Below are 70,551 nucleotides of genomic sequence, written 5' to 3'. Positions count from 1 at the left end.
GTCCCTGCTCTCAGTTCTTTTGAGTATATATGTAGAGGTGGAATTGCAGGATAAAGCAATTCTGTTTTTTCATTTTTTGAGGAATCAGTTAAAATTTCTTAAGCTTTGTTTTGGGAGGATGCAGATGTGCTTTACACTGAACTATATCCCTAGTCCTTTTAAAAAATTCTTTTCTATTTTGAGACAGGGTCTCACTAAATTGCTGAAGTCTTGCCAAGTTGCTGAGGCTGGCCTCGAATTTATGATCCTCCTGCCTCAGTTTCTCTAGTCACTGGGATTATGGGTATGCACCACCACACCTGGCTAAGTTTTTTTTAAACAACAAAAAAATAAGAATTAAAACAGCTGCCAGGCACAATGGTACCTGCCTGTAATCCCAGTGACTTAGAGGCTGACACAAGAGGATCACAAGTTCAAGTCCAGCCTCAGCAACTTAGTAAGACTCTGTCTCAAAATGAAAAATAAAACGGGCTGGAGATGTAGCTCAGTGGTAAAGCACCTCTGGGTTCAATCCCTAAATAACAAGGGGGAAAAAAAATCAAAACAATCAGTTTGATAGTAACAGAAAAATCCTGTTGTGTCTAATCATCCTGATTTTTAAAGTTTACTTGTCTAAAGACTTGTCCTTTTTTTTTCCCTGTACTGGGGATCAAATCTAGGAACTCATGCATGCTAAGCATTCTACCACTGAGCTATACCCTTAGCCCTTGTCTTTTTTTATTGTTGTTGTTAGAAAGATTAATTAAAAGAGAACACATTTAATTTTCATGTTTTATTTATTAGCTTATTTAGATTTAAAAAATAAAACATTTTGCTTGTAGTAAAATGTAAACATAAAATTTAACCAGCTTAATTATTTCAAGTGTACAGTTCAGTGGTATTAAGTTCAGGTTTTATTTTAAGGTTGCTAATCTCATCAAGGTCTAATCCCATCAGGGTTCTGCTGATGTCTTAAGGCTCAGAGTCCTGGGATTCTCCAGTTGCCCCACCCCCCCACGCAGCACCCTCTTCTCTGGCCCCTTCCTCAAAGTCACCAACAGAACTATCTTGAATCAGGCTTCCCTTACCACCATCTTTGTAAGACACTAACATGTCAACTTATTTTTGTAACCTTTCACATTAAATGGTTGTTACTTTGCAAAATAAAATACGGGTGCCCCATGAGTCGTGTTGTGTGCAAGGAGCCTGTCAGACCAGGTAATTTATAACTATGCTCCCCCTCCATCTCACCACCCCTACCACCTCCACAAAAGCATGTGGCTTGCGTGACTTTGGATATGTCACCTCCCTTTTTTTAGGCCTTTTGTCATCTGTTGATGAGTGAGTCAGAAATCTCTGGAAGATTCCTGGACTCCAGACTCCCATTATACTCCATCACACTGTGCTCCAGTCTCCTCTGACCATTAGCTCCAGGAGAAAGGAGTAGAGATGGCAGAAGGTTGAGGCCTGGATACAGGCCTAAGCCTGTTTTTATACTCTCAATCTTTAGAGGCCTGACATTATTACTACTCAAGCTGCACCTCACAGATATTTTCCAACCAAAATTGAGGTTAAATGATCTGAAGACAAGGAGATTTGTGTTAATTAGAAGTGGGAAGGCTGATGGGTCAGCAGGCATGACAGTTTTGTAGAACAGTGCGCAGGACAGGGCAGGACAGGGCAGGACAGGGATGGGGCAGCCTCCCACGGGCCAACAGAGGATATACCATGGTGTTCTGGGAGTAGATTGGCCAGAGTTTCCGCATCCTCTTTCCTGGCCTGTGGATGAATGTTCTGGGGCCTGAGGTCTGGTTCTGAGATGAGACTGAGTTCAACAAAGCCACTGCCCATTCCGGCCCCACCTTACCAGGAAACGCCTCCTTGCCACAGTGACCACATCCCCCCAGGTTGCCTTGGAAACACTCCACCAGGGCTGGAGGAGTTGGGGCACAGTTGCCCAGCAACAGGTGGTGGCCTCCCTTCCGCTCTCATGTGAAGCCAGCCCTCTCTGTGTCTTCAGGCCTTTCAGACAATCTCAGCACCAACTAGAGACATGCGAAGGGAAGAGCGGCTCTAAAGAGAGGAAGAGGAGCCAGGGCTGACCCAAGGTGAGGTGAGGGGTGCAGGAGGCCCCCACAGGTGGAGGACCAGGGGTCGAGAGAGAAGCAGGCAGAGACAAAAGGGACATAGAAACAGACTGGAGGCAGCACAGCTGGAGAGGCTGGGACAGGTGCAGAGGTGGCACCTGAAACCTGGCACAGGAGCAAATACGGTGGAGCCCCAAGACAAGACCACCACCAAGGAGGGCAGTGAGGCGGCAAGGGAGCAGTGAGGTGGCAGTAGAGGCAGCCACAGAGGGGGTGCCTTTGCAGGGGAGGGGGCCGGGAGGGAGGTTCTCTCATTTCCTCTGCTGCTACTTCCTCTCTAGGCCAGAGGACCCAAGGGGGCCTAGACTGGAGGAAAGAAGCCCTGGTGGCCCCAAGGCTTTTGTCTGGGGCTCCCTAGTTACTGGGAGGAAAATGGGGTTTCCAGAAGGGACTGGAGGGCCCACAGGAGGAGGGTCGCCTGTCCTCTGGCCCCACCTGGCTTGCTCTTGTCCTCTCTGGGTCCCCTTTGTTCCTCTGTCTCACAAGCTGGATCCCCAGTCCCCTTCACCCTCTCTCGTGGTTTCTTGCACACTGTGCCTCTCTCCCCACCTCAGCTGTGCCAACACTGCCTTACTTGCTCCCTCTTCTCCCCTCTGGGTCTCCCAGATGCCTTCAACTCACGAACAGCCATTCGGGCACATGGAGGCGCCCCCCACGTCTGAGACAGCCTTGTGGCCCCCGCTGCCGTGTGGCCCCTGCATCCCCATCATGCTGGCCCTGGCCTCCCTCGCCGCCTTCTTCATCCTGACTACAGCTGTGTTGGCCGAATGTTTGTTCCGCCGCTCTCTCCGCCCAGACCCTGGGAACCATCGCGCACCCACCCTGGTCTGGCGCCCTGGAGGGGAGCTATGGATTGAGCCCACAGGCACTGCCCGAGAGCGCTCTGAGGACTGGTATGGCTCAGCAGTCCCCCTGCTGATGGGCAGGGCCCCAGACCCTCCCAGCCCTGGGGGCACTTTGGAGGCCCGAGCAAGCGCCCCACTTGCCCCTTTATCCCCACACTCTGCTCCCAGCTCCTTGGTTCTCCAGACCCCACCTGAGGCCCCAGCCCAAAGCACCTTCTGGGGACCCCAGTCCCAGGAGGAGAGGTCCCATGCCGCAGGCCTGGTGGGTTGGGCCGAGCCTGAGAGGAGGTCAGAGGTCAGCATGCAGTTTGGGAGCCCTCAGGCCTGGAGGAAGCGGCCAGGGAGCCCTGAGCCTGACTGGGGACTCCAGCCTCGGGTCACCCTGGAGCAGATTTCAGCGTTCTGGAGGCGGGAAGGTCGGACCAGTGTGGGGTTCTGAATCCCCAGAGCCTGTGGGACTGGCCTCCCAGAGACCCCTGCAGAAGGCCCCACATCCAAGGGACCATAAGACCCCAAGCTTCAGCTTTCAGGCTGGTCCTGAGGCTGCCCCCGGGAAGACATTCCTCTCAGGCCTTTTATGCCTGCATTTCAATTCTCCTGTGCTGGAGAGTGGGCAGACTGAGTGTGGACAGAGTGTGTGCTACAGGGAACCCCAGCAGTGCCTCTGCTTAATTCTCTGAGCTGTGGCTCAGAAAACCGGAAGTGTGACTGACTTGGCAGAAAGCTCCAAGACTGTATTCCAGAATTAAGAACTGAAGGTAACAGACAGGAAATAGCGTTAACCCAGCCACTTCCACCTTCCAAGAGTGTTTGCCTAAGATGCCCTATGAAAGCAAAGAGTCCCATGGATACTGACAAGTGGCCTGGATGTGGGATGTCAAGTATCTGTTGTGTTGGCAGGACATGACAGGAATCCAGCCTCCCAAAGCCACAAATCTCATTCCTCCCCATCTACTCTGTCCCCGATTACTGTGAGGTCCTCAGGAAAACGCAGAAGACAGGATCAAGCAAAGGAGCCTTTTATAACATATGAACTATGACTTTGATTTTCAAATGGCAACAAGGAACTTACTGAGCCAAGCTGGAGGGCCCTGCTCTTGCTTGGAGTTGGGACTTAAAGTCAAAGAACAGGTTCCTCTGTCCATCTGCTTATGGCTGATGCCTCAGCCCTCTGATCTTACCACTCCAGGGTGAGGAAATCCTGGGCAAAGAAGAACCCAATTTGGTCCAACTTGGAAAGGAGCCTTTCCAAAATGCAACCTCTGGTCATCTTTCCTCTTAGCTTTCTGGATAGTCCAGACAGACAGATTTGCCTCAAGACAGGCTTACCCTACTAACTGATCTCCCCTTTAGGAGAGAGCTACTGGTGGTGAATTTGTATTCCCTGGTTTTTTAATCTCTCAAATTTCTGTCAGGATTATTGGGATTTTTGCTATATTGCATTGTCATACACTTTACATTTTTCTTTAAACTATTTACTTAATAAATTTACTTTTAAAGGAATCCTTTTATTTGTATCACTTCTATAAATGTATCACTTGCCATAAATAGAAGTTAAAACATGAAACTAAATACAATGTAAATGAAGTTGTCAAGTTTTAAGTAGACTTTGTTTCCTGCTGGAGACATTGACCCCAATGTCTTTGCCCAATTTCTTTGCTAAAAGAAAAACGTATTAATGCATCACCAGGCCAGAAAAGTGTCAGATACTAGCACCAAACTGAGACCTTCTCCTGGAAGTGCTGAGGTGGATGGAGTTGACAGTGATCCTATGTTGTTATTTTTTATTTATTTGTGGTGGTATTGGGAATGTGGTGGGTACTGAGCTACATCGTTGTCCCTTTTATTTTTAATTTTGAGACAAAATCTTGCTAAGTAGCTGAAGCGGGCCTGAAACTTGTGATCCTCCTGTCTCAGCCTCCCAAGTAACAGATTACAGGCTGGCACTGCCATGCAGGGATACCTGTATTATGGCTGGGAGCCTCCCAAGTGCACCTGCGCCCAGGGAATTGCTCTGACTTCCTGCTCAGGCTGCTAAGGAGCGCTTGGAGCCTCCCCTCTAGTCCCTTGCATGCTCTCAGTTGAAGGAGCAATCATGCAACAAGAAGTGCCCTGGCAGAGGGACCAAGAACCCAACGCAGCCTCTCCCTCCAGGTATCCTCCTCTGCCTGCATCTTGAGCACCTTCTTCTGAGCCAGGTGAGCTCAGGAGCTCATACAGAGTCTCTCTAGTATCAGGTTGGGGGACACAGGTAGGGGTGAGATGGCACACAGACTCAAAATTGATACAAGGTAGAAATCAGATCAAAACAGACACAAAGGGCAGGCATGGTGGTACACACCTAAAATCCCAGCGACCCCAGAGGCTGAGGAAGGAAGATTACAAGTTCAAAGCCAGCCTTGGCAACTTAGTAAGACTGTAAGTCACATAGTGAGACCCTGTCTCATATTTTTAAAAATAAAATAAAAAGGGTTAGGGATGTAGCTCAACGGTTAAGTGTCCCTGGGTTAAATCCCCAATATCAAAAATAAAAATAAGAAAAAGAAGGAAAGAAAGAGAGAAAAGAAAAAAACTGATACAAGATAGAAATTTCTGTCACTTATGAGATGGATAACTGTATTACTTGTCATAGTCATCATCAGCTGACAAGATGTTTTGTGGGGACCCTGCCCATGAGGAGTGAACAGTCCTCTGGACAGGAAACCAGGGGTAAGGTGTCTGGCTTTAGTCTGGCTTTATTACTCATCACTTTAGACACCAGAAAAGTGATTTTTTTGTATTGTAGGACCTCATATTCTTTTTCTCTACAACAAGAGACAGGCAATTTAACAAGATGCTCTATTGCAAATTTTCTAGTTATGGCTATAAAATGAAAAATGGGTGGATGGAGGGAATATGGATAGCTGGGTGAGTGGATGTGTGAATGGTGTGTAGATAAAAGCATGGGCACAAACACGTGTGTGTGTGACCTTCCTGAGGCGGAGTCCCACTTGCTATCCCCAGAATCATCTTGCCATTCCCAGATGGGAATGGGGCTCCAAAACATAATAGAAACCTCACTTGAAGGGGAAATGAATGAATAAGTGGATGGATTAATAGATGCATTCATTTTGCCTTTTCTCCTTTCTCTTTCTTTTAAACCTCTCTCATCTTTACCATTATCTTTCTCATGTCAATTCCTTCTTTTACACCTTTAGGCATTTAAATCATACTTACTGTACAGTCCTTTACCCAATAACTCTAATCTCTAGGGCTCTAGGGTGAAGTGAACCCCATTGGATGTTGTGTCTGCCTAGTCTCATTCACTGAAGATTTTTTTCTTACATTTTGTAACTCGGGGCTGTGATCTCAGCTTCATCAGAGTTTTATCAGTAGTAATTGACATGACCAGGTTTGAGGGTGCTATAGTTTGGATCTTAGATGTCTCCCAAAGTCCCATGTATTAATGGCTTGGTCCTCAATGGTACTATTGGAAGGTGAAGCCTTTAAAAGGTAGGGCCTTGTCTATGGCCATACCACCCTGAATGTGCCCACTTTCATCCAAAAGGTAGGGTCTAGGGTGAGGCCATTGGGGCCGTGCCCCTGAGAGAGATTTTGGGACCCTGGCCCATCAAGTCTCTCTGTGTTCCCTGGTTTTTGTTCCACCGTGTACTTCTATCATGAGGTGCTGCCTCACCACAGGTCCAAAGCAAAGGACTGGACCTTCCCAAACTGTGACCAGGTATGGTGGCTTATGCTTGAAGTCCCAGCTACTTGGGAGGATGAGGTGGGAGACCAGCTTTGGCAACCCATAGTGAGACCCCATCTAAAAAAATAAAATAAAATAAAATTATAAGCCAAAATAAAGCTCTTCTCTTTATAGGTTGTCTCAGTCATTTTGTTATATTAACGGAAAGTTGACTAACACAGAGGATTTTTCTTTCTAGAGAAGTTTTGTTTTTGCTTTAACCTCAGATGATTCAGGGATATTACCAACCCTGGACCACAATATTTATTTATTTATTTATTTATTTAATTTCATTTTATTTGTTTGTTTGTTTGTTTGTTTGTTTTGTGGTGCTGGGGATTGAACCCAGGGCCTTGTGCTTGAAAGGCAAGCACTCTACCAACTGAGCTATCACCCCAGCCCCACAATATTTATTAAATTTATATGGGTTTCCCAGACCCTGCAGATGGTATAAATTTGAACCTCAAATTTAAGTGAGTGCAAGTCTTTGGTTATAAAATCTCGGGAGACTTTTTATTGTCATCAAATCTCAAGGTCAGACAGACAAGGTCCTTTTGTGCTCCCTGGGCTGGGAGTCAGATGATGTCACCCTTTAAAGGTCTGAACTTTCCAATAGGATCTCAGTTTTTAATTCCCCAGGTAAGCTGGAGGCTGAGGCAGAAGGATCAAAATTTGAGGCCAGCCTTGGCAACTTAGTGAGATCCTGTCTTGAAATAAATAAAAAAGGACTGAGGATGTGGCTCAGAAGTAGACTGCTGTTGGATTCCATCCCCAGTACTGATTCTGAAAAAAAAAATTCCCAAGCCTCTTCTTTGCCAAGAACTTCAACCACACAGCACCTTCCACAGCTATGGTTTTCTCTTTCCTCTTCATGCTCCTTCTGGGGAGGTCCCTGATTTTCTTGTGGCTTGGCTGTGCTTTTTATCCCCCCCTGTAATGGGGATTGAACCCAGGGGTACACTACTACTTAGCTACACCCCCTTTTTATTTTTGAGACAGGGTCTCCCTAAGTTGCTCAGACTGGGCTTAACCTTGTGATTCTCCAGCCTCAGTCTCCCAAGAAGTTCAGGTTAAAGGCATGAACAACACACCTAGCCTGTCTATTCATCTTAAAGGATGTTTACTTAATTTTATAAAGTGCTTTTGGATACTTCATGGTGGAAACATGCTTGGCAGTTTATTTACAATAACACACACACACACACACACACATTCTCTCTCTCTCTCTCTCTCTCTCTCTCTCTCTCTCTCTCTCTCTCTCTCTCTCACGCAAATCCAGACTATTTCCTCATACAAATGAGTTTCAGATCTCTTTCACCATGTACTGGGCATGGTGGTGCATGCCCATAGTCCCAGCTACTCAGGAGGCTGAAGAAGGAGGATCACTTGAGCCTGGGAGTTAGAGGCCAGCTTGAACAACAGAGTAAGTCCCCTGTCTCAAAAAACAAGCTAACAGACATCTCCTCCACCTTAAAACACAACCAGCCATGAGTCGGGTACAGTGACTCAGAAGGCTGAGGCAGGAGGATCGCAAGTTCAAAGTCAGTCTCAGTAACTTAGCAAGGCCCTGTCTCAAAATTAAAAAGGAAAAAAAGGGGGGGAGGGGCTGGGGATGTGACTCAGTGGTTAAGCACTGGGTTCAATCCCTGGTACTTAAAACACACACACAACCAATCAACAATGAATTGTCTTTCACATATAGCATAACTTCTCACCTCCTTCATAGCCAGTTCTGGAAAGAGTTATCTATCTTAACAGTCTACATTTTCTTGCCTGCTTCTGCAACCAGCTGCAGGTTTCTGTACATTTCCAGAACTCTACAGAAACTGCTTTTGCAAAATCATGTCTACATATTTTAATCAAAGGACTTGTAAGCCTCCCGCAGGCAGCATTAAACATTGTGGTTCGCTCTTTGAAACTTTCTCTTCCTTCAGCTCCTGTGACTCCACACAAGCCTGACATCCTTGTCTCTCTCACTGGCCACACTCCCTGGCTCTGCTCACTGGCCATTTTCTTGGAGGTCAGTCCTGGATGATATTTACTCTCCCTCCGAAACCCTCCCTGGCAGTCTCACCCATGACTTCAGTTGCTGTCTCAGACCTTGAGGATCTCCAAGGAGATCCTCCAGCTAAACCAAAGATGATAAAGGAACACAGTATGACTTGTAACTGGGCTGTGGCCACCCAGATGAAAGGCTACATTTCCAGACTCTCTAGCAGCTAAGGTGCTATGTAACTGGTTCTGACCTGTATTCTCCTCCTTCCTTCCTCACATCATGGATAAGGGATGGCTGAGCAGTTAGATCAAAGGAACCCGAGTCTCTGTGGAGCCACCACACCAGCTCTGAACTACCTATCTCAGTATTAACATTTTATTTTGATAAGTCACTCTGTATATTTGTAACATGAAACCAAACCTGTATCTATTTTTGTTTTGTTTTGTTTTGTTTTTGGTACTGGGGATTGAACTTGGGGGCACTTGACCACTGAGCCACATCTCTAGCCCTTTTTATTTTTTACTTTTAGACAGGGTCTTGTTAAGCTACTTAAGGCCTCACTAAGTTGTTGAGGCTGGTCTTGAACTTGCAATCCTCCTGCCTCAGGCTGCTGAGTCACTGGAATTTTAGGCATGCACCACTGTGTCCAGCAAAACCTATATCTTAATTAAAATGCCACCTCAGGTCTCTCTCCTAAACTTAAACCTTCTGACAGCCACCTAGATATGCCTTGTCCACCCAGCATCTAAAAAATTATCTTAGGGTGCAGGATCACTCCCTGTCAATCCTGATCCTCTCTCTCCTTCATCTTTGGCACTTTCCCTCCCACGGTCCCAGCCATCCCAAATGGCCCTGGGTTTTGCCCCTGATCTCAACACCAACTTCCTGGATTCTGGCTCTACTTCATTGGTTGCTTCTGAATTGCTTCTTAGTATTCTTCCTATTTCCATTTTCCATATTGTACCTAGACTGAGCCTGCTTTTTTTTTTTTTTTTTTTTTTTTGTGGTGCTGGGGATCGAACCCAGGGACTTGTGCTTGCAACGCAAGCACTCTACTGACTGAACTATCTCCCCAGCTCCACAAAGTACTTTACTTTATTAATAACAAATAGCATTTTTTTTTCAGTAAAACCAATCATTTGCTTATAAATCAACCTTGGAATGGAAAAAATCTAATAAATATTGGAGATATAATAAACAATAACAGTATTCCATCAATAAAAACAAATGTATACTGGGCATGGTGGTGCCTGCCAGAAAATTGGGAGGCAGGAGGATTGCAAATTCAAGGCCAGCCTCAGCAACTTAGTGAGACCCTAAGCAACTTAGTGATACTCTATTTCAAAATCAATAATACAAAGGGCTGGGGTTGTGGCTCAGTAGTTAAGTGCCCTGGATTCAATCCCCAGAACCAAAACAATACACAACAAAAAAATGTGAAGCTGGGTGTAGTGGTACACACCTATAATCCATGCACTTGGGAGGCTGAGGTAGAAGGATCCCTTGAGCTCAGAAGGTTTGAACCAGGCTTAGAAACATAATTAGACCCCCATCTAAAAATAAACAAATAAATAAATAAGATAAAAAACAATGTGGACATTTGAAGCAAAGTAAAAATACTTCTTAAAAATTCGATGTTAGCCAAATCATTTAGGAGTAACTTCCTTTTCTTTCTCCTCCAGTTATTGGATTTCTCTGGAAACAATGTTAATACTTTGTAGCAGACTGTTTCTTACAAAGTTTCTAATTAGTTTTAATTTGGAAAAAGAACATTCTGTGGTAGACAGTGATATAAAATTCAAAAGCAAAACAGTAAGACATCCTTTATGGGAGAACTTACATTCTTATTGTAGAGTTTTATATTCACTCTAGCAGGACTCAGAAGACCAAATCTCAAGCAAAGATTAAGAAAGTATTGGGCTGGGGAGATGGCTCAGTCGGTAGAGTGCTTGCCTTGCAAGCACAAGGCCCTGGGTTCGATCCCCACCAACCGCTCCCCCCCCAAAAAAAAGTCTTAAAATAACTGGGTGTGGACATATACCTATAATCCTAGTGGCTCAGGAGACTGAGACAGAAGGATTTCGAGTTCAAAATCAGCTTCAGAAACTTAGCAAAATATTGTGTCAAAATAAAATAAAAAGGACTGGGGATGTAGCTCAATGGTAAAGAACCCCCAGGTTCAATCCTCAGTTCTGCAAAGAAACATAAACAAAACAAATGTATTAATATAAATTTAAAACAGTGCTGAGAGTGGAGTGGGACATCAGCAGATCACACATTAACTTGCATTTCCAGAAGACAGAAAATAAATGAGATTCTATTGACAGAGAAACCAGAGCTGGAGAACCCTTGCCTAGGACCCAACCAGGAGGGGCTGAGGATGGAGCTCAATGCTAATAGAGCACTTGTCTAGCATGGGTGAGGCCCTGGGTTCATCCTGGCATTGCCAAAAAATGAGACAAAACAAAACCTACCCAGGAGAAGCCTGGGGGAGGTGAGGGAGTCCAATAGAAGGCACTGGACCTGAAGAGAGGAGTGGGAAGTGGGAGAGAAAATGAGATAACTAATTAAAGGATGATCTCGCACGCCATGGCCATCCCTGTATTTCTTCCCTGGATGAAAAAAGCAAGGATCACAAATACAGTGCATAAAGTGGCCAAGCAGATGGCACAGGTGAGGGAAGTGGATGAGGGCTTGGAGGTAAGTAGAGACCACCTGCCTGATTGCCGGGGCGGCTGCACCCAGCCCAACCATAGCCCATCTGCCTGAATCACCTGAGTTTCCAGGAAAAGCTAGAAACCTAAATTTTTAGGTGAAAGTGACCAAACTGTTGATAATTTCTTGAATATACATGTAAATCTCTGCCCTTAAAAGCCACATGGTGCCATGGACCACCAGTTGGTGGTGTTTTTTAAACAAAATTGAATAAGTTGCCCTGGAAGTTTCCAGGAGAGGGAGAGAGAGAGAGAGAGAGAGAGAGAGAGAGAGAGAGAGGAGAGAGAGAGAGAGAGAGAGAGAGAGAGAGAGAGAGAGAGAGAGAGAGAGAAAGAGAGAGAGAGAGAGAATAGAATCCCCTCTTGAACTCTGGTAGTTAGAGATGGGGCAGGCAGCTCTCAGATGGCTTTATGTCAGCGTTTTCCCCACCCCCACACCGTTGACATGTTAGGACAGATGATTCTTTCTTATGGGAGGCCTTCTTGTGCATGGTAGGATATTTAGCAACATCCTACTACGTGCTAGAAGCATTCCCCTACTTGTGACAATCGAAAATGTCTCCAGAAGTTGCCAAATGTCCCCTGGGTTAGGTCGGGGAATAAGAACCATTGATCTGAATGAAGCATTTTAACCAATTAACACACCTGCCCACACAGCTGTGCCACCTGTTCCAGGATAGGCTGCTGGGAACCAGACTCACTCAGCTGCCAAGGAGAACTGTGTGGGCCTCCTTTTAAATTTAAATTCAGTGGCACCATAAACAATTAAGATGAATAAACAGAACAACCAGCCCTGGAAGAAACAGATACTTAAGATAACACACCTGGGAGACAAGAAGAGCCTCTAGGAAGACATTGCAATTGGAGAACAAGAAAAATGTCCAGAAATTAAAATTCCACACACACACTGGGATATGAACCCAGGAGGAATTTTTTTTATTAAAATATTTTTTTATTTTTACAGACACATTTTCATTCATTGTGCACAAATAGGGTACAACTTTTCATTTCTATAGTTGTACACAATGTATATTCATGCCATTCAGATAATCATACATATATATATAGGATAATACTGTCTGTTTCATTCTGTTTTTCCATTCTCACCCCCTCCCACCCCTTTTTCCTCTACACCATCCAAAGTTCCTTCATTCTTTTCTTACCCCTGCCATTCCCATTGTTATATATTGTCATGCACTTATCAGAGAAAACATTCAGCCTTGAGTTTTTTGGGCTTGACCTATTTCACGAAGCATATTTTCCAACTTCATCCATTTACCAGGAAATGCCATAATTTTATTATTCTCTGTGGCTGAGTAATATTCCATTGTGTATATATACCACAGTTTCTTTATCCATTTGTCAATTGAAGGGCTCTAGGTTGGTTCCACAATTTAGCTATTGTGAATTGCGCTGCTATGAACATTGATGTGACTGCATCATTGTAGTATGCTGATTTTAAGTCCTATGGTCATAAACCAAGGAGTGGGATAGCTGGGTCAAATGGTAGGTCCAAGCTTTCTGAGGAATCTCCATACTGCTTTCCAGAGTGGCTGCACCAATTTGCAACTCCACCAGCAATGTATGAGGGTGCCTTTTCCCCCAATCCACACCAACCAACACTTATTATTGCTTGTGTTCTTCACAATAGCCATTCTAATTGAAGTTGGATGAAATCTTAGGGTGGTTTTAATTTGCATTTCTCTAATTACTAGGGATGATGAGCACTTTTTCATATATTTGTTGATCACCCGTACATCTTCTTCTCTGTGAAGTGTCTGTCCATTTCCTTAGTCCATTTATTGATTGGGTTCTTTGTATTTGGGGTGTAAAGTTTTTTAAGTTCTTTATATACTTTGGAGATGAGTGCTCTGTCTGAAGTGTGTGTGGAAAACATCTTTCCCACTCTGTAGGCTCTCTTTTCACATTATTGATTCTTTCCTGTGCTGAAAAAAAAACTTTTTAGTGTGAATCTATCCCATTTATTGATTTTTGCTTTTATTTCTTGCGCTATGGGGGTCTTGTTAAGGAAGTCTAGTCCTAAGCCAACGTGATGGAGATTTAGGCCTACTTTTTCTTCTATTTGGTGAAGGGTCTCAGGTCTAATTCCTAGATCCTTGATCCATTTTGAGTTGAGTTTTGTACAGGGTGAGAGATAGGGGTTTAATTTCATTTTACTGCATATGGATTTCCAGTTTTCCCAGTACCATTTTTTGAAGAGGCTATCTTTTCTCCACCGTAAGTTTTTGGCACCTTTGTCTAGTATGAGATTACTGTACTTATGTGGGTATGTCTCTGTGTCTTCTATCCTGTACCATTGGTCTTCCTGTCTATTTTGGTGCCAGTACCATGCTGTTTTTGTTACTATTGCCCTATAGTAGAGTTTAAGGTCTGGTATAGTGATACCTCCTCATCACTGTTTCTGCCCAGGATTGCTTTGGCTATCCTGGGTTTTTTGTTCTTCCAGATGAATTTCATGATTGCTTTTTCTGTTTCTATGAGAAATGTCATAGGAATTTTAATTGGAATTGCATTAAATCTGTACAGCGCCTTTGGAAGTATGACCATTTTGATAATATTAATTCTGCCTATCCAAGAACATGGGAGATCTTTCCATCTTCTAAGTTCTTCCTCAATTTCTTTCTTCAATGTTCTGTAGTTTTCATTGTAGAGCTCTTTCACCTCTTTGGTTAGATTGATTCCCAAGTATTTTTTTTTTTTAAGCAATTGCTAACAGAGTTGTTTCCCTCACTTCCCTATCAGATGTCTCATCTCTTATGTATAAAAACGCTTTAGATTTATGCATGTTGATTTTCTATCCTGTTATTTTGCTGAATTCATTGATGAGGTCTAGAAGTTTTCTGGAGGAGTTTTTTGGATCCTCTAAATAGAGAATCATGTCATCAGCAAATAGTGACAGCTTAAGTTGTTCCTCTTTTCCTATTCATATCCCTTTAATTTCTTTAGTCTGTCTAATTGCTTTGGCTAGTATTTCCAGGATGATGTTGTATAGAAGTGGTGAAAGAGGGCATCCCTGTCTTGTTCCAGTTTTTAAAGGGAATGCTTTCAGTTTTTCTCCATTAAGAATGATGTTGGCCGTGGGCTTAGCATAAATAGCCTTTACAATGTTGAGGTGTGTTCCTACTATTCCTATTTCTTCTAGTGTTTTGTGCATGTAGGGGTGTTGTATTTTGTCGAACACTTTTTCTGCATCAGTTTAAATAACCATATGATGCTTATCCTTAAGTCTATTGACATGATGGATTACGTTTATTGATTTACGAATGTTAAACCAACCTTGCATTCCTGGGATGAACCCCACTTGATCGTGGTGCACTGTCTTCTTAATATGTTTTTGGATATGGTTTGCCAGTATTTTGTTAATTTTTTGCATCTATATTCATCAAAATTTTCTGTCCTTGATGAGTCTTTGCCTGGTTTGCGTATGAGGTTGATATTAGCTTCATAGAATGAGTTTGGTAGGGTTCTCTCCTTTTCTATTTCCTGAAATACTTTGAGAAGTATTGGAATAAGTTCTTCTTTGAAGATCTTGTAGAACTTGGCTGAGAATTCATCTGGTCCTGGGCTTTTCTTGGATGGTAGTCTTTTGATGGCTTCTTCTATTTCATTGCTTGATATTGATCTGTTTAAATTGTGTATGTCCTCCTGGTTCAGTTTGGGAGGATCATATGTCTCTAGAAATTTGTCGACGTCTTTGGTATTTTCTATTTTGTTGGAATACAGATTTTCAAAGTAGTTTCTCATTATGTTATGTATTTCAGTGGTGTCTGTCATGATTTTCTGTTTTCATCATGAATTTTAATAATTTGAGTTTTCTCTCTCTTTTTTGTTAGTGTGGCTAAGGGTTTGTCTATTTTGTTTCCTTTTTCAAAGAACCAACTTTTTGTTTTGTCAATTTTTTTGAATTGTTTCTTTTGCTTCAATTTCATTGATTTCAGCTCTGATTTTAATTATTTCCTGTCTTCTAGTACTTTTGGTGTTGTTCTGTTCTTCTTTTTCTAGCACTTTGAGCTGTAATGTTAGGTCATTTAGTAGTTGACTTTTTATTCTTTTTTTTTTTTTTTTTTTTTGCGGTACTGGGGATTGAACCCAGGGCCTTGTGCTTGCGAGGCAAACACTCTACCAACTGAGCTATATCCCCAGCCCACTTATTCTTTTCTTGAATGTGCTCCATGTGATGAATTTTCCTCTTTGTACTGCTTTCATAGTGTCCCAGAGATTTTGATATGTTGTATCATTGTTCTAATTTACCTCTAAGAATTTTTTTTTTATCTCCTCCCTGATGTTTTCTGTTATCTATGCTTCATTCAATAGCATATTATTTAGTCTCCAGGTGTTGGAGTAATTTCTTCTTTTTATTTTGTCATTGATTTCTAATTTCATTTCATTATGATCTGATAGAACAGAAGGCAGTATCTATTTTTTTGCATTTACTAAGGGCTGCTTTGTGGCATAACATATGCTCTATTTTCAAGAAGTTTCCATGTGCTGCTGAGAAGAAAGTGTATTCACTTGCTGATGGATGGAATATTCTATATATGTCTGTTAAGTCTAGGTTATTGATTGTGTTATTGTTTCTATGGTTTCTTTGTTTAGTTTTTGTTTGGAAGATCTATCCAGTGGTGACAGCAGTATGTTAAAGTCACCCAGAATTATTGTGTTGTGGTCTATTTGATTCCTGAAATTGAGAAGGATTTGTTTGATGTAGATGGATGACCATTGTTTGGGACATAAATATTTATGATCGTTATGTCTTCCTGATTTATGGTTCCCTTAAGCAGTATGAAATGTCCTTCTTTATTCCTTCTGACTAACTTTGGCTTGAAATCCACTTTATCTGAAATAAGGATGGAAACCCCCGCTTTTTTAATAAGTCCATGTGCATGATAGGTTTTTTCCCATTCTTTCACCTTTAGTCTGTGGATGTCCTTATCTATGAGATGAGTCTCTTGAAGGTATCATATTGTTGGGTCTTTCTTTTTAATCCATTCTGCTAGTCTATGTCTTTTGATTGATGAATTTAGGCCATTAACGTTCAGGGTTATTTTTGAGATATGATTTGTATTCCCAGTCATTTGGGCCTATTTTTGGTTTTTAACTTGGCTTGGTTTCTCCTTTGAATGGATTTTTCTCTAAGGTAGTTCCTCCCTTTGCTGACCTACATTGTTGTTTTTCATTTCCTCCTCATGGAATATTCTATTGAGAATATACTGTAGCACAGGTTTTCTATTTGTAAATTCTTTTAACTTTCATTTATCATGGAAGGATTTTATTTCATCTTCAAATCTGAAGGTTAGTTTTGCTGGGTATAGGATTCTTGGTTGGCAACCATGTTCTTTCAGAGCTTGAAATTTGTTGTTCCAGGCCCCTCTAGCTTTTAGAGTCTGGGCTGAGAAATCTGCTGATATCCATATTGGTTTCCCCCTATGTGTAATCTGATGCTTTTCTCTCGTGGCCTTCAAAATCCTATTTTTATTTTGTATGTTAGGCATTTTCATTATACTGTGCCTTGGTGTGGATCTGTTGTGCTTTTTGTACAATTGGTGTTCTGTAAGCCTCTTGTATTTGATTTTCCATTTCATTTTTCAGGCTTGGGAAATTTTCTAATATTGTTTCATTGAATAGGTTGTTCATTCCTTTGGTTTATATTCCTTTGGTTTGTATCTCTGTGCCTTCCTCAATCCCAATAATTCTTAAATTTGGTCTTTTCATGATGTCCCATAGTTGTTGGAGATTCTGTTCATGATTTCTTACCAAATTCTCTATTTGGGCAACTTTATTTTTATGATTAAATGTTTTGTCTTCATTGTCTGAGGTTGGGTTGTCTTCCAAGTGGTCTAGTCTTTGGTGATGCTTTCCATTGAGTTTTTATTTGGCTTATTTATTTATTTTTTTTTAGAATCTCTATCTCTTTGTTGAAATGATCTTTTGGTTCCTGCATTTGCTCTTTCAACTGCTTATTGGTGTGATCATTCATTGCCTGCATTTGCTTTCTTAACTCATCCTTTGTTTCATGAATCATCTTAATAATGTATAATCTGCAGTCCTTTTCTAACATTTCTTCTACCATACTGTCACTGGATTCTATTAATATAGAATCTATGTTTGTTTGAATTATTTTCTTTCCTTGTTTTTTCATGTTGTTCATGTATCTTCCCCTCTTGTAGTGCAGATCTGGGGTATTACATTTTCCCCTCCCATAGGCTTATGGTGACCCTATAGGTTTCCAAAACTTTTTCTTTAAGGGGTAGATCAATATTAGCAGTGCCCAGTTCAGACAGTATGCAACAGACGAAATAGCCCCTATTAGGACATTAACAATATTATTATAATAAACAGAATGAGTTCAATTATTATCTTCAGTATAACAAACAGATTTGCAATAAGGTCTTCAGTTTCTAAAGAAGGACAAAGACGATGCAGAGGGGTGTAGGATGTAGCTGTTAATGGGATAAGAAAAAAATATATAGATAATAGAAAGAGAGTGTAATCAAAAGAACTTGGTTATTAGCATTTGAAAAGGGAGAAAGAGACTCTGAGGGAACAGGTAAACAAAAGGAAAAGAGAGCAAGAAAAGTAAAGAAATAAAAACAAAATTTTTCGACTGGGTGCTCGTCGGCTGGGCCTGTCCGGCTCTGGTGGGTCTCCACGGCACTCGGTGGCCGCGCGGGCTGGGCCGTGTTCAGGAGGGGTCGAACACCGATATTTTTAAAAAGTACGCTGTGTGGTTCCCGAGCATGCCAGGACTGAGAGGGTCTGAGGCTCTCGACTCTGGGGCATGGGGTCCGAGGGGCGGCGACGCGGCCTCCTGACAGCCGGTGTCTAGGGACCCGGCCGGCCGGGGCCTCCGGAGTCGGGGCAGCCTCCGGGGCGTCCACATCTCCGCCTGCGGGCCGGGAGGGGCTGCCCCCAGCGCCGGGCCTGGGCAGCGGAGCACCCGAGACAGGAGACAGGGTGGGAGGCTTTCCTGTGCCGCAGCTGCTGGGAAGCGCCGCGCTCCGCTGAAAGCTGCCTGGACCTGGCGCGTGAGCCTGTGGCTGGCTTGTCTGGTTTTACCTCTGGTCCCGGTGCTGTGTGTGGTTTTCTAGCCAGTCTGTTTGCTAAGAGCCGGGTTCTGCTTGGACAAGTCAGTAAGCCTAAGTAATTTTGTTTCCTGTTTCTTCAGTTTGTGTTGTTTATTAAAATCTTCCTTTTGCACACACACACACACACACACACAAAAAAAAAAAAAAAAAAAAAAAAAAAATTTTTCAATAAGGAGAAAAAAAGAAAAGCTACAATATAACAGTCATATAATATTTAGATCTCTCAGTCTTCAGTAGCCTGATGTATGAGAGGTACCCGACAATGAGCTTCCAGTGTCCAGCAGGCGTCACAGGATGGGATTTGCCCCACCTAAAGATGAGAGAGATATGGCTTCCAGGATAATCCAAGATGGCTGCTCTGGCTTCCAAATGTGTTGGCAAATGAGGAGCTGCAGCTCAGGGGTGTGGGCATGGTCGGCTGGAGGTGCTGGAGGCGGGGTGCAGTTGGTTGGGCAGGGGTCCTGGAGGTGGGGTGTAGTCGGTCTGATTGCGGGATCCTAGAGGCGGGGTGCAATCAGTCAGTCTGGGGGTCCTGGTGGCGGGAAGCAATCAGTGGATGTCAGGGCCCCGGAGGCAGGGAGTGATCGGTTGGGCTGAGGGATTCTGGAGACAGGGCTCAATCAGTCCCACCAAGAGTCCTACAGGGCCTGGCTGTTGTCTCAAAATGGCAGCAGCCACAAGTAACCAAACCTGCAGGTACTGTGACAGTGAACTTCCAGGCATCAGCAGGCAGCTGGTGCTCCACTGGCTTTCTGTGGTCAGTTTGCTGACAGCTGTTGGATGATCGGGAGGTGAACCTCGGGTTGTGGGTGATGGATAGGTGAAAGGCAGACCACGGACAGGCAAGAGGCAGGTAAATGGCGGATGATAGGTGCCTGACAGTGAGCAAGCTGCACTCGAAAAGGTATCCATATGCTGGCAGACTGCAGGTGATCACAGCAGACAAATGGGGTAAACAGCAGGGGATCGATAAGCAGCAAAAACTGCCTCACCAAGAAACAGATATCCTCTGCTTGATACCTGAGTTATGGAGCGACAGGAACGCAGCCTCCTTCTAATCCACCATCTTGGATCCACCAGGAGGAAATATTTTTAGACACCTCTCAGGATGGAGCGCAAAAGGATAAAGAAATGGAAAAAAAAAAATGTAAGAAATGGAAGATCAATTCATTCAAATTACATCTAACAGAATTTCCAGAAAGAGAAAATAGAGGAAATGGAGTGAAGGAAATAATCAAAGATTCTATCTGATGGAGGAAAACATGGCTCTCACCTTGGCTGCACATTGGAATCACCTGAGGAACTTTTTAACCACTGCTGGAGAACTCCCAATACTGGCAAGATGGAGGAACAGGGCCCAGTCTGGAAACAACCATCATCACCATAACATAGACATAACAAAGACAAAATAAACAGGAAGACAACAGTGTTCAAAACTGTACATCAGACAATGACAAACAGTAATGAAAGCAATGAAATCCCAGAGAGAAAGAAAACGTACAAGGTTTGTCCTTCTAGGATTGACCATCGTACTCTCTCAAAAGAATTCCCAATGGCTGAGCCAGGAGGGAAAAGTGAGGAGGTCCCCAGAGGACTTTCTGAGTTGAAGAAATGGAGGTGAGGGTCCAAGGAGACCACAGCAGCTGGAATTGGAGATGAATACTAGGGAAAAGAGAGCTGCAGAGAGAGAGCCCCAGAGACCTTCAGAGGGTTCCCTCAAGTGCTTGGCAGAGAATTAATCTGCACGTGTGTGAGGAAACTACTCAAGGCCAGGGAAAGAACCATCTGAAAGGATTAGAGGGAACAGTGCCCAGGACTCACACAAGGCCAGGACCAGGGCATTTTCCCACCAGTCAGGCTGAGAACAATCAAAATTCACACAGCACTGGGGAGGGAATAATTAACCCCAGACTGATCTCTGGGCCTACCTAACAAGTCCTAAAGTTTATGCCAATATCTGTGCTCAACAAAGTAAAATTTACAATATTTGGAAATCAATCAAAGGTTACTAGAAACAAACAGTGCAGAGACAACATACAGCTTGGGAGAAAATACTTATAAACAATACATGTGATAAGGGATTAATATCCAAAATAAATAAGGAACTCAAAAAACTCGAAAACCAAAAACAAAAACAAATATCCTGATTTTAAAATGAGTAAAAGACCCAAACAGATATTTGTAAAAGAGAACATACAAGTGGCCATCAGATAATACCAGGCATTAGTGGTGTGCACCTGTAATCCCAGCAACTCAGGAGGCTGAGGCAGGAGGATTGCAGGTTTGAGACCAGGCTGGGCAATTTAGCAAGACCCTGTTTCAAAATAAAACATAAAAATGACTGGGGATGCAGCTCAATGGTAGAGCACCCCTGGGTTGTTTAGGAAGTAGCTAGAAATGAGCAGTGAAATGCATGGCAAGGTCACAAGTGTTCTTTAAATTGCTTTAGGGTCTTCTTTAAACATTTTCAAGGTGGATGAGAAAGTAAAGAGTGTTATAGTGAGATCACAATAAATCACCGAGTGGATCTTAAGGCAGGAGACGGAACCATCTTTATTTACCAGCTGGCGGGACAGAGAGGCAAGTCTGCACCTTCCAACCCCCTCCAGGGTTAGAGTACAGCTTTTATACCATAAGTAAAGCAAGTCAGTGCATTACTTATCAGTGGCTGTTGCCATGACAATCAGAGGCTGGTTACTAACATTTAAACAAATGTTAGGGTACACTACCTGAGGAAAATGGAACCCAGAGGGAGAACAATCTTACATTGTATAAGAATTGCCATTTTGTGTTGCCAAACATGCTATGCTAAGCAACTGTCAATGGGTACAGAGGCCAGGTATTCCCACAGGAGTAGCATTTCCTACATGACATGGAGTCTCAGGGTAAAATGGAGACTGGTCATTGCCCATATAGCCTGACCCATAACAAGAGTGGTAGCTAATTTGTAGAAAATAAATAAAAGCAAAGGAACTACTTGGAAAATATGACAAGAGAAAAGGATTAATGTGACTAATTCTTGGCAGGGTCCATTGAGGTTGGTGTAGAGCTAGGGATTGTGGCTATAGTGTCTTCATTTGTCTGGGAAGGAAGAGTCCTTTAGCAGTGTAGGTGCTCTAAGGTAACTCTGGCCAGCTACTGGCCCCAATGTCCACATTAACAGGACTGACTTGTAGATAAAGCCCCCTAAATAGGATGGCCACCATGACAGTTCGAGAGAGGACCAACTAAGGTCAAAAACTCTACCACCTGATAGGTGAAGGTTGCTGAAGGAGGACCCCAATTCTCCTGGTAAACATCAAACAGTAATAAATTTGGAGACAGCATTGTCTCCTTTGTTGTTCTCTGCTCAGAGACAGCTAACTCACTCTCTTGAGAGCGCTCTGTGCTTGAGCCTCACTCTTCTTTTACTTTACTTTCACCTCACTTTCACTTATAATAAAGTTCTCTTGCATGGCTTTGGTGTCTGACTTTAAATTTTCTTTTGTCAGAACACAAGAACCAAAGTCAGCTCCCTGCTTTTGTGGGACAGGTTCAATACTAGTACCCCCACCCTTGAAAGAAAAGAGAGAGAGAGAGAGAGAGAGAAAGAGAGAGAGAGAATGAATCAGAAGAAGAAAGAGGAGGAGGAGGAGGACAGGAAGGAAGAAAAGGAGGGAGGGGGAGGAAGGGGGAAGGGAAGAAGAAAGAGAAAGAAAGAAAGGAAAGAAGGAAGGAAGGAATGAACAAAGGAAGAAAGAAAGAAAGAGAGAGAGAAACACAAATAATAGGTGATTTCAAAAGAAGACAGAAAAAAAGCCAGTGTGGTGGTGCACATCTATAATCCCAGCTACTTGGGAGGCTGAGGCAGGAGGATCGCAAGTTTGAGACCAACCTTAGTGAGGCCCTGTCTCAAAAAAATAAAAAGAACTAGGGCTCAGATTGTGGCTCAGTGATAGAGCACTTGCCTAGCATGTGTGAGGCACTGGGTTTGATTCTTAGCACCATATATAAATATATAAATAAAATAAAGGTCTATCAACATCTAAAAATAATTAAATAAATAAAAATAGAAAGAACTGGGGATGTAGCTCAGTGATAAGAGCATCCCTAGGTTCAATCCCCAAATCCACAGTAAAAAAAAAAAAAAAAAAAAAAAAAAAAAGGAAACAAAGAACAGATGGGACATATGAGAAACTTTAGTACTGGCTCTTAAGCCAGAGACCCCTCCAGCTGGTGCGTTAGTGCACACACGTGTGCATGTCTATGTGCCCTCTGGGCACCTGTGATGGGCCCAGTCAGGCATGTGTGTATGTGTGTGTAGATGGAAACCGATGGGCCAGAAAAAGAAATAAAAGGCATCCAAATTGGAATGCTATTTTTTTTAAACACAGTACTGAGGATTGAACCCAGGTCCTTGCATGTGTTGGGTAAGCACTTTGCTACCGAGCTACAGCCCCAACCAAGGCATCCAAATTGAAAAGGAGGAAATAAAGTTGTGTTTGCTGCCAGGTGTGGTGATGCACAACTGTAATCCCAGCAACTCTGGAGGCCTAGGCAGGAGAATTGTGAGTTCCAGTCCAGCCTGGGAAATTTAATGAGACCCTGTATCAAAATAAAAAATAAGATGGGTTGGGGATATAACTCAGTGGTAGAGCACCCCCAGTTCTCAATCCCTAGTACCCAAAACAAAGAAACAAACAAACAAAAAACAGTGTTGGCAAGGCCGTGGAGAACCTAGGACTCTCAAAGTGTTGGTGAGAATAGAAAATGGCATAGCATTTTGGGAAAACAATTTTGACAGTTTCTCAGAAAGTCGAACTTAAATTTTAAATTCTATTCCTAGTGTCTGCCCAAGAGAAGTTGAAGACAGACACCCAGACAAAAAGCTGGGCGTGGTGGTGCACGCCTGTAATCCCAGCAACTACGGAGGCTGAGGCAGGAGGATCAAGAGTTCGAAGCCCAGCCTCGGCAAAAGCGAGGCGCTAAGCAACTCAGTGAGACCCTGTCTCTAAATAAAATACAAAATAGGGCTGGGGATGTGGCTCAGTGGTCAAGGGCCCCTGAGTTCAATCCCCAGTACAAAAAAAAAAAAAAAAGTACATAAATTTTCATAGCAGCATGTAGAAACAATATACATACCTACCACTGATAAGCAGATAAATAAAATGAGGTATATCCAGCCAATGAAAGATTCTGCCATTAAAAGGAATATACTGACACATGATGCAACATGGATGACCCCGGAAACCAGTGGAAGAAGTCAGACACCAAGGCCACATGTTGTACTATCTGTTCAGATGAGATATCCAGCATAAGCCAATCTGTAGGGACAGGACTTAGAGTAACAGTTGCAAGTGGCCCAGGCGAAGTCGGACATGAGCAATGACTGTTAATGGATATGGAATTTCCATGGGGTGGGGAGTGTTAAAATGTCTTGAAATTTTATAGTGGTGATGGTTTGCACAATGCTGGGACAACATTAAAAACACCAAATTAAACACTTTAAAGGGGTGAATTTTATGTATGTAAATCATACCTTAAAGTATCAAGATGAGGGAATTAGACTAAAGTTATAGCAATAGCAGTAGACTACGAACAAAAACATAAGTAGTGCTCATTTTTTAAACTTTATTTTATTTATTTTTTATGTGGTTCTGAGGATTGAACCTAGTGCCTCACACATGCTTGGCAAGCGCTAGACCACTGAGTCTCAACCCCAGCCCAGCAGCGCCCCTTTCTGCTTCCTGTCTGCCACAAGCTGAGATGTTTCCTCCCACCACACCCTTCTGCCATGTGATGTTCAGCAGATCATAGACTGAAACTTCTGAAACTGGGAGCCAAAACAAACCTTTCCTTCTCTCAGTTGTATCTCCCAGGTGTTATGCCAGGCCCATTGTGTGTCTCCCTTTTTTCCTCACAACAAGCCCGCTAGCTGCTCTTCATGACCCATTTTACAGAAGAGGATACCAAACTCAGAGACTTAGTCACTTGCTCATAGTCACACAGTTAAGAAGGGAGAAAACACGGTCCTGGTTCCAGGTGGGGACGATGGTGAGAACATTCCCCAGGAGATGCTGGTTAGGATCTACTAGTAGATCCAAAAGCAGGAGTCGAAAACCAGTGAGGACCACTGTCCCAGATGCAGAAGATGGCGACACTGATGGTGGGGAAGAAACTGATGGCTCCCTGAATCACAGCTTGACTGTGAGACTCTCCACTAGTCAGATCCTTGAGGAGAGGAATGGTAATCGGTTATGGTAATCCATGGATCCACACCTAGCAAGGGCCTGGCACATAGTAGGTGTTCAGTGAATGTTTCTCGACTCATCACTGACTACAATCTCGCACAAGGAGCAGGCTTAGAAGCGGGTTGCAAATCCCAAATCCACTATACACACAGGAAGTCTTGCTGTTTCTTTTGTAAGTGACTGGGGCGGGGAAGAAAAGAAGTGCACACGGAGGACCGTGGAGTGTGTGCGAGGGGGTATGGGCAGGACACAAGGCACAGAGGACACAGAGGCCCCACACTGAACCCGCTCTAGGGCATCACAACCTCCCCCACCTGGAACCAGAGTGAGCAGCTCCCAAGACACCTTGGAGACAGAGGTCACATGTCCACAAACTGACCAATCAGCAGAGACCATTCTCCTTGGTCAGTGTGATTGGCTAAGGTCTGGACATGTGACCAATCAGGACCCCCCCCCCCCCCCGTCAGACCTTTGGCAAGGAGACCTGAGGGAGGAGAAGCTCTATTTCTGTTGGGTTGCTGAGACTGTTGGGAGGCATCTTGTCTTGATGGTGGACTTCTTGGGAGAAAGATACCAGCACAGAGGGCAGTAAGCGGAGCCAAGAGGCCGGGACAGGTAATCTAGATGTTCACTGCGGGACCGTCTCCGCCCGGGCCCTGGAAGAATTCTAGAGCAGAATAAGAGGAAGTGTACGGAATGGGCCCAGCTTTGGGTCAGCCACGAAATCTGCTATTTTCATATCATGTGCAGCAATCAGCTGAATATTCTCAAGTTTAAGGCCCTATGAACAGTGCCCTTCTGGTAGCAAGAGTGCTTAGCAGATGTCACCTGTTTGAACAACCTTTGGGCCTCTTCCTCTAGCATGGGGACATGCTGTAATGCATGGTGAGGGAAGCACTCCTCTTCTGGCAAACTCGGTGACAAAGTATGCATTTCTTTCCAGTGTCACACTTTTAACTACTATAGGTTTATATACTTTACCATTGAGAAGAAACTCTTGTTTAAAAAAAAAAAAAAAAAGTACCAAAAATAAAGAAAAAAAAATTTAAAACACAAGGAAAAATAAAGAAACGAAAAAGTGTGAGTGACGTAAACTCCGTCCTTCACATCACATTTGTGCGTGGGGTGGGGGGTCCCGGGGATTGAATTCAGGGGCATTTGACCACTGAGCCACATCCCCAGCCCTATTTTGTATTTTATTTTGAGACAGGGTCTCATTGAGTTGCTTAGCGCCTTGCTTTTGCTGAGGCTGGCTTTGAACTCATGATCCTCCTGCCTCAGCCTCTGTAGCCGCTGGGATTACAGGTGTGGGCCACCCAACTGGCCTTCACATCACATTCTTAACGCTGTAAAAGATCCATCTTTACAATCCAAGAGGAAACTGCTGGAAGAATTTAAAGCAGAACTCCTTAGAAGTGGTTATCTCAGGGAGGTGGGAGGGGATAGAGATTTTTTTAGCTCTTTTCATTTTACATGCTGGTAAGTAAATTAACACAGAAAAAGAGATGAATGAACTATCAAAATTTATAGGTGGACCTTTTAAGGGGGATTCTGTTTTAATTCTCATACTCAGAGCATCACCAGATCATTGAGTCATAGATCGTGTAAACAGTTCTGCTTGTTCTGTTTTCCCCAACACACTTTTCACTCAATGGAATTAGTCAGGAATAAAATGTGCAAGACTTGATTTGGCCCTTGAAATCTTACGTCCAATTTAGGTAATCACTATACCAACAATATAAAAATATATTAACTGTAGTCCTTCATCTAAAAAAAACTGCCAAGTCTCAGTGAGTTCCCCTTTGGGCTCATAACAGATTGGAAAATAAAACAGATTGTACAAAAAATTTAAATTAAGCATTCATTTGGTTTTTAGTGAGATTTACCAGGATTTTATTGCCTATTTTTTTTTTAAAGGTAGGAAGCATAATTTGTGTTTAGCTTTTAAGGAAGGAATATTTTTGCTGAGTGCACTGGGATGGACCTAAAATTCCAGTAACTCAGGAAGCTGAGGCAGGAGGATCGTGAGTTCAAAGCCAGCCTCAGCAACTTAGTGAGGCATTTAGCAGTGAGACCCTGTCTCTAAATAAAATATTTAAAAAGGGCTGGGGATGTGGCTCAGTGGTTAAGCACCCCGGGTTCAATCTTCAGTATCAAAAATAATTAAAATTAAAAAGGGCTGGGAATGTAGCTCAGTGATAGAGCATCCCTGGGTTCAATCCCCAGTACCAAAAGATAAGTAAATAAAAAAGGAAGATAGGAATAATGCCTTTAGATGTTGGTGTATGATTTCAGCAAAGAAACTTGCTTTCAAAAAATGTATCAGTTACTTAATTAGGTTCTTGGTAAGAAATTTGGAACACCGGGCTGGGGGGATAGCTCAGTCAGTAGAGTGCTTGCCTTGCAAGCAGAGGGCCGTGGGTTTGATCCCCAGCACCACCAAAAAAGAAAAAAATTTAGAACACCAACATGTGTTTTGTTAGTGCAAGACACACTGCATGTGGTTCTGGAGCTGAGGAATAACTGATTTGGGGTAAAACGAGTGAATCCACAGCTTTCTGATCAACCTTGCACTGCTCTGCAATCTCATATTTCTCATTCTCCATGTCTGAGATCTCACCTTCCTGGTGTCTGGGCTTCCGCAGCTGCTGCTTGAATTAAGCATCGGAGAGATGTGAGATTTTCACGTTGCTGATATAGCAATCTTTATGGAGGTGACCATAACAGATTTCTGGTGTAGAGGTCCAGTCACAAGTAGCAAGCCCACTGAGGATGATCAAGATGGTCCTGGGAGTGATGCCCACCGTCTTCCTGTACACTGAAGGATTTATGCCAAGGCTGCACAGTTTCCATTCGGTAGGGTAGTACCTGGGCATTTTGTGAGGTTAAACCACCCTGGTACCACCGTTTTTTTGTCACCACCAAGTGGTTTTGTGACAGAAGAACCTCCACCTTTCAGCGTTGGCTTGAGCAGCTGAGTACTTCCTCTCCTACGTGGCCTTTGGGGAATATGTAGCAGATTGGGAGTTTCTGCCAATTCCTCTAGCCAGGACAGGATTTTGGCTGCAGTGGGGCCAGCTCCTTCTCCTTACTTAGCATCTGACTTCTAGACTTTTTCATCTGCCATCTTGCAAGATGGGAAAGAGAACTAAGTACCTTATTTGCTTTTTTTCCTTGGTTAAAAAGTATCCACATAGGGCTGGGGGGTGTGACTGTGGTGTGCACAAAGCTCTGGGTTCCCTCCCCAGCACTGCAAACACCAAAGCAAAAAAACATCCAGACACCTATGGGAACACAGTTTGCAGGATAGCACTTGTAAGTCTCCTGGTTTAACTGAAGAACTAAAAGAGGAAGGAGGTTACCCAGGAAACCACTAAACTCGAGATATGTATGATCTCTGTGCCCTGCTAATTTTCCACATGTCCTGTGCTGTATTCCAGTCACCTGAAGAGCACTATATATCTGAAATAAGGGAAGTTCACATGTACTGGGGGAAAATCAATGATAGATGGAGACGTTATTCATAGCCTGTGGTCAGGTGTGTGTGTGTGTTACTGAGGATTGAATCCAGGGGTGCTTTACTAGTAAGCCACATCCGCAGTCTATTTATTTATTTTGAGACAGGGTCTTGCTAAGTTGCCAGTGCTGGCCTGGAATTGATGATCCTCCTGCCTCAGCCCCCTGAGTTACTGGGATTATAGGCGAGCACCACTGTGCCCTGCCTGGGGTCAGATTTTCTTCAGTATTTAGTTTTGTTTTACAATCCTGGGCTACTGAGGGCTTCAGAAAGCTGGTCTTAAGTGTTACTGAGTAACTGCCAAAATGATCTATGACTCAGGAAGACATTGGAACAAAGTATAGAGATGCTGAAACATTTATGGAATTTTACCTACTCTATTGTCTTGGAAGGCTAGGGACAAAGTAATGTATGAGTCCCCAGAATAAAACCACAGTGGAATTTTTTTTAATCCAAAATTGAATTATTTTAAGATACAGTTTCGTTTGCTAAGAATGTCTTGCTGTTTTTTTAATGATTCCACCCTTCCTTGGCTGTGGCCCATTGAGGCAGTTCACTAACTGACAACCTGCTTTGACCTTTTTGACCCTGTAGAATGAGTGGCCTAGGTTTGGGTGCCATAGCATTAGTTGGTGGGTGGGGAGGGGTGGGAGGAGAAATAGGTAGATGGGAGCATACATGGGTGCTTAGGAGAATAGATGGAACAGCATTTGGTAGATGGGGTGGCCAGGCAGGTGGGTAGGTGAGGAGGAGGAGGATGGGTAGAAGCTGAGTGGGTGGCAGGGTAAATGAATAAGCGAGAGGAATGGAAGAGAGTGGGCAGGTGAGTAAATGGAAGGGGGAAGTGTCGATGGGCTGTTGAACTTGAAGTTCACAGGGCTTCGAAAAGTCACTAAGATACCTTGGGCAGTTCGATGAGGATCTGATGAAGAGATTCAGCTGGAAAAGTGGATGGAAAAATCCCACTTCAGCTTTCAAGTTCCTCCTCAGCTTTGAGCAGATGCTATACATGGTATTCATTGCCACCTTGGCTATTGTCTTTGGAATCCAGTGTTGAAATCAGAAAATAGAAGATGATGTAGTTGTAGCGCCCTCTGGTGGCTACGAGAGGATTTGGCCTGCTATATCTTTTCCTTAAGGATTCTTCATTGTCTGTTCTTCCCCACCTCTACCCCAACCAAATGCTAGAACATAATCTTCCTGAGGTCAGATTTTTTTTTTTTCTCACAGTTTCATATCCATCACCTAGAAGAGTTCCTGGCACATAGTAGGTGTTCAGTAAACACTTATTAATGACATTTTAAATTCAGCCCCTCCACTTTATTGATGGGTGAACTTGAGCAGCTCTCTTAACTTTATAAAGCTTCAATTTTCTTATGAGTAAAAGGAAGATGCTAACGCCCACCCCTCACAAGCATTAATTGAAGGAAGGGGACACATACTGGACCAGGGCACTCAGTCACTTCTTGTTCCTTTCTCATCCACCATTCTGCATTGGTGCATCATATACTGATGGCAGTACATCATTTTCATTTAGCAAATTGATATGATGGGTACATTTGCCAAGTTGGCTTTACATAGGGGCATAGAGTAGCCTGGGTAAATGAGCCAGGCTCAACCTGAGACTGGCCAGGCAAGAAGAGTGTAGCCAGATGGACAGGAAGATCCCAAGTGAGGCGTGAGATTCCTTCTCTGCCATCCACTCCTCACTCCCCACCCTCATAAACCCCATTATCCTTCCATCCTTGAACCCAAAGGGCTCCCTCTGCCTCTGCGCCTTTGCAGAGTCTCTGTCCTCTGCCTGCCTGCCTTTCTCTTCAACCCCATTGGCATGACCCATGTTCAAGCCCTCCTGGACAGCCTCCTCCTGGCTCTCTGCCTCCACTCTGCCCCCTGAAATGCATCTTCCTGCAGAGGACTGGATCTAAACTGCAAATATGCTTATCTCATTTTCCAGCTTGAATCTGATTGTTCTTGGGACAGAGTCCAAATCCTCTGACCTATCATTTTGTGGTCTTGAGCCAACTCATCTCCTAGCCATCTCATCTTTCTCCAATTCCAGTTTCAAATCTGATACCACACGATGCAAGCCATTTCTACCTCTGGGCCTTTGCCCATGCAGTCCCTTTTGCCTGGAAATCCATCCCTCTGCAAGAAAGGGTGTGTGTTGCTTTTGCTTGCCCAAGATTCAATTCCTTTTTCTCTGGTAATAGATTCCTGCCCGCCACCCTTTTGTCCCCCCTGGCCCCCCACCAGCTCTCAATTTGGAGGTTCCTGTAAGGGCCAACCCATTTCTGGGTTCAAGAGTGACCTTAAAGCCAGGCACAGTGGTTACACCTCTGTAATCCCAGTGGCTTGGGAGGCTGAGGCAAGAGGATCAAAGCCAGTCTCAGAAACTTAGCGAGACCTTAAGCAACTCAGCAGAAACCCTGTCTTTAAATAAAATAGTTTAAAAGGCTAGGGATGTGGCTCAGTGGTTAAGCATCCCTGGGTCCAATCCTTGGTACAAAGAAAAGAAAAGTGACCTTAAGATCCTCTTTTCATTGCAATGCTGTGGGTGACATACATCCTCCACAGCTTACCTCCAACCACACCCAACATTCCCTCCTGGCCACAGCCCGCTGTCTTCATTTCATTCCAGTTTCACCCATTTAATTTGTCCATTTGGGTCCTGGAGGCATTTTAGTTTGGGACTCCTGGCACACACTACTCCATTCTGCCTCTCTGAGGCTCTGATCCCCCCCTCCCCCCATTCCCAAGGGTTTTGCCTTCCAGTTCCCAGATCAATCCTGGGCCCAAATTTCCTGCCCTGAGGCCTAGGAGTGCCCCTGTTCCATAGGGGTTCAGTTCTCTCCCTTCAAGCATGAGGAGCTGGGCCTTGAAGATCTAAGTTCCCCAGAGCAGGGAAGGCCACCTTGCTGATGTACCCTTGCTTCCCTTGGAGGTAGGAGAGGAAGTCCCAAGGTAAAGGTGGGAATTAACAAAGGTGCATGCCCAGGTGGCACCTCTGAGCTGACTCCTATGGGAATAATCCCTTTGGCTCTGAGCACCACCAAAGGCAGCTTCGGGCTGAGTCCAGCATCTCCATCAAATGAATCTGCCTCGTGCTCAAAGCCCGGCCACACAGTAGGTGCATGAAGGATGCATGTCTTGGCCTGTCCAGAGCATCTACCTGAGATGAGATCATTTCTGTGTTGTTAATAGTTTCTTTTTCTTTTTTTTTTTTTTTTTTTTTTTTTTTTTTTGTGGTACTGGGGATCAAAACTTAGGGGCACCACTGATCTATATATTCCCAGTCCTTTTTGTTTTTTATTTTGTTATTTTGAGAGAGGATCTTGCTAAGTTGCTGAAGCTGGCCTCAACTTTAAGATCCTCCTGACTCAACCTCCCAAGTTGCTAGGCTTATAGGCACATGCCACTGTGCCTGGCTCATTGTTTTCTTTATCTGCCCCTTTCCTAGGTCCTTTGTAGTTCCCAGGATTGAGGAAGAGACAAAAGTTAGGTTACCCCCCTCAAGGCAGATTGGGACCTCCAGAGCCCCCTAGGGATGGGGCCATTTGTGGGTGACAGTTGTATTTCTCCAGAGGGAGTCACTTTGGGAAGTCACCTCAGGGATCACCTTTACCCTAGGGAAATCTCAGTCCCTGCTCCTCCCAGAACTGCCCTAGAAAGGTAAATCCTCCGATTGAGGTGAGGGTGAAGGCAGCCACTGAGGCGAGCAGAACCCCAGGGGTGTGCACTTGGGAGCTGGCCTGTATCCTCGGCTTAGATCCCCAAATCCTGACCTCGTGAGGAAGAAAGCTTAACATTTGAATCCACCTGCCTCATCCCTCACCCCCTCCCTGACCTTTACTCTGGCCCCAGCAGCTGTGTCCACCACCTTCCCCACAAATGTTAGCTCCATGGGGCCAGATCTTCGAAGGCCCTCAGCTGAACAGGATTTTGCATTTGGGAAGGATGCATGGTGGGATGTAGGAGAACCTAGAAGTGATGAGGGGACAGGTTGTCACTGCCACCAAAGAACTTCCAGATGCAGCCAGGGAAGGGGCAAAAATTCTTAATGACTGGTACCAACACAGGCATCGCGTGGAATGTTCCAGCTGACTGGCACACCTGATGCCACATATCTTCATATAGAAGAAACTATGGGTTGTAAGACATCTTATTGCTCAAAAGAACACTATCGGTTAAACTATGACCAGTGCTTTCTTATTGCTTACAGTTTCTACTTTGTACAAATCGAAAAAGGTGTCTTAAATCAGACACAATGGCCTGCATCTGTAGTGCCAGCTATTAAGTGACTAAGACGGGGGAACACTTGAACCCACGAATTTGTGTCTAGTGTGGGCAATAGAGTGAGAGAGCCCTGTCTCTAAAAGAAGAAAGAAAAAAGAAAGCTATTTTCTTTCAATATGGATTTTTTTTTTCACTGCGGGGATCAAACCCAAGACCTCATGCGTGCCAGTCAAGCGCTCTACCACTGAGCTACGCTTCAAGCCCTTCAGTATGGCTTTTGGGCAGGGAGTATGCTGGGCAGCAAACCCTGGGGCACTCTCCCACTGAGCTATATCTTTCTATTTATTTAAATTTTGAGACAGGATCTTGCTAAGTTCCAAAGCTGCCCTTGAACTCGTGTTCCTCCTGCCTCTGCCTCCTGAATTGCTGGAATTACAGGCAGGCGCCACCAAGCCCGGTTCAACATGGATTTCTGTTGTGTCTGTACGAGCCGCACCCACAGTGGTTACACAATGACAGCTGCCCAGTTGACATCACTGATTAAAGGGCCCCTGACTCCACAGACAGTAGCGTGTGAAAACAAAGCACGTCTTGGAATAGAGGAACTGTGGTAGTTTCTGGCATTTACTGACCACTTTCTGTGTGGTAAGTATCAAATCCCATAAGCTCGGGTGTTTATTAGACCCATTTTACAGATTAGGAAATTGAGGTGACATCAGCCCTGACAGGTCATACAAGCACTAAATGGCAGAGCTGGAGCTGATCCCAGTCTAATGCTGAGTGTGTCCTGTTGGCCACTGAACCTAAAGATGGAACCCAAGGGTCCCGGCAAGTCACATTAGCACTGCCGTGGTATCCTCCTTGGCTTTAGGGACGGCGGGCGTGAGGCACTGGAGTAGCCCCTTCAGCAAACAACTTGAGGGAGAAATCAAGGGCCGGGGCAGCCTGGGTCAGCATCCCCAAAGAGATGACATCAACATGAGGCCCACAGAACTGGGAGAGGTTGCTCAGCGTGATGCCCCCACTGGCTTCCACAGCTACTCCTGGGAACTGGGCCTTCAGCGCCTTGGCTGTAGGGTGCAGCTCCTGCAAGACACAGCCAGAGGAAGTGAGAGCCCCCCACAAACTCTTCCCAGGAATCCAATGCCACCTCACCTCAGGCTTGAAGTTGTCCAGCAGAACCAGGTCAGCCCCAGCCTCGGCCGCGCGCTTGGCCTCCTGCAGGCTGCTACACTCCACCTCCACCTTCAGGGCGAAGTCAGCTGCCTGCCGAGCACCCTGCACCGCCTGCCAGGTGGAGGGTTGGCAAGGGTGAGGATGGGTGACCTGGCACCAGGTACTGGGCCCCACAGGGAGGGCACTGGCATTCAGAATGCCCCAGATGGATAACGAACCTGGGATTGATGAGGAAACTGTATGTTGGGAGTTTCTATTAGGTTAAACCACGTAAGACGACCACGTCTGTGGGTTAAAAAAATGGACCCAAGTTCATGACCACGTCTGTGGGCCAAAAAAATGGACCTAAGTTCAACTTGACTCAATATTCAAACTAAAAGGGCCTGACTGAGGGTGGCTCTGGACCACTGTACAATTCCACAGCTGGGGAAACAGGCCCAGAGTTCAAGTGATCCCCCCAGGTCCACTGCCTGCCATTGACAGTGCATTCTCTACTGTCCTTCGCTTCGAAGGTCACACCAAGCAGCAGAAGAACAAAGGGAAGAAGGCAAGTCTTGACTCCCGTGAGTGAAGATGGGACAGCTAGTGGGTTTCCCTGACCCCCGACCACCTGTTCACCAGGCAGTGGCTGGCAGCCTCTGGTGGGGATGAAGGTCAGATCAGAGCAACGGCAGGGACTCAGCCAACACGCACCTTTTCCACACCACCAGCTGCCACGATGTGGTTGTCCTTCACCATCACCAGCCCTCCCAGGTCGTAGCGGTGGGAGGCAGCCCCGCCCACGAGGAGCCCGTACTTCTCCACCAGCCGGAAGCCTGGCGTGGTCTTCCTCGTGCCCGCCACATGCCCTGTCCAGCCAGTGCCCCTGGCGATCTTCACAGCTGCGGCAGCAGCGCTGGCAATTCCACTGCAGCGGGCCAGCGTGTTAAGGGCCACCCGTTCCCCCAGGAGCAGGCGGTGGGCGGGGCCCCGCACCTCTGCCACCTGGACCACAGGCGCCAGCTTCGACCCCTCTGGAAGGAACCAAGTGACCTGGCAGTTGAGTTGGGCAAAGATGGCATCGAAGAAAGGCTGCCCAGCCAGAACCCCGGGGGATTTGGCCCACAGAGCCGCCTGCGAGGGGGCAGCCCCAGTGACCAAGGCTGCGAAGTTGAGGCCAGGGCAGTCTTCTTGGAGCCAGCTGGCCGCCAGGGATGCAAGCGAGGTTGGGAGCAGCAGCAGAGGCAGGCCTGGGAGGGGAAAAGGAGACAGCTGTGGGGTTGGACGACCTCCCTTGTAGTCAAGGGTGACAGTCAAAATATTTAATAACTTATTAGATGGGCACTAGCCACTCAGGGTGAAGACCAGGAGGAACTCAGGGAAGGACTGTCACCCAGGGTGGGCCCTGTGCCCTGTGCAAGGCTGCCAAATGGATCAAATGAAAACACATCTAGTTAAACTTCTGGTATACATGAAATATTTTTTTAAAGAGGACATGTGCTCCTTCCTCTCATGACTATGCTTCTTGTTTTTATCTGTATTTACTTAGTCTTATTATAGTTTAAAAAGTGAGGGGGGGCATGAGATCAACCCTCTTAATAATTATTTCTTCTTCTTCTTCTTCTTCTTCTTCTGTACTGGGGATTGAACCCAGGGCACTTAACCACTGACTACATTCTGAAATTCCTTTTTATTTTTGAGAGAGGGTCTCACTACATTGTTGAGACTGGTCTCAAACTTACAATCCTCCTGCCTCAGCCTTCTGAGTTGCCACCATACTTGGCTCTCTTAACAAATTTTTTAGTAGTCAATGCATTCTTGTTAACTACAGGTACACTGTGGTATAGAGGATCTCTAGAATTTTTCATCTTGCAGAACTAAAACTCTGCCTGATATATAGCAATTCCCCACCCTGCTAGCATCCTATTTCTGGCAACTACCACTCCACTTTGTCTTTATTATCTTGACTATTTTAGACACTGGATTTCTTAGTATATGTCCTAGATGACATTTAGATCATACTTAAACATTATCTGTGGTTTATCTGAAATTCAAATTTAACTGGATGCCCTCTGTATTTGATTCAGCAAACCTAGTGCTGGGTCAACAGCTATTTACCAACTAAAAGAGAAGCATTTCAATATTTTAGCAGCACGTATAACCATCCTGTGTGCACCACCTGAAGGTCATCCTGTCTCCATTCTGGTCTCCTTTGCCCAGAAGGATTAGTTATTTATAAGCTGAAGCCCTCCAGCAGAACGGGACCTTGTGTGTCTCTTTCATCTTAGTACCTCTACAGTAGCAAGTATTTTTGAAGCTGGAAATTCGGAATTTTACTGACGCAAAGGACCACAGGGAAAGGCAAATGGACTGAGGCCATCAGTAAATTGGTCGCAGGATCAGAAGCAGCCCCCCGGTGGTCATGGCTGGCTGTTCCTCCACATTTGGACATCTCTCCTAAGGCTGAAGCTTCAACAAACTCTCATTTCTCTATAGATGCACAAGGAGAGAACTCGGGAAAACTGGTTCGAATTCCCTGTTCTGTGGGACATTGCTTCAGGGACATGAACGTGGTCTCTAATTTCCTTCACCACCAGAACGCAGCTGCTAATGGGTCTTTCAGGGATGTTGAATGGGGCGATTGCAAAGGCTGAACCCAGACGTGGTACAACACCGCCATCTATCGGCCAGAGAAAGAGCTGCAGCCTCCTGGGCACCCGCCATCCATTGGTTTCCCCAGGTTCAGGAAACAATTAGCTTGTGAGGGTGTTTGCTTTTACACACGCACGCACTGTGTTTGCTCTGCTCTCAGAAGCAGGCGCTCTCTTGTACAGTCCTTTCCTAAAGCCAAGCACTCAATCTTCACCCACTCATCGCACCTTCCCTGAGCCAGTCCTCAGTGGCTGCACCCCACCCTCCTTCACACACTCTCCCCCACATCTGGGATGGCTGTGTCTAGGCTGGTTTGCTGAGAGCAAACCCCTTGTTCCTGTCTACAGCCCTCACCATCCCTCAAGGAGAACGCCTGGGAACAAATGGCAGCCATGCAGAACCCCAGCCACCCGGCTTCATTCAAACTAGGGGCATGAGGATGTTTCAGGGCTTAGTCGGATTTTGCAACTGACCGAGGAAGGATGTTGTACATTCATTGTGGGGGAGCTTGTAGTATGTAACAATAGAGAAAGGATATTCTTTTTTTTTTTCCTAAATTTTTTTTAGTTGTTGATGGACCTTTATTTTGTTTACTTATATGTAGTGCTGAAGATCAAACCCAGTGCCCCACACATGCTAGGCAAAAGCTCCACGGTAACAAGCCCAGCCCTGATCATGATTTTTGAGACTTGCTGAAAGTGAAAAACACCTCATCTGGTAGGATGCACATCATCCAGGCCTCCTGCTGCAGGAAGACACCCACCAGTCTGGGGAATACCCAAAGGCCACCTAAATGAGCCATCTTGGATCAGCTTCCTGGCAAGAAGGGCTTTGTGACAAGAATTCCCCTTTTCTCTTGTTAAGCTGGCTTGCCAAGTAAAGTCACCTTCCTTGACTCAATACCTTGCCTCTTACTTTAATTGGTCAATCGTGGGACAGGCAGCCAGACAGTAATTCTGGCAGCAACACGAGGTGCATTGATTTTTTTTTTTTTATTTTATTTAGGCAAATTTGAATCCTTCAATTGGTAAGTATCAGATAAACAAACTGTTGCATCTATACTGTGGAATTCTATTATGCAATAAAAAAGTAACCAACAACAATAGGAACTTTTTGTTTAAATATTATCTTGAGCACAAAATAATGTAGCTTAGTGTGGTGCGCATGGGCAAGACCCTGGGTTCAATCCCCACTATATTTAAAAAAAAAAAAAAAAGGCTACCGACAACCCCATTCATATGATGCCCCAGAAAAGCAAATCTATAGCAACAGAACAAACAAATGGGTGGTTGCCAGGGTGTAGGAGGGGTTGGCCACAAAATGGCAGCACCCAGGGGCTGTTTGAGTGATAAAACTGCCTTATCTCTTGTCTGTGGTGGTGGCTACACAACTGATACATTTGTGCCAAAAAAAGATGAACTTTACTATTTGTAATTATACTTCATAAAACTCATCTTTGAAATAAGACAATAAAAAAGGACATCAGAACAGGTCGCTCAGTCTTTTTCCAAACCTACTCAGGCTCCCCTGAACTCTTTTCAGTGAGGAGGTCCTGAATTTGAACTTCTGTATTTGTTCTCTATTGTCCATTTTAGCAAGAATCCTGCTAAAAAGGTTTAGCCAGAATTCCCCCCTCCTCCGTAGCCCTCAAAATCTGACCTGGTTCCTCATCCTGTCTTCAGCAGGAAGCCTGTTGCTCCTTGGCTCTTAATTCTCACTTGCCCACACTGTTCAGAACTGAGCCCTATTCTGTATTGAGGTCTTCTTCCCCTTACTATAATACTTCTGGATAAAATCTGCTTTTATCCCTTGAACTCCTGCCCAATTCTGGTTTTCTTTGGTTAACTCTCCTTTTGAAAATTCTGCTTTTACGGTCTTAGCTCCAGTTCTCCCTCCTGCTCCCTCCTCCTCCTCCCTCACCTTCTCCTTCCCCTCTCTCCTCCCCCTCCTCCTCCTCCTTCTCCTCCTTCTTCTTCTTCTTTTTTTTTTTTTTCCTGGCTATTGGGAATTGAACCCAGAGACTCTTAACCACTGAGTCTCATCCCCAGTTCTTTTTATTTTTATTTTGAGACCAGGTCTCACTAAGTTGCTTAGGGCCTCAATAGGTTGCTTAGACTGGCCTCCAACTTGCGGTCCTCCTGCCTCAGCCTCCTGAATAGCTTGGAGGACAGGCATGCACCACCTCAGCTGGTTCATTCACTCTTTTGACCAGTTCTTTCTGAGCATATGCTCTGTGCCAGGTAACTGATTTCTGGGCCACTATGGTGACAGCATGGGCAGCTCTTTCAGGGTTGGGTCTGTGCCCAGAAGCACCTTTATTACCATCACCCCAAAACACCCCATCCACCTCTTGCTCCTCTTTCAGGGTTTCTCTGACATCTTTTTTTCGGTAGGCCTCACGGAGCCCTAGCACTCAGCTCCCTGTCCTCCCCCCACTGCGCTGTCCCATCACTGCCTTCTCCCTAGAGCAGCCTCTGTCCACCATTGAGTTTTCTGCTGTATCCTAAGAGCCCTGCACCCTGAACCACACAAATCTGCTGCTTTTATAGTTTAAAAGAAAAGGTCAACTATTGCCCATTCGTATTTATAGTTTAATAGTAAGTATTCAGTGACACTTATCACCTCAGAGGGGCCACATGTGAAATGACTCAGAGCCCAGACTCCAGGGCCACACCACCTGGGTTTGAATACTGGCACTTCCACTTTTAGCCAAATGATTGTGGCCTAGTGACTCAGCCTCTCGGGGGCCTTAGGTTCCTCCTCTGCAATGGGGACAATAATAATAACGGTCTCATAACATTATTATAAAAAGAAAAGAGTTAATATTTGCAAAGTCCAGAAGCATCATCTGGCACATAGTAGGTGTGTTAGCTAAAGAAATGACGGAAGCATTTCCCAAGTGTGGCGGGAGCACCAAGGAAGAGATGACTAAGTGTCCCTGAGTAGGATGAGTCATGTTTGCCAGGCAGAGGTGTGGAGAGGAGGCAAGACATGGGGGGCTGAAAAAGGGGTGTTCAGGGCTCAAAGGCAAACGGCAGAGGTGGGGAGAGGACCGCACAGAGGCCACAGGAGAAATGGAAGAGGTGAGACCCTCGTTCAACAGCCCTGGACTGTTTAGCCAAGAATCTGGACGAATCCCCAGGCCACCATAGAACCGTGAGCAAAGGACTTCCGCCATTATGTTTTGTTCCTAGAAGGGTCACCTCAGCCCCAAACAGGAGACAGAGTGGGAGGCAAGTGGCTGAATAAAAAGTGATAAAGTCCAGAACTTAAGCAGCAGTCACAGGAACAGAGAGCAGGGACAATTGTGGGAGCTGCTTCTAAAGCAGGATCCACCAGGATTAGCAGCTATTAGATGTGAAAGGTGGCTGGAAGCTGCCAGAAAGAGTTGTTCCCAGAGAGAAGCAAGCTGGAGGGAGGAAGGGATAGCAGAAGGCCGGAGCGGAACAGAAATCCTGTGGCGAGTGGGCACCACGAATCTCATGCTGTCTCATCTGAAACTCCTCACGAGGGCTTATGCCCATTTCACAAATACAGAAACCGAACCTCAAAGTCCCCATACGGTTTCCTGGTAATAGTTTCTCAGCAGCACAGCTGGGGATAGGACCAACTTTGATTCTGCAGATATTAAGGTTGAGATAGCAGCAAGAACATGGATGGCCATTTCCAGATGGTGGGTAGAGAATGGGTCTGGACTTCCAAAGAGATGGGGCAGTAAGGAATAGAGTTGGGAGCCACCAGCAGCAGGTGGGGACAGTGACTGAGTGTCAGCAGAGGAGATCCCCTAGGCCAGGAGGAAGAGGAGGGCTCTGGGGAAGATTAGTAATGCAAAGACAGACAGAGGTGTGGCTGTCGCTTAGAGAGACAGTGCTAGGAGCAGATGTCCGGATGTCCGGGAGGAAAGGGTTCAAGAAGTGGGGTGTGGCCAGTGCCTTGAGAAAGAAGACTGAAAATGGGCCACTGGACTTGGCAACCGGGAGGCTGTGGCCAGAGCAGTTTTGGTGTCTAGTGATGGGGCAGAAGTATGTGGGAGGTGAGAAAGTAGAGACGTGGGTGTGAACCACTCCTTTCAGAAGACACTGGTAAAGGTCCTCGACTGAATCATCGGGAAAGCTTTTCAAACGTTCAGGTGCTCAGGCCCACCGCAGACCAACTGAATCAGAATTGGGGAGGAGGGTCCCACGCAGCTCGGCTCTGGAAGTCACCCCTACCCCTCTGTGACCATCACATATGAGGGTTAAGAAACCATGCTCGGACTGGGGTATGATAAAGCACACGATAAGCATGCAGGAAGCCCTGTGTTCAATACCAGCAGCCAAAGGGGAAAAAACAAACGAAAAAAACAGTGCTCATCTCAGACCACAACACATTTCTATATGTGCATTGATTTGAAATGCCAGAAAAGGCAAATCGATAGGGACAGGCCACAAATGACTGGTTGCCAGGGGCTGAGAATGAAATAAAGAGGAAATGGGGGAAGGGAAGAATAGAAGTCCATCGGAATAGACAAAGAGGAATGAAGGGAAGGGAGGATGGGAATAGGAAAGAGAGTGGAATAAATTGGACATGACCTTCCTATATTCATATACAAATATACCACAGTGTAATTCCACACCACATACAACCACAAATAGGAAGTGATACTCCACATATGTTTGATGTATCAAAATATGTTCTATTAGTTTTCCTTTTTAAACAAGGAAATGGGGTTGTGAGGGTGTTCTGTGGTGATTGCTGCATATTAAAATCATTGATTTGTACTCCCGCCTGCAGTACTGGGGATTGAAGTCAGGAGAGCTCTACCGTTAAATCACATCCCCAGTCCTCTTTATTTTTATTTTGAGACAGGGTCTCACTAAGTTTCCCAAGCTGGCCTTGAACTTGTGATCCTGTCTCAGCCTCCTGGTTTACAGGCCTCTGCACCCAGCCATTGACTGCACACTCAAATGAACAGCAACAATACTCTGATGAAAAGCATAAACCATTTTGGAGCCCTTAGTGTAGCCAGTTGCTCCAAATATGGAGCATTGAAGGCCAATATCAAGAATCCAGGAAAACAGACACTGGGCACCTCCTCATGAAAGAACACACCATCTCACCAAAACAGCTGGGGCGGGGTCAGATCAGACTTCTAGACACAACCACCCATTTATTAAACAAACAAAAACGGAGGGCAAGGGAAGATTTTAAACTATACTACAGAACTACCACCAGCAAAATATTGACCACAGCTGGGCACGGTGGCACAAGCCCGTAAACCCAGCGACTCAGAAGACTGAGGCAGGAGGATGGTGAGTTCAAAACCAGCCTTAGCAACTTGGTGAGGTCCTAAGCAATTCAGACCCTGTCTCAAAATAAAAAAAATAAATAAAAAGTGCTGGGGATGTGGCTCCGTGGTTAAGTGACCCTGGCAAACAAACAAATTCAGACCACAGGTAACTCTACCAAAAAATAGACTAATTTCTTCCACAAATAAACTGCAAAGAAAACAAAAGACTAAGAGACTCATAAAATACATACTAACCAATTACACTTTGTACATCTTGTATTGTATTCTCCTTTTTTTTTTTTTTTTTTTTTTTGGTACTGTGGATTAAATCCAGGAGCACTTTGCCACTGAGATACATCCCAGCCCTTTTAAATTTCGAGGCGGGGTCTTGCAAATTGCTTAGGGCCTCGCTAAATTGCCAAGGCTTGTCTCCAGTTTGCAATCTTCCTTCCTCAGCCTCTTGGTTGCTGGGATTATAGGTCTTCACCAAGACACCCAGCATTTCAGGGATTTTTTTTAATGGAAGCTTCATCACTTGGGCATGATGAATTACTCAGTCTCTAGCCATTCTTCCCTTTCCAGAGCTTGGGGTAAATATCGCTGACAGTTCCCAGCTTCTAATCATGGCTGAGCTTTCCGGTGATCAGCCCCATCCTACAGTTGCCTCATTAGAGCTAACGCTGTCCCTGTCACCCAGGAAATTTCAAGGGACCAGCAGCTCTATGTCAGGACACCAGGTCAAAGACCAAATATCAGAACCAAAGATTCTTCTAGAAGCCCCATTGCTCAGGAAATTCCAAATTGATTCTTTTTGAAATTGAGAGCACCCCAGCTGCTTCCACCCCATGGGTTTCCCTCTTGTTCACGTCTCCCAGCAGTTGCTCTGATGGCCTAATGGAGTTTTAGGTTGAGATACCAGGATCCAGGGATGAAGACCAAAATATATATTTCTTATTCTAAATCATAATATCAGAAAGGGTGTGGTTCTGCACCTCAGTTGCACAATGGAATCCTGTGGAAAGTTTTACCAAAATGCTGATCCCTGGGTCCCACCCCTAGAAGTTCTTTATTTTTAATTTTAGTTTTAGTTGTAGATGGACACAATAACTTTATTTCATTTATTTACTTTTATGTGGTGCTGAGGATTGAACCCAGCGCCTCACATGTGCTAGGCAAGCGCTCTACCACTGAGCCACAACTCCAGCCCCACGAACCTTTATTTAATTTTTTTATTTGTATACGGTGCTGAGAATCAAACCCAGCATCCCACACATGCTAGGCAAGCGCTCTACCACTGAGCTACAACTCCAGCCCTAGAAGTTCTGATATAATCAGTCTAGCATGTGGCGACCTAAATCTGATTTGTAGTAGAGCTGGGAGCTTCTGCGTACGGGAAAAGAGGAACAGCTGTCACACATTGGTGCCTACTGTACGTCAGGCACTTTCCACATATTATCACAGATCCTGAGGTCGGATAGAGGAAAGGAGACATAAAGGGCCAGATACAGGGGCGCATACCTATAATCTCAGCCTCTCAGGAGGCTGAGGCCAGATGATCACAAGTTCAAGGCCAGCCTCAGCAACTTAGCAATACCCTGTCTCAAAATAAAATTTTAAAAAAGGGTCAAGGATGTAGCTCAGGGGCAAAGTGCCTCTGAGTTAATCCCCAGTCCCAGAGAAAAAGAAAGAAAGGAGACATAAAGGAAAGACCAAGAAGTAAAATTTTAAGTCAGAAGCTCCGCATATTTCTCCAGGCCTGCCACTTCCTAAACCAGTCTCTCTCCCAGGCCCAACACTCCCAAATTCCTGGGAAATCTGTAAACCTACCATGTACACTGATAATTGACCCACCATTAAATGAATTAAGTAGAGATACAGTATTTTAAGAAACCTATAATTTAGTGAACTTTCCAATGTAGATATTGATCAGATGATAAAGACCCTGTCAGCCTAAGTGCTAGGGAACAGACAGATGAGGATGGCGGGAACATGAGGTTAAAAGAAGAATTCTACAAACTGGGCCCACTGTCCTGACCCCTTCATGCTTTCTTTTCCAAGAAGCAATTTACCTCAGCCCTGCCTGGCCTATGAGGACAGGATATGCTACATCACTCAGCAAACTACCTGTTCACTGCAGGAGAAATGTGGGCCCAAAATGATGTTGATAAGAGGGACCCAAGTCACCCTAAAGGGGGAGACTTTTGTGACCAGATCCTGAAACTCTGGGAGATAAGGATAGTTCCACCTAACCATAAAATCTGTAAGAAGGTATGGTTAAGAATCTAATTAGAACAGATCATCATAGGCCAAGGTGACCTGGAGTTGCCATGGCAGTGGGTACTTAACAGTCGGATGTCCCCCTGCTGTCGGTCAGAAGTCAAAAGGTGGACCTGGGCAGGACTCTCTGAACACTGGAATTCCCAATAAAACTGGCGTGCAGGAAGAGCCACTCTGTCCCTCTCCTTTCTGAGAGGACCCACTCTCTCCCTTGAGTGTCCCCTTTTCCCCTTTCCTATCTCTTCTAATAAACTCGTGCCTGCTACTCTGAGCAACATGTCTGAAATCTCTCTGACTTGATCACAAGAAACGGGGCTTGAAAGGGGGTCTTCGTGTTGCCTCAGTTTCTCAGAAGGCTCCCGCTCTGTAATGTAAGGATTCTGAGAATGACCAGACCACAAAAAACCATCTGGCGATCACCAGACTGATGTCATTCCCACATACCATCCTAGACCAAGTTTCCTTGTAAAGAAGAGCCAGGGCCTGGGAATGTGCTTGCCTGGCAGGCTGAAAGCCCGGGGTTCCCCCAGAGACTCAGGAAACTGAGGCTGGAGGATTGCCAATTAGAGGCCAGCCTGGGCAATTTAGTGAGACCCTGTTTCAAAATTTTAAAAAAATTAAAAAGAGCTTGAGATGTAGTTCAGTGCCTCTGGGTACTTAATTAAATAGCTGGGAACCCCAAAATGCACCTCTCACACTCCAGATGGTCCACATTATCCCTCAAATGAGTATTCCTCGCTTTCCTAAATAAATCTCTGTGCCTCTACCCACACATGCTAAAATTCTTTTCGTCACATGTGTCAAAAGACCCCAAGGGGCCTGAGTCAAGTCCTCCCCCAGCTCCCTGCCCATCCCTGAGAGTTCCTAGGGAGCCTCTTCCCCAGATAATCTCTTCTCCTATACAAGCCTATCACAGTTTTTCAAGAGTGTTCATATTTATAGTTGGGAACTCAACACTCAGAAATGAAAGGGGAAATTGCCCAAAGAGCAGAGCTAGAAAAATGTTAAAACTAGAAATTGTTAAACTAGAAATTGTTAAACCGGGACTTCCCCTCTCCAGAGCAGGACACTTTTAGAACACCCCAGCAGCTGCCCCTGCAGGGTTTCCCTCTGGCCCACTTCTTGGAGATGAGTTGTTCTGATTGCCTAAGTGGAGGCACAATGTTCCAAGTTCCACTTGTGAAAAGTAAACAAACACATCTGGGTTTCTTTGGGCCCTGACTGACTCATGCATTTCCAACAAAAGGGATTCCTGTGGGTAGCTTTGAATATCCGGACTCTGCTAATTAGCAGCTGTCCCTGAAGGGCACGTACTTCAGAGAGAAGCTGCTGTGCAGCTGCAGGTGGAGAGCTGGCACAGAAAGCTCTAGAGAGGCTTCCTCCAGGGAAGACAGCTGGGCCCCCTCAGTCCCGGTTCCTGTCCTTGCAGTTGTTACATGCAAAATTCTTCCAAGATGCCAGGACTTCAGAGGTCATAGTTTTACCCTGTGGGATGTAACCTTGATCTCTCAAGGTGATCCCTTTTTTTGTTTTGTGTGTTTCGGTACTGGGGATTGAACCCAGGGGCGCTTTACCACTGAGCTATACCTCCAGTCTTTTTTAAAGTTTTGTTTTTGTTTTTGTTTTTGTTTTCATTTTGAGACAGGGTCTCACTAAGTTGCTGAGGCCGGTCTCGAACTTGTGATGGATCCTCCTGCCTCTGACTCCAGAGTCACTGGGATCACAGGCACATGTCAGCATGCCAGGCGGAGGCAATGACTTCTTAAGTGGTTGTCTGCTCATCAATAAAATAAGCATCTCTCTTTCTGAAGGGTTCCAGAGCCTGATATTTTCCACATCTCTTCCTCTTTACAAAAAATGTAAAGAAGTACAGATAACTGAATAGATGAGGAGTCGCCCCACCTCTGGCCCTTTTGTTTGTGTGTGTGTGTGTGTGTGTGTGGTGCTGGGGATTGAACCCAGGGCCTTGCGCATGTGAAGCAAGCACTCTACAAACTGAGCTATATTCCCAGCCCTCCCTGGCCCTTTTGCTATTGGATTTTGCTGGATCATTGACTGATTTTAATTGTATTTCTATGATGCCCCTAACAGTGGCTCTTTGCTGGAGGGACAAGGGATGATGTCAGAATCAGACTCTCCATTCCTCCATCTTTCTTTCAACCAACACTTTTGCTGGAAATCCACGAGCTAGTCAGGGCCTAAAGAAAACCAGATGTACCAGATGTGCCTTTGTCTTGGGGCATGGCAAAGCTTCCCAGAAGGCACCAAAAATAATCTGTGCTTTCAACAAACAGTGGTGTTAGATGAGACTGCCAAAGTAAAAAGTATTCTGCAGATAAAACTAAACATTTTCCCCCCAAGTTATGGTGGGGTGGGAAGAAGGCAAACAAATACATAGAAGTTATTCATTTTAACTTTTTTGGGGGGAGATGAATGCAGGGGCACTTAACCATTGAGTCACATCCCCAGTCCTTTTTATTTTTTTAATTTTGAGACAGCATCTCACTAAGTTGCTTAGGGACTCACTAAATTGTTGAGGTTGTCCTTGAACTTGTGATCCTCCTGCCTCAGCCTCCAGAGTCCCTGGGATAACAGGTGTGCACCACCATGTCTGGCTAAGCATTTTTATATATTGACACATTTAATCCTTACAACTGTCTAAAGAGTAGGAACTGTAATTATCCCCATTTTAGAGATAAGGAAACTGAGCCACAAAAAGGGCAAGTAACTTGACCAAACTGTTCACACAGTTGGGAAGTATGGGATTAGGATCATAAACCCAGGCAGGCTGGCTCCAGGGTCCATTCATTCAACCCACTGCTATTGAATTTAGCAACAAATCATATTTTTAGTTGTTACTGTTTGTTGTATCTATATTCACTGAGTTCTAGGAGGCATACCCCAGGGCTCTCTGCCCCTGGTATACTGGGAACAGTCCTGATTGGGGGGTCAGAAACACTTGGGCTGGAACCCTAACTCTACCAACTACACCCTGGGTGACCTCAGGCAAGTCCTTTGCTCTCTGAAAGTTTTATGAGGAAATCACCCAGCTTCCTGCTGAGGAAGCGTGGTGGGATTCATGTCAAGTGCCTGAACCAAGGCCTAGCCAGCTGTTTTGGAACCCAGGTGTTCGATTCAGAGCTTTGTTCTGTTGATCTATTTATCTGTTGTTCAACAAAACACCAGGTGGAGACAGAGGCTACTCTGCAGCAGCAGTCTCCTGATAAATGTTCTTTTCCTCTTCTCCTTCTCTCCCTTGTAGGAGAAATGACTTCCAAATAAAGTCTGGTATGATCCCCAATCGCCCAAATGCCGAAGTGATCCACAGAGTTTCAGACTGGGGAGGGATGGCCTGTCAATAAGATGAGGGAGTGAAAAAGAGGCTGGGAGAGGTTAGTTTTAGGACCAATTTGATGGGGAGGGAAGCCCTGAGCAGAGAACGGAGAGGCAACGCTGCTGGGCAGCCCTGGCATTTATAGACAGGCCCAGTCTCAAGCATAGAGGGAGAATGAAGAAAGAAGGTTAGTTGCCAAGGGAGCCAGACTGCGCAGGCCTCGCACCAGAGGCCAGAGTCAAGAGTTCTGCTCTCCAGGCAACAGGAAATCACTACTACGAAATTTTGATCAGAAGTCACAGGATGGAAAATGAACTTTAAACATTTAGGTTGTGTCTAGGTTTCTTGGCTGAGGGGCTGTTGAACCTGGACAAGAAGAAGTGATAAACAGTGTTGGGAAGGGGTCCCTCCTCGGGCTGCCTGGATGCACCCACAGGCCCTGCCACGCTCACAGAGTGGCCCGGTCTGACCACTTGGCCTCCGCCATCCGAGCCCAGCCGCTTCTGCCCCACTCTGGACTAGCTCCTTTGCTTCCTCCACATCTCCAGCCTGTGCCTTTCTGCCTCGACTCCTTGGCTCCCTCAGTGACGCCAGGGGCCCAGAGTTAAAATCTGATCTTGCCACATGCATGAAGGTAGCAAGACAAAGGCTGCTCCAGTCAGGGGAAGCAGAGGGGAAGAGGACCAGCTGATGCCAAGGAGGTGGTTCAGCGACACAGCAATTAGGTATTGGGGCATAAAGGACAGCGAGTGGTCAAAGGTGACCCTGGGGTTTCCAGTCTGAGTAGGAAGATGGTGAAGCAGGAACATCGAAGGAAAACCTGGTGGCAGGGGAAGACTTGGAGACAATGTGTCACAGAGATGTCCAGGTGGAAATGGACATTGGGATTCCAAAATGAACTTGGAACCCAAGGAGAGGTCAGAGGTGGAAAGACAGAGATAAGGAACTATATGCCCAGCCCGACTACCGCCAGGTGGTTTCTGTGTGCCAGGCACTCAACTGTTCTTCCCAATCCTTCCCACAATCCCATGGGAAAGCCCAGTTTTCACAATGAGGAAATGGAACGCTATGAGGCTAAGCATCTTGTCTGAGGTCACACAGCAAGCAGGTGGCAGGGATGATACTAGAATCCAAGTTTCTGACTTTGTGGTCATTTCTAAGCTATTTGGTAGGAGGCTGCAGAGGCAGATATATGGTAGATGAGCATCCTTGAGGGGTTTTTTGTTTGTTTTTTTTTGTTTTGTTTTGGTGCTGAGGATTGAACCCTGGGGCACTTAACCACAGAGTCACATCCCCCCGCCCATTTTATTTTTTTTAATTTAGAGACAGGGTCTTGCTAATAAGTTGCATAGAGCCTCACTAAGTTGCTGAGGCTGGCTTTGAGCTTGCGATCCTCCTTCCTCAGCCTCCTGAGTCTCTGGAATTACAGGTGTGCACGCACCATCATATCCTGCCCATCCTTGACTTTTTGAGGTTTTCACTTACCCTTTAGACTCTGGGTCTGATGAACATTGTATTCTCCCTTTCAAAAAAATGCATTACTATGTGCTCAGAAAGACATGTAATTTCACATATATTTGGGGGGTTCTTGAACTCCCCTAAAGCCCATCCATATTTCCTCAGTAAAGAACCCCAGCCCTAAAGGAATCAGGTGAAGACACCCTGACATCAGCTAAGGTCATTAATCCTCGCTACAATCCATAAAGCCAATGTCATCAAGTCCGTTTGCCAGATGTAGAAGCTGAAGCGCCTGTAACTTAGGAAACTTGCCAGGGTTCCCACAGCTGGAGAGTAGCAGCTGGGACTCAAGTCCAGGTCAGTGTCATATCAAAAGGGAAAGGCACAATGGGGACTGGAAGGCAGGGGCTGGGTGAGTCATCCTGAAGGGGACCCTGAGAGTAGCTTCACAGCCAAGCCAGAGGGGCCAGTGTGGGGGTCCATAGGAGCCCTGGCGGGGAGGGTGGCTGGAGGTTGGGAAAGGAGACCCTCCAAGAGAAAGTGAAACACAGGGAGGTCAAGGAAGGACCTCTGTGCCCGATGCCCTGGCCAGGCACCTGTCAGACCACCTGTCCAGGGAACTGTTACTGTCATTTTTACAGAAGCAAGGAAATGAGTCTCTGAGAGGTCAGGGACCTGCCCAATGTCTCACAACTGTCCCTGGTAGAGATTGGTTTCACACAGGAGCCAGGTGACGATAGAACCAGGCCCTGATGGCTCTGTATAGAAGCTCACTCCCATGCAGGGACTCACAGACCCCAGCCCCTTCCCCCACCGAGCTGAGCCGCAGACCCAACAGGACTTTGCCTCTGTTCGTCCTGAGCCAGCCAGCCCGCGGCATGGAGGGGCAGAGTCCAGAGCTGCTTCCCTTCCAGCCTCCCCCGACCAATCCCTGTCTGCCCCAGGAGACTGCCTTCAGGGGGCCCCTGCCCTCCTAGGACTCAAGGCCTCTGTCTTCCCTGGAGCTCTTTGGGGACCCAACATGGAAGTGAGAGAGGCCTCTGGGGTTCCCTGATGTTGAAGGGAGGTGAAGCAGGAAAGACAGTGGATGGAGAGGCCCGAGAAGAGGGGGTCTTCCAGGAGAGGGCTGAAGGGATGGAGAGAAGTTGGGAGGGGAGAGGGGCAATCATTAGGGGAGAGCGGGGTACAGAGACACCGGGAGAAATGTCCCTTCACCTTCAGCGTCCATGGTGACTTGGAGCGGGCGGGCTAGTGTGTCCACTGCTCAGATCCGGAGTTCCCAGAGGCCCAGGGTGGGGGTGGGGCTGCTAGAGGGAGGGCAGGGGAGGGACAGAGGGAGGGGCCAGTCTCTGGTGGGTCAGCCCTTCTGAGGAAGGTCTCCCTCCGCCCTGGGAGTTCTCTGCTGGGGAACTCAGAGGCCCTTCCTCCTTGACACTAGCTAGTGGTAAAGGGAGCCAGAGGCCCTGTTCTCGCGCCACACCCTAGCTGGCCCTAGCCCCTGGCTGGAGGCTGTGTCTCAGTTTTCTTAGCAATAAAATGAAATTATAGCTAGTGAGCATCAAGTGAGAAAAACTGCAAGTGACACCGAGTACTATCTACTTCCTTTCCCTTCCCTCTTCCCAGGTGATGGTTTGAATCCCCACCTCCACACCCCAAGTCCACGTGTTGGAAATTTAACCCCCAAATCCATATGTTTAAGGTATTTGGAGGTTGAACCCTTGGGAGGTAATTAGAATTAGATGAGGTCATAAGGATGGGGTCCCCAAAATGGCATTAGTGGTTTTATAAAAAGAAGAAAAAGAGAGCCCTGCTTACTTTCTTTCTTTTTTGTAACTGGAGATTGAACCCAGAGGTTCTTAACCACCGACCCACATCCCCAGCACTTTTTAAAAATATATATATTTTATTTGAGACAGGGTTTCGCTGAGTTACTTAGGACTTTGCTAAGTTGCTGAGGCTGACTTTGAACCTGTGATCCTCCTGCCTCAGGCTCCTGAGTCTCTGGGATTATAGGCGTGCCCCTGTACCTAGCTGAGAGCCCTGCTTTCTTGCCGTGTGATGCCCTTCATCAAGTAACAGTGGACTAGAAGGCCCTCACCGATGCAGGCAGCTTGATAAGGGACTTCCCTGCCTACAAAATTGTGAGCAATACGTTTATTTTCTTCATAAATTACCCAGTCTGTGTTGGGCTCAGTGGTACACGTCTGTAATTCCAGCAGTTTGGAAGGCTGAGGTAGGAGGATTGTAAATCCAACAACGGCCTCAGCAATTTAGCAAAACCCTGTCTCAAAATGAAGAATATAAAGGTTGGGGATGCTCACTGGAGCACCCTTGGTGCTAACTAAATAAATAAACAGTAAATCACCCAGTGTTTGGTATTCTGTCATATCAATAGAAAATGACCTAAGACACCAAGGTCTATTAAAGGCACAAGCAGATCAGAGTCAGTCTTCTGAGTTTAAAACTGGGAATAACCTGTACTGGCTGGGTGCGTGGCACATGCCTATAATCCCAGCAATTTAAGAGCCTGAGGCAAGAGGATGCAAGTTCAAAGCCAGTCTCAGCACCTTAGTGAGGCCCTGTCTTAAAATAAAAATGAAAAGGACAGGAGATGTAAAGCACCTCTGGGTCCAATCTCTAGTACCCACAAACAAACACACATACAAAAAACCTGTACTTGTACTTCAGGCAAGTTCCCGTCCAAGAACTTCTGGGGTCTCTGCTCTTCAGCAGAAACTACTCTTGCTAAAGTCACTCACAGAGCTAGGTGTGGTGGCGCATGCCTATAATCCCAGTGGCTTGGGAGGCTGAGGCAGGAGGATCACAAGTTCAAAACCAGCCTCAGCAACTTAGTGAGGCCTGTCTCTAAATAAAATATAAAAAGGGCTGGGTATGTGGCTCTGTGGTTAAGCACCACTGGGTTCAATCCCCAATACCAAGATAAATAAATAAATCCCTCACAGGAACCTTTCCTATTTCCCCTCTGGGGTTAGGCTGAAGCGAGGAGGCATGTAGAGAGTGCAATTTAAGAAAGCCTCATCCTCAGGTTCACTCCTCATTTCACCCACCTGACTCAAGTGCTTCTGCTGTCAGCCCTTCTCCACACTGTTCTTACTCCCCAGTCCCGCCCCAATGCCATCTGCCATCTTCTCCTGGTGTCTCTCTCTCTCTCTCTCTCTCTCTTTCTCTCTCCAATGCTGAGAATTGGACCCAAGGCCTTGCCACTGAGCTACATCCCCAGCCCCAGTTTATCTTTTAATGTCTCTTTTCCATCTCTTGCAGGCCCTTCTTCCTGCCCAGTTCTCAAATTTTGGTGTTCCCTCCCCGTGGTAGGGCCGGGTTCTCCTTTCCGCCCATCACTCAGCAGAACTACATTACCAGCCTCCTTTGCACTGAGGCAGCCATGAGGCTGAATTCTGGCCAGTGGAGTGTGGGCAGTGTGGCTTCCAGACCTGGCTCATAAAGGTCTTCACACTTCCTTCTCTCTCTGTCTCTTCTCATCAGTTGGTTGAAAGCAGAACACTCTGAAGCCCGAGGAGAGTGACAGAGCTACAAAATGGAAGGAGGCTGGGGCTCCGGATGAACTTGTGGATGCTCATCCTTCAAATGCCAGGAATGAGTTGTTACATAAGCAAGGAGAAAACTTCTCTTGAATTAGATCACCGAGGCTTAGGGGATGTTTGTTATAGCAGTTAGCCTTCCCTGACTAGTACACTAAGCTCCCTCCTCATGCTAATAGTAAGAGCTAGAATTTATGCATTTATCTTCCAATATCATTATCAAAATTGTTATTCATAGCCATGCCCGGTGGCACACTCCTGTAATCCCAGGGGCTCAGGAGGCTGAGGCAGGAGGATCAAAGTTCAAAGCCAGCCTCAGCAACTTAGCAAGACTGTAAGCAACACAGGGAGACCCTGTTTCTAAATAAAATATAAAAATGTGCTAGGGATGCGGTTCAGTGGTTAAGCGCCCCTGGGTTTAATCACCAGTACCAAAAAAAAAAAGCTGTTACTCCTGCTGGGCATGGTGGCTCATGCCTTCAGTCACAGCTACTTGGGAGGCTGAGGGCAATTACTTGAGCCCAGGAGTTCAAGGCCAGTCTGGGCAACATAGCAAGACCCCGTCTCAAAAACAAACATACAAAAAAAAAAAAAAAAAAAAAAAAAAAACTTGGTATTTACATTCATAGAACCTTTAAATTCATATCTCCAGCCCCAAGTTCAGGCCTCTATTTCTAACTATCACCACATCAAATGGCTCCTCCTAAAAGTTCTAAAAATTAACTTCTATTTTCCTCCCAAAACCCCTCAGGCCCCTGAATTTCCATCCACCTTTCTTCAACTTCCCAAAACAGAAAACTTGAATCCTAACCTCATTCTTCCCACACCACTTCAACAGCCAAGTTGTTCTAAAATTCTCTGAGCAAATCAATTTCAAAGCCAACCTTTTCTTCTATCTTAGACTGTGTCTAAGTTGTGGTACAACAGCGCTGTCTCGTGGGGCCTCCTGGACAACTTGGCGAATTCCAGAAGACGGATCTGACCTTGCCATACGTTTATCTCAAAACCATGTTTTTTTTTTTGTCATTCATTGACTCATTCATGTCTGCGTCTCAGGCCCTGGACTCTGGAGCCACGAAGATGTGGCCTTGGAGGGGCTCACACTCCAACAGTGGGGGACACCTTCGCACACTTATGGCCCAGTTGTTCCCGCTGTCACAGGAGGCGCTGCAGGAGTGGAGGCTGAGCAGAGGGCAGGGGCGGGGGCAGCTCCACAGAGGCAGTGACATTTGAGCTGAATCTTGGCGGTTGAGGAGTTGGTGGGAAGTCGAACTTGAGGGTGTTGTGGGGGCAGCTGGGGGTGGGCTGGCTTCAGGCAGAGCGGGTGCGAACACAGGGGCGAGCAGGTGGCTGTCTTCACGGCCAACAGCCGGCTGTGCTCGAACTGGGATCCCGGCCAAGGTGCAGCCAGGCTGTCCTGATGCCACAAGCTTAGGGGGCTGGGACATACAGGCGCACACTGCAGCAAGCAGACAGTCTCCAAAATGCTCATATTTCCACAGTCTAGTGGCCCCTCTCCGATCTCCCCAGAACCCACTGTGAAGTGCCTCGAGCCAAGCACCTCTTTAAGGCCTTTTTTTCTCTCCTTTTCCTTGGTCTGCCTTTGTTTCTGCTTTGGGGATTACAGAACTACTTGATTAGATTCTTCTCGTGACTGCTTAACAGTCCTCGTGTGACCCGCCTCCTGGCACACACAGTTCAAGCTTGGCAGCCCAGGAGTGGGGTCTGTTTGTCACTCCCTCAGTCCTGGGAGTCACTGTGCCCTAGGGAGTCCAGGGTACCTGCCCTGGCTTTCCCCTCCAACTGGACACAAACGGTCAGGAACAGAAGTGGGCGTGCAAAGAAAGTAGGTGTAAATGTACATTTTCAGGAAGGAAATGTCCTTAGGACCTTGTACAGAGCCTCTTTTCCTGTCCGTCTGTCTGCAAAAGGGAGCTGCATCGACAGATCTCTCAAGACTTTCCCCATCCAAATCCGTCCTTCTTCATCTGGAATTTTTATTTCGAATGGCAAAGTCTCATTTGTAACCATGATTTTTTTTCCCCCAGTACTGGGGATTGAACCCAGAGGTGCTTTACCACTGAGCTACATCCCTAGCTTATTTTTAGACAGGGTCTCGTTTACCAAGATTGGCCTTGAATTTAACAATCCTCCTGCCTCAGTCTCCAAGTGGCTGGGATTACAGGTGTGTGCCACTTTGTCCAGATGTAACCATGATCTTTATGTGTACTTTTGAGAGTAAAATAGAAACATAAGAAATATAAGATGAGGTATAATACGCAGTATGTGATTATGTGTTTGTTTATTTATGTAAGAGAGAGAAAAGTTTGTTATTTAAGAACCTGGAATGTGCTGGTAATTAACTTTTTTTAATTACTAGGAAAAAATACTAGCTTGCTCTCTGAACAAAATAAATCTTCCTGCTCCTGGAAAAAGCACAGGACTTATTCAGGGAGGAACAGGAGTTTGATGAAGCTGGAGAATCTAGAATGTTGGGGTGAAGGGCTAGTCAGTCAAGAGTGGGACCAGGAGGGGCAAGACCATCTTAAGAGGCAGGTCTTGTGGGTGCAGGAGTATTAATACCTGAACAGCAGGGCCTTTTAGAAGGGTTCTGGTTGATTTCTTATCTTGGCTGTTGTGAATAGTGCTTCAATAAACATGGAAGTATAGATGTCTCCTTCAAATACTTTATTTCCTTTGGGTATAAATCCAATCATGAAGTTGCTGGGTATATTGAGATCTATTTTTAACTTTCTGAGGAAACTCCATAATGTTTTCCTTAATGGCTGTATTAATTTACATTCCCACCAACAGTGTATGAGAGTTCCCTTTTCTCCTCATCCTCTTTAGCATTTATTTTTTTTGTCTTTTGATAATAGCTATTTTATTTATTTTTGTGGTATGGTGATTGAACCCAGGGCCTTGCACATGCTGCGCAAGCACTCTACCACGGAACTACACCCCCAACCCTTTTTAAAATTTTACTTTGAGATGAGTTCTCACTAAGTTGCCAAGACGGGCCTTGAACTTGTGATCCTCCTGTTTCAGCCTCTTGCGTAGCTGGGATTATGGGCATGTATGGGTGAATAGCCTTGTTAACTGAAGCAAGGTGATATCTCATTGTGGTTTTGATTTGCATTTCCCCTGGTGATTAGTGGTATGAATATTTTTTCATATACCTGTTAGTCATTTGTATGTCTTCTTTTGAGAAATGTCTATTCAGATCTTTAGCTCATTTTTCAGTTGGATTATTTGTTTTTGGAGTTGTTGGAATTCCAACTGCCCATCAGTGGAAGAATGTATAACTAAAATGTGGCACATATACACCATGGAGTACTACTCAGTATTTGGAATAACATTTTAGTAAATGAAATTCAGTCACTGAGAATAACAAGGAAGGCATATGTGGTGTGAAATAAATCAGACACAGAAAGACAAATATGGCATGATCTAACTCATATGGAATCTAAAAAAGCAAATCTCTTAGAAGTAGAGATTCGAATAATGACTACCAAAGGCTCAGGAGGGGACAGGGAGCATGGAGTGGGGTTAATGGGTACAAAGTTACAGTTAGACAAGAGGAATAAATTCTGGTTTCTAGCAGGAACCCTGTTCTAGGCCTGTAATCCCAGCAACTCAGGAGGCTGAGGCAGGAAGATCACAAGCTTGAGGCCAGCCTCAGCAACATAGTGAGATACTATCTCAAAATAAAAAATAAAAAGGACTGGGATGTGAACCACTCCTGGGTTCAATCCCCAGTACAAAAACAAAAGAAAGCAAAAAAAAACAGTTCAATCCCCAGCACCAAAGGGAAAAGGAAAAAAAAAAAAAAAAAGAATACGCATTGAGCTATACCCCAAGTTCCCCAAACCAAAGAATACGTTCAGTCTGTAAAAATTAAAATTAAAAAAAAAAAAACAAATCATGAACTTTCACAAGCTCCCCATCTCAAAATAAAAAGTAAAAAGATCTGGGATGGAGCTCAGTGTTAAAGCACCCCTGGGTTCTGGTGTTCTATTGTACAGTAGGGTGACTACTGTTATTAATAATATGTTCTGTATTTAAAATAGCTATAACAGAAGATTTTGAGTTTTTACCACAAAGAAATGATCAATGTTTAAGTTGATGGATGTGCTAATGACCTTGATTTGATTATTGTACATTGTATGTGTATATTGAAATATCACATTGCACCCCATAAATCTGAAGTTATTGCATGTCAATTAAAACTAAAATAAAACTTAAAAAAAAAATTAGAAGAGTCTCTGGCACAGAATGAAAGGAATCAGGATTCAGCAAAGAAGTCTGGACAGAACACAGACAATGGGTGATGAGGCCTGGAGAGAGGGAAGAGACCCAAGGGACAGTGGAAGAAGAGTCAGCTGGACTTGGCACCTGGGGAGCAAGGACAGAGCTTGCCTGGGCAGCCAGAGAAACAGTGGTACTCACCACTTGCTGAGTCCCCGGAAGAGAGGCGGGAACAGACTGCTCTGCTGACTTCACCACCACTTTTGTGACTCTCCAGCCCTGTTCTTCTGTGTCCGGTCTATTCACCCTCAGCCGTTCCTTGCAGGACACCAACCTGCCCTTCTGGCCTCATCCCCCACAGCTCTCCCCAAACCAGACACCCACCCCCTGCCACCCTGTCAACACACAGAATGTCTTGTCAACATTTTTTCTAAATGTAAAAGTAACAATCTGGGCACCGTGGCTCCCGCCTATAATGCCAGCAGCTCGGGAGGCTGAGGCAGGAGGATCGAATTCAAAGCCAGCCTCAGCAAAAGCAAGGTGCTAAGCAACTCAGTGAGACTCTCTCTAAATAAAACACAAAATAGAGCTGGGGATGTGGCTCAGTGGTCAAGTGCCCCTGAGTTCAATTCCTAGTACCCCCCCGCCGCCAAAAAGAAATTTAAAAAATAAATAATAATAATAAAAGTAACAGATGTTTATTGTATACAATTTGGAAAATACAGAAAAGTATACAGCAAATATTTGGTAAGTTTCCTAAAACCATATGTACTTACAGATGAGTAACTTTCTTTTTTACCCCACTTAACATTATAGTGTAGGCATCTTCCAAATCCTCCAAATCATGACATAGTTTTTTGTTTTTCTTTTTTTGTGATGCTAGGCATGAGCCCTACCTTTGGTTACACTCCCAGCACCATTATATTATACATATTTGTTTGGTTGGTTGTTCTTGTTTCTTTTTGTTTTTTTAGTTGTTGAGGGAAACAATACCTATATTTTATTTATTTATTTTTATGTGGTGCTGAGAATCGAATCCAGTGCCTCACACATGCTCGGCAAGTGCTGTACCATTGAGCTACAACTCCAGCCCCTACATAGCTTTTAAAAACAAGATTTCTGCAGGGTGTGGTGGCCCACTCCTGTAATTCCAGCAGCTTGGGAGGCTGAGACAGGAGGATCTCAAGTTCAAAGCCAGCCTCAGCAATGGTGACATACTAAGCAACTCAGTGAGACCCTGTCTCTAAATAAAATACAAACTAGGGCCGGGGATGTGGCTGGTTGAGTGCCCCTGAATTCAATCCCTGGTACCACTGCCCCCTCCATAGTCACCGTAGTCCAGAGTGAATGGAAGTCCCTGGGCTGGCCCAATAGGACTGCTCTAACTGGGGGACATGATTTCTAGTGACTACCAAAGTATCATGAACTTATAACTATTTTCAAATTGATACATTTGAACCTATCACCATATTTTTATATTTCATTATTCTCACTCTCCTTTTTTTTTTTTCCTCTAGAGAATAGAAAGGCAGCCAGGTGTAGTGGCACACACCTGTAATCCCAGTGACTTAGGAGGCTGAGGCAAGAGGATTAAAAATTTGAGGCCAGCCTCAGCAACTTAGCAAGATTCTGTCTCAAAAGGAAAAATAAAATGGGCTGGGGATGTGTCTCTGCAGTAAAGCACCCCAGGGTTCAATCCTCAGTACAAAAAAAAAAAAAAAATTGAAAGGCATCTATCCCATGTTTTGCTAAACATAGATTTATTGTGCTCTTGCTATCCACTCTGCCAAAAATGCCTTTCCACTTGAGGACCTGCTACATGCCAAGCACCGTGGTCACTAGAAACATAGCAATGAATGTGACAAAGACCCTGGGACAGGCTCTCTCTGCAGCCTCCCGTCCCGCCCTCAGGAGTGAGCCATGCATCAGTTTTTCCTTTGCTGCGCTCATGAAATTAGTAATTTGCTTGTGTTTGTGCTTCTGTTTTAACCCTCAGAACATCTTGAGATCTTGTAGACTGTGAAATTACTGTTGGGTGCTTTCCCACCCTGCTTTCTTCAGGATTTGCCCAGGAACTGAAAATCACGGCTCAGAAAATGAGTGTATCTTTCCAATGAGAGGGAGGTGGAGCTGATGACTTCTCAATCTGGTGACAGTAGTTTCTAACCCTGAAATTGGGGCATTTGATTTGACAGATCGAGGGCAGCAGTTGCCGTACCCCTAAGGGACTTGGGCAACTCCCTTCTGCCATTCTGGGGCTGCAGTTAGTCCAAACAGCATCATGGGAAAAGTAGGAAAAGGGATCAGCGTGGCCCCTGGGTGCCCAGTCTGGCTGCCAAAGGACGCGTTTCCATGCCAGCTTAGCCCTTCCCCATGGACAAGGACCAGGAGCCAGTGGCACAGCCTAAAGCAATAGCTAGATCCTGCCACCACGCTCCACTCCCTCTCGGTTCCCGACTCCCTCATCCGTAGGCCTCCCCTCCCTCCAGGCCGCAGGGTGGTCACGCTCACACGGCTCCCACATCTCTTTTTATAGGTCAGTCTGTTTGCTCTCAAACAACTGCACCCTGACTCAACGACTTCCTCTTTGCAGATCTCCTCTTGGCTCTGGAGAAGCAGCAACCACCTTTGGCCCACGAGCCTGTTGGGCTGTAGCCTGGGCTGCTCTCAGAGGCAGCGCCACCGTAGGACTCGCCCCCACCTTTCTGCCCCAGACCCACAGGGGAAGTCCCCGGCACTCCCCTCCCTGGGCAACCCCTCTCCTTATCTGACTCACTCTCACTGATTCCCCTCAGAGAATGGAAGAAACTCGGCCCCGGAGGAGGAGACGCAGACAGCAAATCAAACACGCAACAGGGACAGGTGGTTTTTGCAGTGCCCAGTCTGCCCTCCTCTCCATTGCTTGTGTGTGTGTGTGTGTGTGTTGGAAATGGTAGCCAAGCTGAAGAACCTGACTCCGTGACACATTTGGTCTATCAAATGTGCGTTCTTTGGGGGCTACAGGGAGTCCAATTTTCTGCTGTGTGCACCCCATCTGAGCAGACAAGAGCACATTTATTTTTGAGCGATCCCTGTGTCCCCCACCCTGGGATGGGTCTCTCCTCAGTCTCTGCCCAATTTCTCCCCTCACACTGCACTCACCACTACCCTCCGTAAACACCACCGAGTCCTCACCTCTTGCACACATGGCACACATGAGTGGACCCAGGCAGGTGTGGGACCTCCAAGAACTATACCCAGCCAGGAACTCTTCTCACCTCTGTCCGGGAAAGAAGAAGTAATGAAGTCACTGGCTGCTTCAGTCCACACGTAGGGGACAGGGTGGTGGCTTGGGTTATGGCCCAGCCCAGAGTCCAGTGCTCTGGGAAATGTCACAGAGAACACGACTGGATGGCTCCTCCCAGCTCCGGCTCCAGGCTAGTCCAGAGTGAATGGAAGTCCCTGGGCTGGCCCAGTAGGACTGCCCTAACTGCGGGACTCACAAAATCTACAAAGTTTAATCCTAGGGAATTTGGAGGGTTGTCATTTCCTTCTTCTTCCTGAACTCGTGTCCCCGAGGGGGATCCTTAGAGAAATCAAGTAAGGGCATCATGGAGACTCAGCAGCTGATTCCAAGGACAAAAAGTAATGGGGAAAGTGGGGGAAGTAGAGTTGATAAAGAAGGCCGATTCCTGTAGTCCACAAACATTCCGCAGGTGCGCCTGGCCTAGGTGCTAGATGTGGTGCTGGGTAAGATGGCGGCGGGAAGATCAGGGTTGGGAAGCTGGGTGCCATCCTGAGTAAAGATGCTGGGCGAGAGTCCAGAGGTGCTGAGTGAACATGCTGCTGAGGATGGGGTTGGAAGTCATGCTAAGGGAGAAAGTGACGGGCACTGGCAGGGATCCTCAGAACTGCTTTATTTACAAGCTTGAAGGTGCAGACCCATCCCCCACTTCTGGCCCATTGGAAGTGGGGGCTTCCACAGCCTCTTCCTCCCTGCCCACCAGTGGCTCCTCCTCCCCCTTTAGGTTGGGACCTGACCCAGACTTCAGCTCCTCCAGCGCCAAGGAGCCCTGGTGAGACTTCCGTCTGCTGAAGAAAGTGGTGAGTGTAGGCCGCTGGCCGGACGCCTCCATCTCAGTGACTCCAGCGTCTTTGCTGCCCCCAGCCCCTCCTGCCATGGTATTCGTGGCCTCCTCATCAGGGACCCTGGCTGGCCCAGCCCAGGCATCCACCACTCCATTGCGCTTTCCGCCTCTGTTCAGCATCAGGACCCCTGTCCGCCTCTTCTGCCGCCGGCGCCACAGCAGGAGCAGTGCCAGGAGAACTGTGACCACTAGCAGGGCCACAAGCACAGGTACCAGCAGCCTGCCATTCGACCCTGATTTTGTGGGGGTGCTAGTGCTTATGCTTATAGAGGACTTGGAGGTAGTAGATGCAGATGTTTTGGGGCTAGACACTGAGGGTCCTTTGGTCACATTGGAGATCCCCAGAGAGCTGGTTGTCATGGTGACAGGGGGTCCACTGGTCTCATTGGAGGGTTCCAGAGAGCTAGTTGCTGTGGTGACAGGGGATTCACTGGTCTCATTGGAGGGTTCCAGAGAGCTAGTTGCCATGGTAACAAAGGGTGCACTGGTCTTGTTGGAGGTCTCCAGAGAAGTAGTTGCCATGACTACAGTGAGTTCATAAGTCACACTGGCGGTTTCCAGAGAGTCAAATGGCATGGTTTCACTTGTCCCATTTGGGTATCCCAAGGAGTTCACTGCTACAGTGACAGAAGGGTCACTTGTTGCATTAGAGGTTTCAGGGAGTACTGATGACTTCTCGGTGGATACGTCCTGGGATGTTGTTGGCTCAGGCACAGGGGGCCCAGGGCTGGCACCACTGGAAGTCCGATGATGGGACACCTCGCTGTCTGTAAAGGTAGTTGAGGAAGGTGGGTTTGAGATCTGGCTTCCAGTGCTGTCCACCTCCGTAGGGTCCCTTGTTAATGGCCTGGTGGGGATCTCTGAGTTGAGGTTCAGAACTTCAGAGATAGCTGAGACTGAAGAAGCAGTAGGTCCTCTGGAGGTAGACATCGGCCAACTCGTCGTGGTGTTCAGAGTCTCTAGGCTCACCACCTGGACCCAGAAGCCCCCAAAGAGAAGGAGAAGCAGGGCCATTTTCAGAGTGACAGGCATGCGCGGGAGTTGGGACCTGCGGGTGGGGAAGTTGGAGAAACAGAACACACGGGGTTAGGGGGAGGACCTAGCCAAGCCCTCCCCTCCTGCCCACTTCCCTGCCAACTGCCAGGCCCAACTTGTGGTTTAACGACTTTTTCCACCCTCGCTTTTACTATTATCAAAAATAACAAGGGAATGTGCTGGCAGCTCCCCCGTCACCCCCACCATACGCACCCCCACCCCAAGCCTTGGCAGCTCAGACTCCAGTAGCAACCATGCCACCCAGGCCTGTCCTGATTCTGTGTAGCCCAATGGCTCCAGATCCTTTCTTCCCATCACCTATCAGGGCCTTTTCAAGCCATATGCATACTGCCAGGTCTTCTGAGGCCTCTGCCCACCCCGGGCACACCCTCTTACCAGTTCAATTTGATAAGGTGCAGAGCTGGGGCCAGCTGCTCCAACTCCTCCTAAGGTTCAGGCAGGACTGGGGCAGACTGGGCCCCAAGGGGAAAGGAAGTGGGCCCTGGCTCCACCCACCTCACCCCTGCATCCTGCCACACCCGCTCCAGCTCCCACCACCACTGGGGTGCTAGAGAACTAGGGGGCTCAGCAGAGGCAAGAGAGGATGTGGGGTTTCTGGAATGGGAAGTTGCATCTTAACTGGGGTACAGGAAGGCAAAGGGTGAGAGCTGGCACAAAAAGGTGCACTTGAGACCTAGGGGGTGCAGAGGAGGAGATGGGAGGGGAGGGTGGTTTCCTTTACATCTGTGGTCCCCCGAACTGTTAGGCCAGGACCCAGGGTGGTGCATTTCCTGTCCAAGAGCTCCCAGGAAGTAGCAGGGTCAGGGGAAACCCCAGACTCTGGGGGCCCTGAAAGCCTTTGCAGACTGGTACGTCCTTGACCACACCAAAAGGAATGGGGGTCACCACAATGGCCCCCATTAGGAGATGCTTAACTAAACCAAGACTGTTATTAAGCACTGCATATACTATGATCTTATGTGTGAATAATCCTAGTAAAGATGTGGGAATCTATATGGAAAAGTCTGGAAATGTATCTACTGACGGTTTGCCAAAAGTGAGAGTAGGGGATTCTCTCCCCCAGCCCACCCAAGGTGCTGGGGACAGAACCCAAGTCCTCGTGCATCTATTCAGGGGCTTCACCACTGAGCGACATCCCTCAGCCCCAAGTAAAGGGCTCTGTATTTTTTCCCCCCTTTGGTCGGCTTGTTTCCTGACTTTCCTCTAGTTGGGAAGCTATTTTGAGATATGTAGTTTTGGGGTCTTGCCTTTAAAAATGATTTGTATATTGTAAAAGTAACACTTGTGCCTAATAAATTAAAAGAGGTCCATGGCAGCGTCAGGGATGAGTTAGTCTGACCCAAGGACATGAGACTCCTGGGTCAGAGACAGGAATTCATTACTCACAGCCTAACAAGAAACATGAGCAGTATGTTTGTGTCAATGCATGTGGCCCAGCGACCCCCAGGGGTGACACAGAAAGGTCCTTGTTTCTATCATGTACTCAGTGGGCCCAAACGGCAGCTGAGGAATCCTGAGCTTGAGGTGAGGTGCTCCCTCTTTTTTAGCATGTGGTAAGCGAGCCTACTGCGTGTCCTGAAGGGAGACACCCCTTCATCCCTCAGAGTTGCTCACCGCAAACACAACACGGAAAACGACTTGGGTACAGAGAGATCAGGGCCATGCACATCTTTGGCACACCCAGCAAGAATGTGCAAGGGATGCTCAGGGGCCACAGCCGATGGCTTCTCCCAACAGTCAGCAGTGTCAAATGAAAATGAAAACTTTCATACCCACCACCCAATAAACATTTCTTACAGTGTCTGTTTATATAAGCATGTTCGTGTATTTTATTATATATAATGTTCTGTACTTTTTTTTGTTACTGAAAAATATTTTGGGGATATATATATATATATATATATATATATATATATCCTATACATATGTTTTTTATCTTATTTTATTTATTTTTGCAGTGCTGGGGATGGAACCAGGGCCTCACGCATGCTAGGCAAGCTCTCTACCACCTAGCTATAACCCCAGCCATATGTATTATTTCAAAAAATATTTATCTATCTATTTATTTATTTTCACAGTCCTGGGGATTGAACCCAAGTACCATTGTACTGCATCCCAAGTCCTTTTTATTTTTTATTTTGAGACAGCATCTCCCTAAGTTGCTCAGGGAGGTTTCAAAGTTGGGACCCTACTGCCTCAGCCTCCCAAGTCACTGGGATTCTGGCTTCCAAATGCATTATGTTTCATAGAACTCATCACAATTTAAGTACTCCTTATTGATGAACATTTAGATTGTTTCCAATATTTCATCATTATTAACAATACTGCAGCCAGGCACGGTGATGCATGCCTGTAATCCAGCTGCTCTGGAGGCTGAGGCAGGAGGATGGCAAGTTTGAGGCCAGCTTCAGCAATTTAGCAAGGCCCTAAGCAACTCAGTGAGACCCTGTCTCTAAATAAAATATATAAAAGGGTTGAGGATGTGGCTCAGTGGATAAGCACCCTGGGTTCACTGGTACCAAAAAAAAAAAAAAAAAAAAACTGAAGTAAATATTTTTGTTTATTTTGTGTGATGATTATGTATTGAAAGAGAGATGGGGGAAGGGAGGGAGGAAGGAAGGAGGGAAAGTAGAAGAAACCTTTCCACTGTTAGACATTTATTTTGTTTCAACCTTTTGCTATTGCAAATAGAAAAGCTAGAATGCTTGGCTGCAAAACTGGATGTAGTGGCACATCCTTGCAATCGCAGCCGCTGAGGAGGCTGAGGCAAGAGGATCACAAGTTTGAGGCCAGCCTTGGCAACCCTGTCTCAAAGCAATTAAATCAATAGGTAAATGGCTGCAAAGTAATTAAAGGTGAAAAAATATTTTAACTGTAGAAAAAGACAAAAAAAAATTATGTAAGACTGCACAAAGATTCTCATCTTTTAAAATAATACCCACTGATGGACTGGGGCTGTAGCTCAGTGGTAGAGCATTTGCCTCAAACGTGCAAGGCACTGGGTTTGATCCTCAGCACCACATAAAAATAAATAAGATATGTGTCCATCTACAACTAAATAATTTTTTTAAAAAACTATTCTTCAGTGTGTTGTGCAACATTTTGGGGAAAAACAAAACCCACTGAGGCAAAAATCGTGTGTGACATGGCCAAGACAGATAAGAGACCCTGGGATGGAGGGAGAGATGACAAAAATGGGAACTAGGTGTGACCTCAAGTTACCAGCCTGCAGCAGTGTGGACTGCACTTACCATTTGCAGGTTCAGCGTCAAAGACTCTCCCTGCCTGCCACTGCTTGCTCCTCCAGGGAGTCCGTTTTCAGGTGAGGAAGCCAGGGGTGCTGAGAGGTTGAATAACTGCCTGAGGAGCTTAGGATGAGCCAGGCTTGGCACTGTGTGATCTGTACACACAGCATTTACTCCTGAAATAACCCTGTGACATCCATGTCATGACCCCCATTTTACAGGTGAAGAACAGAAACCAGTCTAAGAACAAAATGATTAAGAGATCTGCCCAGACTCCTTCAGCCAGTAAGGGCTAGAGATGAGATTCAGAGCTAGGCTTATTTAAAGGTCAAAGACCAAGGGTAGGGATTGCATCTGATGTTGCTTATGTATGAATAATTTAATAGAGGCTAGATTTAAAAAAAAAAAAAAAGAAAATTGGAAGAAGCAATAGATTTGAGCTGGATCTTTAAAAAGCTAAAGGAAATAGGGACTCTTCTCCCTCTCTTATACACACATCCAGTTGGTCTGTAATTGTAGTCATTTCCACCTTCAAAATAGACCCAGCATCCGAAGGCCAGATCTTGGCTTCTAAAAACCACTGTCCCTGAAGGAACCAGGGATCCTTGAAAAAGTGACTTGATTCCAGGGCTGAGGTAGGAAAAGCATGAGCCAAGCCTGGAAAATCTTGTTGCATCAAATAAGTGCTCAAAGAATAACGAAGATATGTCGAAAGGACAAGGAACCAGCTTGAAGGAGTTACCAAGGCCAAAGCATCAAAATAAATAATGGCAGGCCAGGTGTGGTGATGCATGCCTGTAATCCCAGAGATGCAGAGGCTGAGGTAGGAGGATGGCAAGTTTAAGGCCAGCCTCAGCAACTTAGCAAGACCCCATCTCAAAAATAAAAAAATTTAAAGGACTTGGGGGGCAGGGGGTGGGGTGCTGGGGTTGTGGCTCGGTGGTTGAGCACTTGCCTAGCACTTGTGAGGCACTGGGTTCCTCAGCACCACATAAAAATAAATAAATAAAATAAAGGTATTGTGTCCATCTACAACTAAAAATTTAAAAAATTAGAAAAAAGGGGCTGGGGGTGAAACTCAGTGGTAGAGCACCCCTGAGTTCAATCCCCAACACTGGAAAAAAAAAAAAGTAACAAATTTATAGAGTTAAAAAATGACCAATTACAACCACCAGAGTAATAATTGGTTCAGGTAGAATGAATGTTAAAATCACTAAGTAATATTGGAGCAGTGCATGTGTGTGTGGAATATTTATATAGTCTTAAAGTATCTCCCCACAGATAAATATACATATACATATTTCAAAGGGAAAATAGTAACTTTAGAGTAGAGAAATCTAACAATTTTTTTCCAGTGACAGGAATAGAACCTGGGGCCTCCCACATGCTAGGCAAGAGCTACCACTGAGCCACATCCCCAGCCCAACAGACCAGTCTTAAAATAAATGACCAAAGTTACCAGTAATGGGAAAAACCTACTTTATAGGCCTCCTGAAATGATTCAATGAGAAGGACACAACATCTCCAACAAAAAATGCACACCTTTGAATTTAACCAAGAAATACCAAGCAAGTCCAGCACAGTGGGGCAGGGCTGTAATCTCAGTCACTCGGGAGGCTGAGACAGGAGGCTTGCAAATTTGAGGCCAGCCTCAGCAATTTAGTGAGGAGTCCCTGCCTCAAAAAATAAAAAACAAGGGCTGGAGATGTAGCTTAGTGGTAGAGTGCTCCTGGTTCAAACCCCAGTATGAAAGAAAGGAAGAAAGAAAGAAAGAGGAAAGGAAGAAGGAAGGGAAGAAGAAAAACATCAGGCAAAATTACATGGCTTGCTACCAGGCACAGTGGTGCACACCAGTAATCCCAGCAGCTTGGGAGGCTGAGGCAGGAGGATCGCAAGTTCAAAGCCAGCCTTAGCAATTTAGTGAGGCTCTAAGCAATTTAGCAAGACTCTCTCTAAATAAAATATAAGAAGTGCTGGGGATGTGGCTCAGTGTTTGAGTGCCCCTGGGGTCAATCCCTGATACAAAGCAAAACAAAACTGAGTGGCATGGAACATGCCTATAATCCCAGCTACTTGGGAAGTCGGGGCAGGAGGATGGCTTGAGCCCAGGAGTTTGGGGCCAGCCTAAGAAACTCAGTGAAATCTTGTCTCTTAAAAAGAAGAAAAGAGGGGCTGGGGAGATAGCTCAGCTGGTAGAGTGCTTGCCTTGCAAGCACAAGGCCTTGGGTTCGATCCCCAGAACCGCAAAAAAAAAAAAAAAAAAAAAAAAAAAAAAGACTAAGACATTCTTCCAGATCTTAAAGGAGCAAAGAAATATGATGACTGACTGCAATGTGGGACCTCTGATGGGAGGGGTGTCGTTAGAGACACTGTCAGGATAATTAGAAAAACTTGAATGTAGATTGTAGATAACAGTGTTGAATTAATCTTAGCCTTCCTGGATTTGACCAGTAAATTATGGTTATGAGAGTATCTTCGTTCTTAGGAAATCCACGTTGGAAATATGTAGGAGTGAACAGTCACAGACTTCCTCTTAAACAGTTCCCCACAAAAATAATAGCAGTAAAAAATAATCATATAAGAAGCAAGGTTTAGTAAGCTGCAATCCCAGTTGAAATCAGGAGACTGAGACAGGAGGATTGCAAATTCAAGGCCAAAATAAAATTTAAAACAAGGGCCGGGGATGGAACTCAGGGGTAGAGTGCCGACCTAGTATGTGGGAGGCCCTGGGTACAATTCCTGGTACTGCAAACGAAATAAGTAAAATAATGATAAAACAGGAGATAAAAATACAGCATATGTGGCCAAGTATTCACAGGTAGTAAGCCACATGGTGGTTGATGGGTGTCTGTTGCAACTGCTCTGTAAATTTGAATTTTTCTGAAACAGACAATATATTAAGAAATATCAACGGGGCATGGTGGCACCTGCCTGTAATCCCAGCTACTTGGTAGGAAGATTGAAAATTTGAGGTCAGCCTGGAGAACTTAGTGAGAGCCTGCCTCAAAATAAAACTTAAAAAGGGCTGCAGATGTCACTCAGGGGTAGGGCACCCCTGGGTTCAATCTCTAGCACAAAGAAGAAAAGGAATCTGACCGCCTGACCCTTCTTTCCCCTTTTACTGTTTTTGGGTTTGTTTTGTGGTACTGGGAATTGAACCCAGGGTGCTCTTTCACTGAGCTACACTCCCGGCCATGTTTATTTTGTTGGTTTGTCTGTTTTGGGCACAAGGGATTGAACCCAGGGATGCTTAATCACTGAGTTCTTTTTAATTTTTTTTTTTTTTTTTTTTTTTTTTTTTTTTTGAGACAGGGTCTCACTAAGTTGCTTAGGGCCTCACTAAATTACTGAGGCTGGCTTTCAATTTGCAATCCTCCTGCCTCAGCCTCCTGAGCTGCTGGGATTACAGGTATGTGCCATCATATCAGGTCCCCCTTCACTGTTAACCACTTGGTCCAAGCTTTTTTCTTCCCTCCTGTGGATTTGTGGAATTAATTCCAGTCTGGTTTCCTCTGTGTGTGACTCATTCTCTTTCAGCTCATTTTCCACAGAGCAGCCAAAGGAAACAGAATAAAACATCTGATTTCATTTTTCCTCTGACACGGTTCCCACCTCACTCTCTTCCTCCTTCTCTACCCTCGTTGCCTCTGCTCTGCCACCCAAGCCTCCATTTGTTCATGGAGAATCACAAACGCCCCTGGGCCTTTGCACTGCCTGCGCACCTGTCCAGAAAGCTCTTCTCTCAGATGTCTGTCTGGCTTCCTTTCTCTCAAGTCTTTTCTCAAACATCACCTTCTCAGGTTGGCTTTGCCTGGCCACCTTACTTAAAAGTCACACCCCTTCCTCTTGTCTGCACGCTTATCTCCCACCCCTGCTTTCTGTTCATCCCCTCTCACCTCCTAACATACCCTATTATTTACTTTTAAATTTGGTTTCTCTCTCCCCTCACTAAATGTAAGTTCCATGACCTCATGGCCTCTGTGTGAGCTCACGCTGCGCCACCAGAGTATATGTTTATTGACTGAAGACTTCTCAGGGTGCAAGAAAGAAGAGGGCTTGAGGCTGAAACCCGTGTGGGTGAAGGCAAGGAGGCCCTGGAGGAGTTGAGGCTGGGGTGGAGGCTGTAGGGTGCTAGGTGTGCCTGGGGCTCGCAGCCACCAGTCTGCAGATCCTCAGAGGTCATCAGTGGTCAGCATTCTTCTACTGAGATAATGACTCTGCCCTCTCCAGGCTCCTAGCTGCCCTGCAGGTCTTTGAGGGGCCCTTTCCTAGCAAGACTCCAAGGCAGACAGGAGCTGGCTTAAGTCCAGAACAGAGAAGCCACAGAAGAGGAGTGGGACTCCTGGTTACATCATCTGTATGGCCTTAGGTCACACATTTAATCTCTCTGCCCGTTTCTCCATCTGTAAAATGAGACCAACTAATATTATTTTTCAAAGTTCTTGGAAGATTAAACAGTGTGTGGGGAGAGAGGCATTGTGACCCAGCACAGTGACACTCACCTGGACTCCCAGCAACTTGGGAGGCTGAGGCAGGAGGATCGAAAGTTGAGACCCAGCCCGGGAAATTTAATGAGACCCTGTTTCACTATGAATTATACAAAAGGCTGGGGATGTAGGTAGGGCCTAGAGGACCCCTGGGGTCAATTCTCAGTACTGGGGGGAAAAGAGAGAGAGAGAGAGAGAACTGCAGAATTCTCAATTCTCTCAGGACTTGACAACTTCCTCCGAGTCCCTGCACTTAGGAGACTTGACCCCACTCTAGCATGGCTTCTATCAAGACATGGTCCCATCCTTAGGAAGACCCCACCTCCATTAATAAACCTGCCTGAGAAAGTTCAATGTTGATGAAGCCAGAATTGAGAACAGGCAGTTAGTGTAGAATAGGGAATCAGGTCAAATCAAGAAAATGGAGGCCATCTGCTTCTGGAAAGTTGGCAAAGTCCTTGGGAGAATGGAATGTTAAAGATCTCTGGAGCCCATTGAATTACCAAATTTAACTACTCTTGCCGACCTTTTCAAAAGGCTGCAGGCAAGGAATTGCTAATTAATGCCCCTGGGCCCCTACCTGCCCAATCACTCCTTTAGGCCTCCGCCCCGCCCATCTGTTCCTCACCTTTTTGTCATTTCACCTGTATCTCCTGGGCCTAGTCACGTAGGCAGGAAGTAAAGAGATGAGGGAGAAGAACAGGAGAACAGAACCTATACAAAGGGCAAGATTTGCTTATCCCAGGGATTCCGCCTTCGGCCCCTTCTCCCTGGGAGAAGTCTGTTCTACTTTCCTTTATTGAAGTTTCTCACTTTCTACTCTACACTGGCCTCTGCTTCTCTGATGATGTCCTTCAGCATCTGAGGAAGCAGACCTCGTCAAGGTAGCTGAGGGTATCACCGACACACCTCGCCAGCACACCTGATGATAGGCCCCTGTTGCCTCTCTTAGAGCATTTGTGAAAAACCACTTACAACTGTGAATACAGTTGACCTCCTTATCAGAAGTTCCTGCATCATAGCATCAACCAAAGTGAATGGAAAATATTCTGAAAAAAAAAAAAAAATTACATTTCTTTTAAACAGGCTTTAACACCCTGTCATTATTCTCTAAACATACAGTATGTATGTATTTTTGGTACCAGAAATTGAATCCAGGGGTGCTTAACCACTGAGCAACACCCCC

At 45.7% G+C, this 70,551-nt stretch overlaps 3 protein-coding genes and 2 non-coding genes across 5 annotated transcripts; 1 reads left to right on the top strand and 4 right to left on the bottom strand.

The window, feature by feature from the left end:
- The first annotated feature begins 1,949 nt into the window (after nucleotides 1-1,949).
- On the top strand, nucleotides 1,950-4,468 carry C18H16orf54 (chromosome 18 C16orf54 homolog). Its single transcript, XM_047532724.1, has 2 exons — nucleotides 1,950-2,087; nucleotides 2,733-4,468. The coding sequence occupies exon 2, from the start codon at nucleotides 2,733-2,735 to the stop codon at nucleotides 3,408-3,410; it is 678 nt and encodes a 225-aa protein (XP_047388680.1). The 5' UTR covers nucleotides 1,950-2,087; the 3' UTR covers nucleotides 3,411-4,468.
- A 2,554-nt stretch (nucleotides 4,469-7,022) lies between these two features.
- On the bottom strand, nucleotides 7,023-7,096 carry Trnae-uuc (transfer RNA glutamic acid (anticodon UUC)). Its single transcript has one exon. It is a non-coding gene; the product is annotated as a tRNA-Glu (tRNA).
- Nucleotides 7,097-15,497: 8,401 nt separating this feature from the next.
- Nucleotides 15,498-15,571, bottom strand: Trnaa-cgc (transfer RNA alanine (anticodon CGC)). The gene has a single exon. It is a non-coding gene; the product is annotated as a tRNA-Ala (tRNA).
- A 17,529-nt stretch (nucleotides 15,572-33,100) lies between these two features.
- Nucleotides 33,101-49,943, bottom strand: Qprt (quinolinate phosphoribosyltransferase). The gene is made up of 4 exons (XM_047534207.1): nucleotides 49,858-49,943; nucleotides 34,367-34,902; nucleotides 33,653-33,784; nucleotides 33,101-33,583 (listed from the first exon to the last, which is right to left on the bottom strand). Exons 1-4 carry the CDS (start codon nucleotides 49,868-49,870, stop codon nucleotides 33,365-33,367), a joined length of 900 nt encoding a protein of 299 aa, XP_047390163.1. The 5' UTR covers nucleotides 49,871-49,943; the 3' UTR covers nucleotides 33,101-33,364.
- Nucleotides 49,944-58,068: 8,125 nt separating this feature from the next.
- Nucleotides 58,069-62,247, bottom strand: Spn (sialophorin). The gene is made up of 2 exons (XM_047534206.1): nucleotides 62,009-62,247; nucleotides 58,069-61,625 (listed from the first exon to the last, which is right to left on the bottom strand). The coding sequence occupies exon 2, from the start codon at nucleotides 61,607-61,609 to the stop codon at nucleotides 60,350-60,352; it is 1,260 nt and encodes a 419-aa protein (XP_047390162.1). The 5' UTR covers nucleotides 61,610-61,625; nucleotides 62,009-62,247; the 3' UTR covers nucleotides 58,069-60,349.
- Nucleotides 62,248-70,551: the final 8,304 nt, after the last annotated feature.

Source organism: Sciurus carolinensis, chromosome 18 (genome assembly GCF_902686445.1).
Source record: "Sciurus carolinensis chromosome 18, mSciCar1.2, whole genome shotgun sequence".
NCBI lineage: Eukaryota > Metazoa > Chordata > Mammalia > Rodentia > Sciuridae > Sciurus > Sciurus carolinensis.
The sequence above is the reverse complement of the archived record's forward strand: the minus strand, read 5'-3'. Positions and strand labels throughout refer to the sequence as shown.

What these genes read in the sequence shown, in the direction of transcription:
- C18H16orf54 (XM_047532724.1), top strand. Translation starts at nt 2,733, where the DNA reads ATGCCTTCAACTCACGAACAGCCATTCGGGCACATGGAGGCGCCCCCC.
- Qprt (XM_047534207.1), bottom strand. An exon ending in CAGCTGGTGGTGTGGAAAAG is followed by an intron (nt 33,785 to 34,366) that starts GTGCGTGTTGGC and finishes TCCACCTGGCAG; the next exon opens with GCGGTGCAGGGTGCTCGGCA. An exon ending in TGGACAACTTCAAGCCTGAG is followed by an intron (nt 33,584 to 33,652) that starts GTGAGGTGGCAT and finishes TGTGTCTTGCAG; the next exon opens with GAGCTGCACCCTACAGCCAA.
- Spn (XM_047534206.1), bottom strand. Translation starts at nt 61,609, where the DNA reads ATGCCTGTCACTCTGAAAATGGCCCTGCTTCTCCTTCTCTTTGGGGGC.